The sequence below is a fragment of the Ochotona princeps genome, chromosome 10, assembly GCF_030435755.1.
Source record: "Ochotona princeps isolate mOchPri1 chromosome 10, mOchPri1.hap1, whole genome shotgun sequence".
Taxonomy (NCBI): Eukaryota; Metazoa; Chordata; class Mammalia; order Lagomorpha; family Ochotonidae; genus Ochotona; species Ochotona princeps.
In genome coordinates, this window is record NC_080841.1 from 78,057,319 (window position 1) to 78,129,407 (window position 72,089).

Sequence of the window (72,089 nt, forward strand, 5' to 3'; positions counted from 1 at the left end):
ACAGTTTACTCCACCATCGGCTCTTCCCCAGCTGTTCTGAATGACTCATCGGGCTTTGATAACATATGAGAGGTAAACAATTACTACAGGAGGGACTTATACCACCCTTGACCTACCCATAGCTCCCAGTTATCTGGAGAGTCTTACACCATCATGGACTCCTCCACAGCCCTGCTGATTTTCCTGTTGGCCTTTATTGCATTTGAATTTTCCACAGCCTCCCCGGTTACTGAGGGACTTACACCACCATAAACTCCTCCACAGCCCTCCTGATTGACCCATGTGCTTTTTTCAACCTCCATACCTCCACTTCACTCCAGGTTTACCTAGAGCCTTGCAACACTGTTCATTCTGCCATAGCTTTCCTGGTTGACTGGAGGGCCTGTCATCACTCTCAGATCCTCCACAGGCCTCAGTGTTGACAAGAATGGCCTTTCATAACCATATTCAGAAATATTACTTGAAGATACAATCAGGGCCTTTCACCCACTTCAGATCCTCCACAGGCCTGCAGGGTGACCAGTGGGCCTCTTATGACCTCAGGCACAAGCAAGCAAGGTAGCCAACGGGCCTCTTACTATCCTAGGCTTATTCCATAGGCCTGTAGGGTGACCAGCGGGCCTCTTATAACCCCAACTGTTTCCATAGGCATGCAAGGTAACCAACGAGCCTCTTATTATCCTAGGCTCCTCCATAGGTCTGCTGGATAACCAACAGGCATCTTACCATGCTAGGATTCTCCATAGGCCTGCGGGTTCATTGACAGCCTTTTCACCATCCTAAGTTCGTCCACGGGCCTGTAGGGTGACCAGCAGGCCTCTTACCACCTTACGCTCCTCCATAGGCGTGCCAGTTCACTAACAGGCCTCTTACCACTCTAGGTTCTTCCATAGGCCTTCTAGTTTACTAAAAGGCCTGTTACCATCCTCGGCTCCTCCATAGGCCTGTAGTGTGACCAGCAGGCCTCTTACCACCCTTGGCTCTTCCACAGGACTGCAAGGTGACCAGCACGTCTCTTACCACCCTCGGCTCCTCCATAGGCCTGTAGGGTGACCAGCTGGCCTCTTACCACCCTAGGCTCCTCCATTGGCCTGTAGGGTGACCAGCAGGCCTCTTACCACCGTTGGCTCCTCTATAGGCCTGCAGGGCAACCACTGTTTTTTGTTGTTGTTGTTGTTGCTTGTTTGTTTTAAACAACTTAGTCTCCTCCACAGGCCCACAGGGTGACCAGCAGGGCTGTTACGACCCTAGGCTCCTCCACAGGCCTTCAACTTGACCATTGGCTCTGTCAAAAATCTCAGCTCCCACATGCCTCTAAGATGACCAGCAGGCCGCTTACCATCCTCTGTCCCTCTGCAACCTCCAGGTTTAGTGAAAGTTCTACCATCTCTGACTTTTATCAGCTGTCCAACTGAAAGAGTTGTCAAATCTTTAAATGCATATTTTATTGATGTTAAAATAAATAATTGAAAATAGGCTCTGTCAAAGAAATATGCTATTTCAAGTGTAGCTTTTTTCTTTAAATGGAAGTGCAGAAGCAGATGTAGGTACTGTGGTATAGCTGGTTTATTCACTGCTTGGGACACCCGCATCCCACACAAGAGTGCCCTTGGTTAAAGTGCACCTCTCCTTGCATTCCTGCTTCCTGATAATGCAAACCTCGGAACCAACAGATAATAGTTCAGGTTCTTGGATGCCTCCTCACACTTGGTATTCTCTAATTGGAGCTTTGGGCTTTTGCTTTCAACCTGGCCCAACCTCAGCAACTGCTGGAATTTAGGGAGTGAATCAACAGATGGAAGATATCTCTTGCTCTCATACTGTTGTTCTTGCTTTGTCTTTGAAATAAAATAAACTTTCTAAAGGCAAACAAGTACTGTTTTTAGAAAGTATAGGAGCAGAAGTTATAATTTATTTTTCTCAAACTTCACTGGATATCTCTGGATCTCAGTCTTGTTCTAGACCCATGACTGTTGCCCTCTGGAACATCTACAACAGCAACAAGCCTTCAGATTTTAGGACAATGGATCTCTGATACCTCCATCTGTTAACAAGTTTTGGTCTACTGGTACAGGTTGGAACTGAAATTTGAGCAACTTTTCCCAAGCCAGTTTAGAAGAATAACCTATAACATCTTAGAATAACTCCTCTCCATTTAGCCAAAGGTATGGTATAGTCTTATTTCATGAATTCATACAAGAAAACACCACTGGCTGCCTCCTATGTATGATCATAAAATAGTCACCCCCAAAAAAATCACATTCAAATTGACCCAGACGCCACATTTTTGAAATGTGCTGTTTAAAGATATAAGGGTGCCTGAGTCACAATGACCACAACTACAAGGAAAGTAACAATACAATGAAACTAGCAAATGGTGCTGAGTCTGTAGAAAGAATTTTAACATCCACACCATAGATACTGAATAATCTGTTTTATTTTTTTTAAATGAGCCTTTATTCCTCATTTAAAGCCAAATTAAGTTCATGCCAAACCTGTTAAACACTAAGCCATTTTTAAATTAATGTGAAAAGCTTTTCTTTTCTTTTTCTTTTCTTTCTTTTTTTTTTTTTTTTTTTTTTTTTTTTTTGGGGGGGGGACATAGAAAGAAAACATTGTACTTATTTTTAAAGGGATCCAAAAAGCCAAGTGGACTTCTAGGGAGTTTTCCAAACACAAGAGAAAGGGAGAAGTAAGCTAATGTTAAATATAAGAGAAGCTGGGACTTGCAAAAATTTCATTCAAATATATACAAAGATACTTCAAAAAGTTTGCAGGAAATGAAATTAAAAGACAAATTTATTTTACTGCAAAAAATTTTTGAGAGCCACTCAATTTTCTCAAAATACCCATTTCTGTGAATTTTTGGAAGACTTTTTTGAGTGAATTTTAATTTTTTCTGCAACCAAAAGAAATTTCTTCAAATTCAAAGCTTTTTGAAATAGCCTCATTTGATGCCAGTTTAGAAAAAAAAAATCAAGGTCAGCATTTCTCTTGGGCTCAGAATTAACTCCCACCCCAAAACATGAGTAAATATATTGGTTGTTATATAATTTATATTGTTGCAAATGCAATATTCATGTGACTTTCGCTTGAAGGCATATTGGGCACACAAGCCTTGCAAAACCAAGGCTGTTCTGGGTTTTTTTGTTAGAAGTTGCTATCAGTATTTCTATATCTCAGCCCTTCCCTTCTGCTTTATAATAAACAGAGCTTCCCAATAAAGACAACAGTTATAAACCTCTTCTTCAGCTGCCTTGACTGGGAGACACCTTGCATGAATTAAAGCTGCAAAGTGCTGCCAATGCTTGCGTCTCTACTGACTGGCTGTGCAGACCACAGGGTTCAGGAGATAGAAAGAGACACCAGGACCTTCCAAAAATAACTGACTCCTCTGAAGAGGCCACCAAGGTCCTCTCTGTGCTTCTGCACTGGCTTTTTCTTCACTCAGCTCAATCCACTTGCCTCCATGGAAAGCTGTCTGCTAATGAAGCTGTCCTATAAGTCCTTTTCCCAAAGTTTATATTAACTGGCGCTCCTTCCCTATCCGCCCCCCCCCCAGACAATTCATCTAACTATGGCTCATATCTACAGCTGTGTCAATAGCCATGAGGTGTCATTTCACTTGCAAAAAGATTTATTTTTAAAACCCTATTACCCAATTCATTTTCTTCTGAAATTCAAAATATGTTTTACTATGTGAATGTGGATATGCATCTAGTCAGAAAGCTCACACACAGCTTCCATCAGCCCATTTGTGCTCCACGATGCTCGGGATCCAAGCATGTTACTTCACATTTGCCATGTCACCAACCCCATCCGTGGGTAGCTCAGTCTCCACGTACTTCGGCTCCCTCTGTGTAAATGACTGACATGCTTTGTTTTCTCAAGTGAATAAAGAGTAATCACACTACTTTCAGATCAAACCACGGACACAAAGCATCAACACTGGGTTCACAGGTTTTGAGCCCAGGCAACTGGAGAGATTCATAGGGTCAGGTTTGACTATAAATCTGGAAACTCTAACACAACACATCCTGGGTTGGTATATGGATGGAGGAGACGAAAGCCAGGAATGGTGGAAATGGGAGAACAAAGGACAGTGAATTTGGTTTGGGAGCTGCCTATCTTATTAAGTAGGGTATTTGAACACACACTCACCAGGTGCAATGAAAGATCCTCACTAGAGGTAGAGACTGAAGAGGTAGCTGCATAAGGGTGACATCGGACAACCAGACATTTGACTGGCTAAGGGACAATGCAAAATCAATGATAATGGCCCTCCTGAACTTCATGATATAAAAAACTGATGTCAGGCCCAGCATAGTAGCCTAGCAACTAAAGTCCTTGCCTTGCACATGCCAGGAGACCAATGGGCACCAGTTTGTATCCCAACGACCCCATTTCTCATCCAGCTTCCTGCGTGTGGCCTGGGAAAACAGTTGAGGATGAACCAAAGCCTTGGGACCTGTACCCACGTGGGAAACCCAGAGAAAGCTTCTGGCTCCTGGCTTTGGATCAGCTTAGCTCCCACCATTGTGGCTGCTAGGGGAGTGAATCAGCAAACATTAGATCTTCATCTCTATTTCTCCTTCTCTCAAGAAAAGCTGATGTCCTCACAGAGGCTATGAATGGGTCTGTTTATCTCACTTTGAGCAGTTTATAGTTCAATGTCATTTGCAAGGAGGCTTTCCCTATGCAGAGTCCTTATCCAAACATGCATTGGTTTGGCCTGAGTTTGGGGATGATAACGACTAACAGGACCCACAGCCTAATGTTAAGGCTGGGTGGAGGCGGTACTTAGAGTCACTTCCCCCACCCCACCAGCCCCTGAAAGCCAGTACTAGTGAAAGTCATATAAGTGGTGCTGGTGTTGTGGCAAAGAAAGTTAAGTTACTGCCTGCAGCATCTGAACCCCATGTCAGAGTGCCAGTTCAAATCCTGATGATTGCTTCCAATCCAGCTTCCTGCTAGGAAAACAGTGGAAGATGAATCAAGTACTTAGGCCTCTGTCACCTACATGGGAGACCACGTTGGAATTCTAGGCTCTTGGCTTCGCCAGGCCCAGGCTTAGCCTTGGAAGTCATTTCAGCAGTGAACCAACTGGTGGAAGATCTTTTCTCTCCACTCTGCCTTTCAAATAAGTAATAACTCCTTAAAAAGAAAGTCTTAGGAGGCAGTGGAAGGCCAGCAAGGGGCAAACAACAAGTTAGAAAAAAAGGGAGGGTGAGGAAAGGGAAAAACAGGTGTATTCAGCACAAGGGTAAAAATGCTGCTTGCAGCCCCCGAATGTGCATCCTGAGTAGGGTGAGAGGTGGGCCGGGCTGCTACGTTCACCAGCTCATACAAGGACAAATGGAAGGCCAGACTATGCCAGGCACTGGCCTAAAACCCACTGGCATGTATGAAAACTAGGTCTGAGAGTGGATCAAGTGGAGGAACTTGGGGAACTTCCCTGGTGAGTCATACCTCTGACTGGTGAACATGTGGTCCAGACCTGGGAGTCAGAAAAGCTGGTCAAAGTAGCTCCAACAGCTGGCTCATGTGTGAATGGCTAATGGAATGGGATGCATCGGACAGGACTGATCAAACCTTAGCCCATAAGTAAAATTACAAACCAGGATGGAGCACAGGTCTAGCTGAGCTAGGATCTTGCACCTACTGGTCTGTCAGAGCCAGAGACACTAAGCCACAGTGTCTAAGGAAGAAGCCAGGACAAGTAAGGGGTTATTCCAAACTGAGTCAGAGCAACCACTGGCATCCACATGATCAATAGCTGGGAACAGGCCTGGTTGGGGAGCTAAGGGGACATCCTACCTGGATTGAGTTGCCACCAAGGGGCGAGTGGGCTGGAATGAGGGCTGCATTCTGATCAGGAAACAGTTGCAGTCTCGCTTGGCACTAGTGTGGTCTGGGACTGGACACACCAACCCGGGCCAGACTCCAACACCATCTAGTGTCCTGGAGAACCAGGGTAGATGTGGGACTGACTAGGCTAGGTCTCAACCCCCTACTGAGCCATGTGTGAGCTGTACGTGGGTATGGATGAGCCATGGCTGGGCTGAAACATTCAATAAGAACCGGAATGGGTTGAAAGCCAGCCAAGAAAAGCCACTGTTCCTGCTAGGACAGGAGGTGAACTGAGTAGGGCTAGCTCATAGACCCCCTGGTATGTGCAAAATCTGGCATTGGGAGGGGTTCTGATGGAGGAGACTGGGCAACTCCTCTGGCAGGACGCAGTCCCTACATGTTAACGCAAGAAGCATGAATGGAAACAGCCCAGAATAGGCCATGGCAAGTTTCCCACTGGCATACATTTGGCATGGGTCAGGGGCAGACCAGGCTGAATCAGTTCATGTCATCCACTGGCAAATCCAAGCACCAGAACAGAGTGTGGGTCGAGCCAGGTTCGTTTGCAACAAAAACCAGTGCACAATATGGAATGCCAAGGTGAGGTTGCCTGTACTGGACGTGACTGCAGCACCCAACCAGCACACGTGAGAACCAGGAAGGGAGGGGGCAGAGCCCGCAGGGAGATTAAGGGCTGGTTCCTTGGTGGACAGCTACTCCCACTGGAGAGCATGAGCTGGGATGGGGGCAGACCTGACTAAGCAGGGCTACAACACCTGTGGGCGGCATGAGGACTAGTTCAGGAGAAAGTCAGGCTGGACTGATTGTTCCTATTGGTGCAAACTACAATTAGTAGTTGGGTGAGGGTTGTTTGGGCTTAGCTTCAACATCAGCTGGCAGAAGCTAGCACTGGGGGCTAATTCTGTCAAGTCAAACCACAGAACCAACTGGAGAGTGCATAATTGGGGAGTGAGAGAGACCTGGGAGAGAAATAATGGGCTCCTCCCTCTTGGGATAGTACTTCCACGGGAGGGCATGAAAACTAGGACAGGGGCTGGGGTGGCTAGATAGAGAGGCACTCAGTAACATCCGTGAGGGCTGGATAGTTGAGCTGGTTAGATGGAGCCAAGCTTCAATGCCTATTTACATGTATGAGAGCCATATGGGATGTGGGACAGACTGGACTAGTCTGCTATACATACTGGCAAAAAAGGGTAGGGCAGTCCTGGTGGGAGTTATGTGGGTCACTCTGACTAGGTTGCAGCACCCACTGGTTTATGCCAGAGCCGAGTATGTGCTAGGCAGAACCAGGCTGCACTGCAACACCCATTGGTTCCAGTGGAAGTCGGGGCTGAAAACAGAACCAACCCAGTAATTGCAACCACCAGCTGATCGGGGAGTGATGGACTGTGCCGGGCCCTGTGCTTTCTAGATCATACAAGAATCTGGTCCGGGAATACCTCACAGCTTCTGTGGGGCACTCCCCAATCGAAATGCTGGACTCAGAACCCTAGCCAAGAAAAGACAGAAGAAAGAGCAATTCAATTCAATCACCACAGCTATATGTTGGCAGTGAAATATTGGGCAAATGGAGACTCTATGATGGACTATGTTAATCAGTGGATTCTTCAAAGACCTCATTGTGCTTGGAGTGGCGAGACTGTCAGCGATTCATAACTGGTGAACTTAAACCACTTGAGCAAGTATCTTAGATCATGCCCCACATCTGGAACCTGGGGTGGGTGGGAAACTGGGTGGGGCTTCTCCCTTAATATCCCCCTTTACCTCAGATAAATGAAGGAAACATTATGGAAATAATAGTCTTACCCACTTCCCTATAGCCCTTGCACCTTTTTACTGTAACTAACTATGTAAAGATTATCAAAAATATAATAAAAAAAGAAAAATAAAAAAAAGAAAATTTGGGAACAGTGATCTCACTCATGCACACATATTCCTAAAGGCTTCTTATCCTGGTTAGCTGTGTAAGCATTATCAGAAATAAAAAATAAAACAACTTTTTTTTAAGAATTATTTATTTTTATTACAAAGTCAGATATACAGAGAGGAGAGACAGAGAAGAAGATCTTCCATCCCATGATTCACTCCCCAAGTGAGCACAATGGCCGGTGCTGCGCCGATCCAAAGCCAGGAACCAGGAACCTCTTCTGAGTCTCCCACTTTGGTGCAGGGTCCCAAACCCTTGGGCCGTCCTCAACTGCTTTCCCAGGCCACAAGCAGGGAGCTGGATGGGAAGTGGAGCTGCTGGGATCAGAACCGGCGCCCATATGGGATCCCGGGGCATTCAAGGCGAGGACTTTAGCCGTTAGGCCACAGCGCCAGGCCCAAGTAAGTTATTTTTTGACACACACACAAAAGAATTGCTTAGAGAGACTAACAGAGGGAGAGTCTTCCATCTAATGGGTCACTCGCCTTTCAGATCAACACAACGGCTAGAGCGAGGCTGTTCCTAAGCCAGGAGCACATAGATTCTTCCAGGTTTCCAACATGGGTGCAGGGATCCAAGTCCTTGGACCACGATGTGCTCGTTTCCCAAGTACCTTAGCAATGAGCTGAATCATTTAAGTGGAGCATCCCAGAGAATGCTGGTGCTGCAGATGATGCCTTCCACATTATGGCATAGTGTCCGCCACTGTATGTTCTTACCAAAATGAAATATTGCAGGATGGGTAACGTATAAAGACATTGGCTTAAAGTTTGAGGGGCGGAAAATAGTAATAGTATGGTGCCAGTATTTCCCAGAGTTCTTTTGATTGCATCACCTCAATGCAATGAGAGCAGAGTGATAGTGTGTGTGCATGTGTGTGTATGTGGGTGTGGGTGTGTACTGTTCAGATGAAGAAACTAAGACACAGACCAATTGACTTTTTTGGGTCAAACAGCCTGATACAAATCATAAAACTTCTTGACTTTGTACAAACTCATTTCCAGGAGTATTTAAAGATTTATATTTCTCATAAAAGTGCAAGTTTTTGGTAGCGAGAATTTCTCTTAAGGTTTTTAAACTTTTTCTTGGAAAAACAGATTTATATAAAGGAAGAGAGACAGAGATAAAAGTATTCCATCTGCTAGTTCACTCTCCAAGTAGCTGCAAAGGCCAAACTGAGGTGATCCAGAGCGAGGGACCTTTTTCATGTCCCCCACACATGTGCAGGGTCCCAAGGCTTTAGCCCATCCTCAACTGCTATTCCACGCCACAAGCATGGCACTAGGTGGAAAGTGGTGCAGCCATGACATGAACCATCACCCATACGGGAAATTGGTGCATGTAGGACAATTTGTCACAGAGGAAATGAATTGAGTGAAAGCTGACGTTTCAGAAGTTAAAAACACAGTGGAGCAAGAATTGGAAGATATTTCCCATCACCAGGGGAAACACACCAAAAAAAAAAAAAAGCTGGAATAGAGTCAGGTCAAGATAAAGAAAAGTATCCAAGAATTTAAAAACACAATTAACAGGCCCAAATAAGAATGATGGGAGTTTCAAAAGATGCAGAGAGAGAAATTGGGATTTAAGCATTATTCATTGAAATAATAAATGAAAACTTCCCTAATCTGGAAATAACATCCAGGAGGGGCACAATATTCCTAACAGAATTGATCACCATGATACAGCATAATCAAGCTCTCCGCAGTTGAACATAAGGAAAAAAAAAAAAACCCTTAGATCCTTAGATGTGCATATGAGAAAAATCAAGTGACCTATAGAGGAACTCCAATCAAACTCACAACTGACCTCTCAGAGGAAACACCACAGTAGAGAAGATAATGGAGTGACATATTCCAGATTGTAAAAGGGAAAAAAGTTTCAGCCCAGAATAACGTATTCTACAAAGCTCTCCTTTGTCTTTGAAAATGAAAAAAATTCTTCCACAGTAAAGAAAAACTCCAAATATTTGAACCCTCCAAACCTACCCTACAGCTATAGAATATTCCAAGATTTTCTATTGAAAGAGAAAAAGAACCAAAACCAAAGGCAGAAGTGGAAAACATCCCACTAAAAGGTGAACCGAAAACTAAATCAAAGGACAACCCATTACTAAGATGACAGCATGAGTTTGCCCCTATCCCATATTAACATTGAATGTAAATGGCTTAAAAACATCAATCAAACTCCATAGATTGGAAGACTGGATCAGAAAGCAAAACCCATCCATCTGCTGCTTACAGGAGACACATCTCACTAACAAAGTTCAGAGGAAACTGAAAGTGAAACAATGAAAAAAGATATTGCAAGTGAATGGTAAGGAAAATTTTGCAGGGGTAGCCGTAATTGTTACAGATGACACAGACATCGATGTGAAAAACATTAAAAGAGATGAAGAAGGATACCATACAATATACAAAGGTTCAATTCACCAAGAAGAGATCACTGTAATAAATGTATAAGCACCACATTCCAAGCCATCTGGCTGTGTGAAACAAACATGAATGGACTTAAAGGGAGAAATAGACTCCAATATAATCATAGTGGACGTATTAAATACCACACGAACATCAATGAACAGATTAAAAAAAAAAAAAAAACCCAGAAACTCAGCAAAGAAACAACACAACTCACCCTAACTCTAGAACAAATGGACTTAGTTGATTTCTACTGAGCCTTTAATTCTACAGAAGAAAATACACTTTTTTTTTGGTGAGTGCATGGAACCATCTCCAAAATTGACCATATTATAGGCCACAAAACAAGTATCACCAAATTTTTAGAAATCAACATTAAACCATGCATCTTCTCAGACCATCATGGAGTGAGGCGAAAGACCAAGAAGCCATAAACTTAGGAAAACTTGCAAACACATGGAGACTGATAATATGTTACTAAATGAGCAATGGGTTAGAGAGAAAATCAAAGGGGAAATTTTTAAAAGCCTGAAACAAATGAAGGCATCAACACAACATATCAAAACTTACAGGAAACAATCTAGGCAATGGAAAGAGCAATGTTCATCTCAGTGCTTGTGTTAAGAAACTAGAAAAGCATCAAGTAAATCAGTTAATCTTACAATTGAAGAAAATAGAAAAACAACAGCAAAGCATTCTCAAGATTACCAGGAAAAAAGAAATAATCAAAATAAGGGAGAAAATAAACCAAATACAGACCTATAGCATCTTGCATGATACAAGAAGGCAGAGATTCAGGGGCGGTTTCACACAGTGATTATTCAAGGAGAGATAGTGGCCAAACAGGATCCACATTTGGCCAGATATCACAACAGAATCTTGCCTCTAGACAAGATTCATCCTTCAAACCTGGGTCTTTATCATTATAACTGCCACATGCATCAGTTGCTATCTGTGATTCCAATATAATTCTGTAACAAAATGTGGAATTTTGAGATTCTAAAAAAGCTCTATTAGATAAATGTGTAAATGATCAAGATGGCATTTTAAACAAGTGTTACACACTGAACATTCATTACCAACATTAAATCTGAAAGCAGCATTCACATTTCTTACCTCAAAACGAAGCGAGATCATATACAACTTGCATTTTAATTATTTTAGCGATAAATAACCTCTCTGCTGAAATTAAGTGAAACTCCACCTGTTTATTAAACACTTGCTGAGACTTTCAAAGTATGTTTCCATATCCATTACCCTTTTACAATGTTTCGTATTTGTACTCTTGCTAATGCTTGTTTCATTCACTTTGTAAGCTCTGAAAGACTATGATTACAGGTTTATGGTAGCTTGTCTTTCCGTTTACATACTTTTAGTTCTGAGGTACACGACTGTGCTAACAATTGACAGCAGAAAAATGACTTTTCAGATAATGCAGTGAGTTTGCTCATTTCTGTGAATATGCTAATTATTGAAGCATGTATGCTTTCCACTGTGCTCAAAGTGTTTGTGTATCATTTTAACACATGTAATACATTCATGCTTTTCCCATGTGAATCCTATTTAATGAAACTTGACTGCTTGCAACAGAGTTTTCCACTCATTACATTCATGAGGTTATTATCCTGTGTAGATTCTCTGATGTTGAATGAAACGTGTCTGGTAAGTAAAGGGTTTAAGATACACACTACATTCGTAAGGTTTCATCCCTGTGTGGACCCTCTGATGTATGATTAGATTTGACTTCTGAGTAAAAGCTTTTCCACACTCACTACATTCATTAGGTTTTTCCCCAGTGTGGATTTTCTGATGTCTAATGAGATGTGGCTTACAAGGAAAGCCTTATCCACACTCACTACATTCATACGGTTTTTCACCTGTGTGCTTTCTCTGATGTCTAATGAGGTGTGACTTATGAATAAAAGCTTTCCCACACTCATTACATTCATAAGGTTTTTCCCCAGTGTGGATTCTCTGATGTACAATGAGGTGTGACTTATGAATAAAAGCTTTTTCACACTCACTACATTCATAAGGTTTTTCACCTGTGTGCTTTCTCTGATGTTTAATGAGGTTTGACTTATGAATAAAAGCCTTTCCACACTCACTACATTCATAAGGTTTTTCCCCAGCGTGGATTCTCTGATGTGATCTAATGCTTGACTTATCAGAAAATGTTTTTCCACACTCACTACATTCATAAGGTTTTTCACCTGTGTGGATTCTCTGATGTATGATTAGATTTGACTTCTGAGCAAAAGCTTTTCCACACTCACTACATTCATAATGTTTTTCCCCGGTGTGGATCCTCTGATGTCTAATGAGATTTGACTTCTGAGCAAAAGCTTTTTCACACTCACTACATTCGTACGGTTTTCCCCCGGTGTGGATTCTCTGATGTCTAATGAGGTTTGGCTTACAAGCAAAGCCTTTTCCACATTCACTGCATTCATAAGGTTTTTCCCCAGTGTGGATTCTCAGATGTGATCTAATGCTTGACTTATCAGAAAACATTTTCCCACACTCACTACATTCATAAGGTTTTTCCCCGGTGTGGATTCTCTGATGCCTAATGAGATTTGACTTCTGAACAAAAGCTTTTTCACACTCACTACATTTGTACGGTTTTCCCACGGTGTGGATTCTCTGATGTCTAATGAGGTGTGGCTTATGAATAAAAGCCTCTCCACACTCACTACATTCATAAGGTTTTTTCTGATGTGATCTAAAGCTTGACTTATCAGAAAACGTTTTTCCACACTCACTACATTCATGTTTTTCCCCGGTGTGGACTCTCTGATGTCTAATGAGATTTGACTTCTGAGCAAAAGCTTTCCCACACTCATTACATTCATAAGGTTTTTCCCCAGTGTGGATTCTCTGATGTCTAATGAGGTGTGACTTATGAATAAAAGCTTTTCCACACTCACTACATTCATAAGGTTTTTTCCCTGTGTGGATTCTCTGACGTGATCTAATGTTTGACTTATTAGAAAAAGTTTTTCCACACTCACTATATTCATAAGGTTTTTTCCCAGTGTGGATTCTCTGATGTGCAACGAGGTGGGGCTTTTGAGAAAAGCATTTCCCACACTCACTACATTTATAAAGTTTCTCCCTGGTGGGGATTCTCTGATGCATGGCTAAATTTGAGTTATGAGAACACGCTTCTCTACACTCACTATATTCATAAGATATTTTCCTTCTGTGGAGTCTCTGTTGCCTAATGAGAGATAATTGCTGGTGAAAGGGTTTTCCATGCTCATTGCATTCATATGGATTCTCTGCACTTTGAAGGATCTGATCTCTAATGAGTTCTGACTTCTGGTACATGTTTTCTTTACATTCATTGGACACATATAAATTATCTCCTGTGTCAGCTCTGTGTTTGGTAGTAAGGCAAGATTTATAGTAGCCAACATGAATTGCTTCTCCCACACTGACAGGCTGCTGATTACATGGGTCTTTGGTATAAACATGGTCACACATAAGGACTATCATCTTCCCACTGAAAGTTTTCTCTTTCCCATTGTGTTCAAAGGACTGCCAACAAATGTGGATCTTGTCAAGCTGACTGAGATTTTCCTCACTCTCTAGGTTGTTCTCAGGAACATTAGAAGTATGCTTCTTTTCAAATGGCATTTCCTCAGGCTTCCTGTGGGATAAGAGGATTTAAAATAAACTATTATGTTATTTCCTCTGTATTTTCAAAAGGAACCAGATCTCTGAGCCCCTCCTGGGAGTTGCTTTCCCCCTCCCCTCTTCCAAGTTCAACTGGTCAATTAACAAGTAAAAGTTTGGTCTGCAACTACTTTCCATTTTCTGTTTCTATACTACGTTAAAGGAAAGATTCACTGAGCTTTCCTTTCCAAACATTTGGTTTGGTGCACAATATGGGACTTGAAAAAGAATTTTGGCTCCTATAAAAGACTTATGAGGATAGACTTAGTAAAGAGAAGACTCCACAAGGTTTGTACTGAACCTGTGTAAGTGACCTTAGGTACAACATGCCTCTGAAAAAACATGAACCCACCCACCTACTCACATAATCCCCAGCCACTGCCTAGCTCCAGTTCAACCTCCAGATGGATTGTACTTGGATAGGCCACAGCACACAGCAACATGAAGTGGAATTGGGGGAAGACTAGACTGAGCCTGGCTGCAACACTTGCTGGTGGAAAATAAGTTGAGACAAGCCATGGCGGTCAGGGGGATGTTGGTGCTGGACTCATGATCCCTGGGTACAGGAGATCCAGTGGGGCCCTGGTAGCCTTGTCTGGGCCCTTGAGCACAGCTGTGTGATGAGCCCAGTTTATGAACCCCAGCGGCTGTATGTGTTGCCTGGCCTAGGTACTTGGCTGGCCAGTGCAATGGGTCCTGGGTCTGAGTCCTGGGAGTAGAGGGTGTGGCAAGCCTCAGGTTACCTGGCTTGGATAATTTACTTGCCTGCATGGTGGTGCTAGCTCAGTGAGTGCTGAGGGTGGGACTCCACTGGGTCAGGACTGACTAGCTCAAGGTCTTTGTAAGAACTGGTACTCCTAAGTTGAAAGAAGCAAGTCTCTGGGTCCTTATGCTTGGAAAACTGTTGGAGGATTGACAGAAGAGGTCAATTTTCTGCATGACTTGAAACTCCTTCAGTAGATCCTGAATCCCAACTACCTGACATGGGACCAAAGTTCTGGGCTCCTTCTTCATGCTTCACATTGGTTTATCCTCATTGGAGGAGGGATGAGAGTCCAGGCACCACCAAATATTCACTTTGGTTTGAGTTTTTATTGTTAAGATGCATTTATATTTACTGGAAATTCAGATTATACATACAGCATGTGAGACACATAGGAAGATCTTCCATATGCTGATTCACTTCCCAAAAATACACAACTGCCAGAGCTGAGCTGCTTCAAAGCCAAGAACCAAGAGCTTCTTCTGGGTCTCCTACGCAGCTGTATAGTCATAAGTGTGTATGGTGTCCTCAACAGCGTTCCCAGACCACAGGTTGCTGAGGTCCATGCAGTGGGTGTGAAAGACACGAAGGTGTGAAGAGAACTTTTTGATTGCAGGCAGGACCTCAAGGAATTTTGTGCTGCATGGCAAGGCCCAGTGGATGTTGCTACAACCACCTGAAAAGCAGTTCCACCTCCCTTTGCATACACACTGGACAACCCCATAGATATTTCCATTATTAATCAATGTCTGCCACTGTGCAGTTGTTTTTAGGATCAATGTGAGCTTGGAAGATGATGTTGGTGATAACGTCTTAGCAAAAGGGCCTTTAGCTATTCCTGCTCCCTCAGCTATCCCTCTGATCATATGAAAATCAAGAATGGTAAGTCCCGGGCCCGGCGGCTAAAGTCCTCGCCTTGAATGCCCCGGGATCCCATATGGGTGCCGGTTCTAATCCCGGCAGCTCCACTTCCCATCCAGCTCCCTGCTTGTGGCCTGGGAAAGCAGTTGAGGACGGCCCAATGCATTGGGACCCTGCACCAGCATGGGAGACCTGGAAGAGGTTCCTGATTCCTGGCTTTGGATCGGCTCTCACCGGCCCATTGCAGCTCACTTGGGGAGTGAATCATCGGACAGAAGATCTTCCTCTCTGTATATCTGGCTGTAGTAAAATGAATAAATCTTTAAAAAAAAAAAAAAAAGAATGGTAAGTCCCTACATGTAGCAGGAACCTATGCTTAGTGTTGTCCTCCCACATTGACCATATGCTAATCAAGGATGTTAAGTCCCTAGATACAGTGGAAATCTATTCTTTCCCTCTTTCCTTAATCTTTAGGTCCCCCCTTCTGTGATGCACTTCCTCCCTTAACTGAATCAAGACTAAATTGTAGCATCAGAATTGTAATATGAGTGTGTTACTGATTGACATGTACCATTGATTGAGAACTTCCTGACCACAGGATTAGGGCAGCGGATATCCTGCCTCAAGGTGAAACAATTAGTAGAACTATCCTTAGCAATGCCCACTTGACCAGGTGTGAAAAGTAGGTGCCAGAGATTGTGAAGCCTTCCGTATAAATAAAGAGGACAGCTTTCTCACATTGTCCATTATGATCCTGAAACTGTAGTGGTCCATTTATTTTTTATGCCTACTCCATAGATCCTTCTTAAGTTCTGAACTTGGCTAAGCTGGACTCCAGCAACGGGCAGAGAGCTGGATGTTAAGTGGGGCTGCCAGGGCACAAACCAGTGTCCATATATGATCCCAGTGCATGCACAGCAAGAGCCAGGCACTAGGCTACCATGCCATGCCCTCAGGTTTGATCTTTTGAAATGACTTATGTGGATGACCCCCTCTACACTACATACATGAGTTCAGAAAAAGCCAGTTTCTTCAAATTTGTCACTCATGTGGCTTCCTACCTCTAAGAGCTGAACAGCCATAGAATGGCAGGTGTTTGTAGCTGTGTAGTAGCAGCTATTCCCTTGCTTGTGGAGAGACAACCAATGGGAAGTGTCTTAGTGTCTTACCCACAGGTTCCTGTCCAGACAAGGAATGCTCAGGGGACACTTAAAAATCTGAGATCCTTCTGAAAAATTCTGCAGTCTCCATTCAAGAGGCACACCATCTCCTGGCTCTCTCCCAAGAAATGCTATTTGACTCCCTCTGCTTTCTACATTCACCTGGTCACTTGGCAAATAAAACTACTGTCTGCAAATGAAAAGAAAAAAGGAGAAAGAATGAAATCCTATTTCTCAAGCCTCATTATTGTACAATTGTCCTTTCATATTGTGCTTCCATTATGGCCAGAGCTAATGCTAAGCATCTTTGTGGCAATGCAGCTCTCTTTTCAATTATTATATAATTTTTCTGATTACAACTTACCTGAAGATTATTTCTTGATCTGTCTGATTAGCTTCAAACAGCTCATTCTTTCCATGGAGATCTGAAATGAGGAAAAGAGTAACCACATCTATGAATCACATCTAAATGTTTCTTTTCAAATGCTCAAGCGAAGCCAATGAAATTTGTTGCCATTCTAGAAACAGCATATTTTAATATTAGTAAGCGGTGGGCATTTGTGAGCATTATTAAATAGGCATTACATCTCATCTACTAATGCCTTAACATAATACCCATTTTTTAATGAAAATTTCAATTACATGACATTATGTATTTAACTTAAAGTGGGATATGAGAGAAAATATGGTATAAAAATTTAAAATAAGGAATGGGGTACATCCCATCTTAGCACTAGCTTGTCTTTTCTGGCTACTCTTCAACCCCCTAAAAATGTATCTTGGGAGGTGGCAGTTGTGATTCAAGTGTATGGGATTGTGAAAAAACTCATATATATTTCTGGATTTATGGTGACAGGCTGACAAATTGCTAGAATAAACCTATACATGGAGACTATAGAATGCCTGTGTCTCAGCGGCTGTCCTTCTGGAAGAAACTCAAAGTAAAACTCAAATATAATTCCAGTCAACATTTACTGAGCTATGTATCAATTCCCCTGCCAATTATGTGCTGACCTACCTGGAAGTCTCTGTTTCACTGATTTCTCCACTGTCCATGGTGCTGATTCTTGTTCCAACTTGAAGATCACATCAGGCTTTGTCATGGAGTACCCTGTGAATGGAGAATGATGGAGATTTTCCAAAATCAGCACTAGTCCTACCAACTACTACACTTTATAAACTCCTCTTTCATTAGCAAACTATACAGAAGTGTTCTGCTTAGGCATGACAGAACTTCACTCACCCACGGACAGCAGATTGTCATAGGTCTCAAGCATCACCTCCCTGTACAGGGTCCGCTGAGTGTTGTCCATTGTCTGCCATTCTTCCTGGGTAAAATCCACAGCCACATCTTCAAATGACACCAACACCTGTAACAGCACATGTCTCCTCACCTCTGGATCATTAAATAGAAAGACTGACAGTACATTCTCTGTATATTTAATTTGCAACTTCTATGGATGTAGTTTAATTTACAATTCCTACAGCATCACAGAGTAACAGTTAAATGAAAATATCTTGTGCTGTATTACTTTTGCAATTCCAATACTACAACAGAATATTCCTTATTCTCTTAAAGGTTGTTTTCTCCAAAGATTCTCATCCTAATGAACTGTTGCAGACATCGCTAGAATAGCTCTCCAAGTGGAAGATGTGACTCTGTGTTTCCCTTATTGCCACTCTACTTTTCAACTAAATTAACATAAGTAACCCTATTGACACTGAGCCGAAATAGTAACTCAGGACTTATAATACTAAGCGGAGTTTAATTCTTTTGTGTGTGTTCAATTTGCATCTTCTAGGAAGGCAGCTTAATTTACAATCTATCTGGCAACAAGGTAAAAACAAAGCATTTTGTCCTGTATCATGTTCGCAATTATGAAGCTATAATTTCATTATTATTCTGTATCAGACTGTTTTCTATAATGAGCATAAAATGAGTTCATTGTGCAATCTTTAGATACACATGAGCTAAATAACATGCTAGATTAGATAATTAAGATAAATGCTTACTATTGCACAAGATGAGAAAATTATTGAGCAGCTTACTAATGATTTCCTCATACATACTAACATATTTAAAAATGTTGTAAATTCAATTTTCTTATTTCAAAGTGAAATAATGAAATACTGAAAATATTTGTAAACTTTACTTGCATGAGTAAATATTTCCATCAGCTTATACTGGAATTCAATATATATAATATATGATAGCATATACCAATAATGTATGTATATATATATATATATATATATATATATATATATATATATACATACATATGTATATATATATATTTATATACATACTCAAAAGTCAAAACAGTATGGAATACATATACATGTAATTCTAGTGTATAAATATAAAGTAATATATATACTTTTTCTTTTTTTACATTTGAGTATGCACATAATCAAAATTTCTACTTTGTTTTTGCTTTACTCTTTAATTTACTCCCAAAGTGAGCGCAACGGCTGGTGCTGTGCCAATCCAATGCTGGGAGCCAGGAACGCTTCCGGGTCTCCCACGCAGGTGTAGGGTCCCAAAGCATTAGGCCATCCTTGACTGCTCTCCCAGGCCACAAGCAGGGAGCTGAATGGGAAGTGGAGCTGGCCGGGATTAGAACCGGCACCCGTATGGGATCCTGGTGCATTCAACATGAGGACTTTAGCTGCTAGGCCACACCGCCAGGCCCTGTATTTAGGATATTTCACTTAACACCTTGCACTCTAGCTATACACATTTTGATAGAATACACAGAATTTTGTTTTCACAGCTGAAAAACAGGCTGTTGTACACATATGTTATGTTTTCCTTATTCAACTATCTGATGATGGACACCTCAATTCATTTCACATCTTGTGTATTATGAATAGTGCTGCTGTAAAAAAGATGGCATCTCTTTCATACAATGTTTTCATAACTCAGAAAATACAATTAGTAGTGTGATTGCAAACTTGCAGCAATCTTATAGAAATGTAATCTTTTTTATATTATTTAAGCTTTTAAAAATGTCTATTTATTTTTTATTGCCAAGTCAGATATACAGAGACAAAGAGTGACAGAGAGGAAGGTCTTCCATCCAATGATTCACTGCCCAAGTGGCCTCAATGGGTAGTGCTGTGCTGACCCAAAGCCAGGAATCATGACCTCTTCCAGGTCTCCCATACAGGTGCAGGGTGCCAAGGCTTTGGGCCAACCTAGACTACTTTTCTAGACCACAGGCAGGGAGCTGGATGGGAAACAAGGCTGCTGGGCTTAGAACCTGTGAACATATGGGATCCCAGCACATTCTAGGCAAGGAATTTAGTTACTAGTTCACTGTTCTGAGCCCAGCAATCTTATTTTTAGACCTTTAAGAAATTTTATACTATTTTTCACTTGTTGACTTAATCTATAACTTCATCAGCAATGTAAAAAAGTTCCCATTTTTTACTTTCTCACCAGTATTTGTTACCAATTTCTTCCAAATAATAGCCATTCTGACAGGGTTGAGATATCTCATTGTGATTTTAATTTACATTTCCCAAATGGCTACATTTTGACAACTATCTACTGAGGTCCTTTGATCATTTCTTTAGCGAACAGAGGATGTATATGTTGTTAAGGTCACAGGAGCTTGAAAGATAAAAGTTGCCAATTTGAACAACACATGGAACTTCCTGTGTCCTAATATTTGACAAATCATTAACAGTGATATAGAGGGCCAGGCGTGGTGGCCTAGCCACCTTGCCTTGAACATACTGGAATTCCATATGCTGCCAGTTCTAATCCCGGCAGCTCCACGCCCCCCTTCCAGGACCCTGCTTGTGGCCTGAGAAAGCCGTTGAGGATGGACCAAAGCTTTGGAAACCTGCACCCACGTGGTAGACTCAGAAAAAAGTTCCTGGCTCCTGGCTTCAGATTGGCGCAGCTCCGGCAGTTGTGGTCACTTGGGGAATGACTCATCGGATGGAAGATCTTCCTGTCTGACTCTTCTCCTCTCTGTATATCTGACTTTGCAATAAAAACAAATCTTTAAAAAGAAATAAGAGTGATATAGAAACCCTAATAATCCAAAAAGCTCATTATACAAGTACAATCTCTCTAGAAAAAAAAAAAAAAAACCCACAAAAACCTAACATTTCCTAATGGAACCCAATTTCCATTTAGATTTGGAATTTTTTGTTTCCCTGTTTTATAATCATTTATTTATTTGAAAACCAAATATAGAGAAATTGAAAAGGGGGCATGGCACAATAGCCAAGGGGTCAAAGCCCTCACATTGCATGCACCAGGATGCCATGTAGGTGACAGTATGTGTTCTGGCTAATCCGCTTCCTAGGTAGCACCCTGCCTGTGGTGTGGGAATGTGGTAAAGGACAGCCAAAAGCCTTGGGACCCTGAACCTGTGTGGTGGGTCCTGAAGAACCTCCAGGCTTCTCATTGGCCCAGCTCCTTCCATTGCAACTCTTTCAGAGTGAAAGCAGATGGAGAATCTTTGTATTCCCTTCTTTCTGTATATCTGCTTTTTCAAAACAATCATATGTGTGTGTGTGTGTGTGAACAAACATATATGTGTGTGAATTTTCTTTGTTTATTGTGGATGAAGTTTACGTAAATGATCAGGGTGGGAAGGTTCAAGGCTTAGGAAAAAGTTGATGTGATCATTGTATCCAAATTTTCTATTCCTTCTTCCTATGGAACTGGTTCATATTCCGGTTGCTCATTTCCCATCTAGCTCCCTGCTTTGAGCCTCTGAAAGCAGTAGCAGTAGGCCCAAAGCCATGGGTCCCTGCACCTGAGTGGGAAACCTGGAAAAAGTTCCTGGCTTCAGATCGGCTCACCTCTGGCAGCTCCGGCCATTGCAGCCACTTTGGGATTATGCCAGTGGATGGAAAATCGGTCTCTCCTTCTCTCTGTAAATCTGACTTTCCAATCAAAATAATTTTTAAAAACACATTTAACAAATTGTACCATAACAATGGCATTATAGGTTGATTTGTAGTCATCAAGATTTCACTCCGCTTCACACATTACAGCACATTCACAGTGGGTTGCTTTAGGAAATATTATGCCACAGTAAACATAGTTGCGACACTGAAAAAGTTATTAAGGTCAACTCATGGTAGAGTTACAACACAATCTTCATTTAACTTGTGTATCAGTCCCAAATTAAATAAGCATGTATTACAGCATAAGTATGATTGTCAACTCAAATGCTACCTGGTGGGCATGACTAACAGCCCCCCACCCGCCTGTGATCCTGAAGCATGACTTAGAGTCACGTTTGCAGTACTTGACCTGTGACTTGATTGGAGTTCTAAAGGGATAGACATGCCTTCTAGTCAATTACAGTATCCTTGTTGTGTGGGAGGGCAATCTGGGACTGCCCTTCTGCTGTCTCCTTTCCTAGTGAGTGAGTTGTGCTCACATTACAATAAATGGTCATGTTCCCTCAGACTATCCCCAGAGGTTCTTGCAGCCCAAGACCACTGACACCTCATCCCCTTGGTGGTCTCGGGCATGTTCACAGGAACATCCCAAAACTCAAAAGCAATAAAAACAGATACCTAAATGAACAAAGAACTAAATATATTTCTACAAAGAACATAACCAAAAGGCTAATTAATTAGCACAAAAGATTTTCAGCATGACTGATCATTAAATGAATGAAAATGGCAACCACAATGATATACCATTTTATATCCACTGCAATGTCCATCATTAAAACAACCCAGGCAAGTATGGCTCAAGCTGCCTTCAAGCAGCCAGGCACTGTTCTGTCCTTCGCCCAACTAACCAAAAATGGCCAGTGGTACTAGAGTTCCTTTGGTGCACACGCCAAGGCCAGGATGGATCAAGCTGCCTTTAAGCAAGCAGACCGTGCTGTGTCCCTTACCTCAGCCAAAGTTAGCCAGTGTGGTCCTCGGTCCAGTTTGGCACCTAGCCCAGGCCAGAATGGCTCAAGCTGCCTTTAAGCAGCCAGGCTATGCTATGCCCTTCCCACCACCAGCCAAGAGCTGACAGTGGGTCCAAGGTCACGTTTACACTCTCAGTCCACACCAGGATGTCTGCAGCTGCATTCAAGCAGCTAGGCTGTGATGCTTGACTCCCAGAAGCAGGAACTGTGGATTGCTCAGGAGAAGGGGTAAGGCAATGTGAGGGAGGCAGAACCACTGAAGGAGTATGTTGCAGCTAAGGAATGACTTCTGGAAGACTTCTACTGACAAAAGCCACTTTACTTGCAGGCTAACATCTAGTGGTTTGGAAGGTAGAACTGAGGAAATTTCTGGGTCAGACGAGTACACATGCCCATATGGGAGAACTGAGCTGGGATAATTAACATGGACTATCACCACCCACCAATGCACATTTAAGGCAAGGCTGGGGGCCTGCCTGGCAAGGAAAGATTACACTACTGCCAATGAGTTTCATAGAAGGGGCAGATAATGTTAGGCCAGGTCATGATACAGACAGGCACGCACAAGAACTAGGTCTGGGGGCAGATCATGTGGGCAATACGTAGGCTCAACCTGTGGAACTAGTTTCTGCTTGTTGGCTCAAAAGCTTAGAGTTGTAAAGAGCTGAGCTACACAGGACCGTGGAACCCTCTGATACTCATGAATACTGGGATTGGGAATAGGACACACTGGTCCACGCTGCAGCAAAGAGCAGTCTGCTGCTCAAAACAACATGCAAAGGAACCATATCTGGGGCAGGCCTAATATGGGTTATTAGGTGTCACTGTGACTGGGATGCAGTTCCCAAATGGTGTACATGAGAGCTGAATGTGGGATGGACATGGTTGAGCTCCACCACAGCATCAACTGGTTTGCATAGGAGATGGGATTAGAGACAAAACTTATTCAGCAACTGCAACCACCAGTGTGTGGTAGACTGATGTGGGTGACACAGTAAGCTGGACCCTGGACTGGCAAGTAAACAAAAATCTCTATGATTTCTTCAGGGATCACCATCACTGAACCAATGGACTCAGAACTCCAAAAATGTGGACAAATGTGGAATCTGTGCATTAAACTTGGAGTGCATGTGTCAGAACTGGGCCACCTCATTTGCTGAATGAACATACTTAGATGCACATAGGGTATATGGCAGTCTGTTGGAGCCTGCAGATGAAGGAGAGCAGAACAGATTGGACAACTACCCCAAGCAAGTATTGACATTAAATATCTGGCTGAATGGAAACTCTAGTTGGAATGTCAACCAATCGACCTGAAAAGGATTTCTTATGTAAATCACTTGAACAGAACCCTCAGAGCATGCTCTACATCGGGGACCATGAAAAATAAGATGGCCATTCCACATCCCAAGGTTCTATTGTGGGGATTCTGGCAGTGGCTTCTCTCCTACACCCCACCATCCCCCAGACACAGGAAGAAGAACATTTGGAAACAATGATCTCATCCACTTTCCCCTAACTCTCGATCCTTCCTAGCTTAATCAGTATCCACATGTGCATGCATGCTCCCTGCTCAACTGGGTAAACATCATCAAAATAAAATTTAAAAGGGAACCATAAGAAATGAATTAGTGTGATTCAAGACACACATTCTATAGTATATATTTATGGCAACCAAAGCACACTCTTATTTGTAACTTTGCTTCCTATTGCCAATGAAAAAGAACCGCCCATCATCACAGAAATATACAAATCAAGTTTTCACTTTACATGGTCAACACCTGAGCTATAACAACAAAAATATCAAATAAGCACCCTAAGTACTGATCTCCAAGTTTCACAAAAATAAGAAGCCAAGTCTAGGTGTAGAAAAAGGAAATTCAAAATAAAGATTAATGAAGAAATGAATAATAACTATATTCAGCAATACTGAAGATAAAGGAAGCATTCATTGTTTTTTTTTTTGCATTCATTGTTCTTAAAAGGGAGAATAAAATCAGTAAAACTTTTGCTAGATTAAGCAAAAGGTAGGCTCAAGTACATAACATCAAAAAGAAGAGAGACATGTTACAATTGATATCACAGAAGTACAGTGAATCAAGGTGGTCTGGACAAAGTGGGTTGTGCCAATGCTTGTGATATGTTCTTCCCATGTAGATCCCACCTTAAGTCCTGGCTGCTGCATTTTCTCTCTCTCTCTCTCTTTTTTTAATAAACATTTATCTACTTTTATTGGAAAGCCTGATATTAAAAAAAAAAAAAAAAGGAGAGACAGATACGATGATCATGCATTTGCTGATTCATGCCCCAAGTGGTCACAATTACCCAAGCTAAGCCAAATTGAAGCCAGGAGCCTGGAGGTTCTTCCAGGTCTTCCACACGTGCAGGGTCCCATGTGTTTTGGCCATCCTCCACTGATTTCCCGTGCTACAATCAGGGTGCTGGATGAGAAGTGGGGCCATTAGGATTAAAACCAGCACTCATATGGAATCCCAGCATGTGCAAGGCAAGGCCTTTACCCACTAGGTCACTGCGGAGGCCCAGCTGCTTTATTTCTGATCCAGCTCCCTTCTAGTGCATGTGGGAATGCAGAGGATGTTGCAAGTACTTGATTCCCTGTACTGATATGGACTTTAGCTGCTAGGCCACCACGCCAGGCCTGATCAAATAAATCTTTTCTGGAAAAATGGATGTGCAATGGATCACTAGGGACTACCAACAGTAGTTACAAACAAATAAATCATAAAAAAGGCTTAATTTCTGGATACTTAGCATTAGGCTACAAACTGAATGAGTAAGACACCAAAAAACTTGATAAAACAGGCAGTTAACAATGAATCAGGAATAAATCTCTTCAAACCAAAGGTCAAGACTAGGTGTCTTCATTACTAAATTTTACCAAATTAACACCAAATTTTCTAGAATTACTGTAAAAAATTAAAACAAAGAAACAATTCCAAAATTACGCTAAGCCTAACAATACTTGGATTCCTAAACTAGACTGAATCAGCAGTAGGAAGATCTTCAACTATGTCTGACTGTTTAAAATAGGAGGGAAAAAAAGATGGAATTGCTCAGTAAAAGCACAATCTCCATTGCTGTATAATTAGTTCTCTGTATATTTACTTAATGCTTCTTCTGAAATAATTGCTCATAGTCCAGAAATCGAGTTTAAAATCATTAAAAAGTCATAGACCAACATACCTGATAAAATAGATGTAAAATTCTTACCATAGGGCCCAGTGCGGTGGCCTTGTGGCTAAAGTCCTTGTATTGCATGTGCCAGGATCCCATATTGTCACCAGTTACAATCCAGCAGCCCGCTTCCCCACTTGGGGAGGAAACCATCAAACCTAAGATTTTAATCTAAGTTTCTCCTCCACTCTATATATCTGATTTTGCAATAAATAAAATCTTTAATAAAAACATTCCTATAATTCATGTAAAATAAATGAAACATTACATCAATAAGCTCACATGTGCTGACCAAGGTGCACCTAACTAGAGAATGTAGAAAATGGGCCAATAAATGAAAATCGACAACCAAGTATTTCACATAAACCCGATGAAGGACAAGCATCATTAAAATTATCTTATAAAAAGCACTCAGTGAATTTCTACATTTATTTTGCAATAACATATATGTAAATTGAGGAAATCTACAAATAAATAAATATATCCAAATATACCTCAGTTGAGGTACACAGAAATAGGTCTCAATAAAATAGTATCTATAGATAACAAACCTATAGCCATTACACAACTGAATGCCAAAAAACCAAATGCATTTCCTCTAAGATACGTAACCAAACTAGAATGACTACTTTTTTTTATTATTTTAAAATTTTATTATTATTTTTCATGATTTGGTTTTATAGGTATAGGAATTCTCTCTTCCATCTTCCCTTCCTCCTTCTTTTGTGACCCCTACCATTATATTCCCCCATATTATTACAACAGTGTTATATTTCAACAACAGTCACAAGTCTTAATATATCACTATTTATGTGTATCATGGCATTGTAGCTTAAGTCAATGATAGAAAATCTAGTATCATTTTGTCAAGGTATACTATACTATTTCATTAATATTCCTCCTTTTATTCAGGGGTAGAGAAGCATACTGCAATGTATCTTCATTTCTTAGTATGCTAATCTTCATTATACAATTACTTCTTCATACAGTAAGCAAGATCACATGCAATAATACCAAATGGTTTTTCAAATATTTGTACAATTTACATTTAAAGCATCATGATTTAGGCCCATTTATCTGTATCAATTTATCATTATAAATTTCTAGGATTTATTGATATATCCATGACATGTAATTGGATGTCCATTTAAAGTCTTCTCTGTAACTTATCTTTTCATTTTTTCTAAATTACCATTTACAAAGCAAAATTTACTAATTTCAGAAGTGGATGTTTAGCTAGCAGCTAAAACACCTTCTGCATTAGGGCACCCTGGTTGGATTCCAAGCTTCAGCTGCTGATTCCAGCTGCCCATTAGAATGCTACTTTTTATTGCTATGTAATTTAATATTCACACAAAAGTAGACAAGGTAAGGAAATAAAAGGCACAGAAATAAAAATATACTAAATTAGTATACTAAAAAAGATACTAAATTAATTTTGACTCTAAGTTTCATACAATTTCATACAACATCCCCCTGATGTTATTAAAAGTGAAACCTAATGAATGCCAAAAGACTGCATTCAGTCATTAAAAACAACAAATTCTTATTTGTTACAAAATAGATGAACATGGATGTAATGAAATAAAATAAGGCTAATGTAGAAAAAACTAACATGTTATCATACATAAATGTTTAAAAATAGCTGCAAGCTTATAATTGTGATTGCTACAGGTTGGTAAGAGTGAAGACCAGGGATAGGGAGGAGGTAAAAAGGTAGCAAAGACAGACAGAAGGAACAAGATCCAGTGTTCCATCCCAGTGCGTGGTGACTACAGTTCACAATGATAAGGCAACTGGAACGCAGGACCCTGTGTGCTGTTTAAAACAAACAAACAAACAAACAAACAAACAAACATGGAAAGCCTGGGCACATGATTTACTCAGCTGATGCTGTGCATATACTTAAATAAAACACTGTACCCTATGATATTATTCAAATACATGTTGATCAAAATTCACTGGATTTTTTTTTAGAAATCAGAATCATCCCTTTACACTAAAATCTATTTAGAAGATACTAAACACCCCAGCTCTAGGCAGCTGTGGTTTTGCATTGTACCTAGGTAAGTGTTACACAGGTGAGAGAAAATCTGCTAAGAGCTAGTGGGCATCCTGGGCCTGGTTAATGCCAAATATGTGTTAACTATACCAGTGTGTCATCATAGCTGCATATTCTTTTTCTCCTTTTCTTTTCTTTATTATTATTATTTTTTAAGATACATGGGAGGGACCTCAGGGCTGTGTTAATGGAGCTGCCAGCAGCATGGTTGCTGCCAGGGGTACCTGAGTCAGCTCAGACTCATACTTCGAGCACTAGCAACAGCCATGGATGCCAAGTGATAAGTGAATCTTGGGCTTGTGCGTAGCCAAAGCACCAACCAGCACCGGGCTTCACCTGTTAGCTTCACCCAGGGGCGAGCTTTAGAGTCTTGGGGTGTGGAATTGTTACCTAGGGACATTCATGGATAAGGCCACTGTACGTGTAGGTAATGAATGAATCCTGAGGGACACCCAGTGACAGGGCCAATGCACTTGCAGGAAAATGAGGGGACTGAGACATAGTGGTTTGGAGGGGAGAGACTAGAAGCACTGTATGGGTCAGACTGATACACCAACCCATATGGGAGTCCTGAGTAGGGATTCTTACTAAGAAATATTGCTGACCACCACATGCTAGTCCAGGCAAAAGGTAGGACTGGGGATCTGTCAGAGAGGGCTAGACCCCACTACCTGACTGAATGTCAGAACAGGGATGGGTCATATTAGACAGGGCCATGACATCAGCATGTGAGAGAACCAGGTCCAGGAGTAAATTCTGTAGGGGATATGTGGGCCTGTAGTTGTGGAAATACAAGTCCCACTGGTTAGCTCAAGAACTGGGAGGGTGATAGGTTGAGCCAGGTGTGATCATAGAACCTGTCAACATTCGCAGGTACAGACTCCGAGAATAATCCAGGCAGGTCCAGGCTACAGCACCAGCATATGCATCCTAAAAGAGGGTGTGCAGCAGTCTGGGCGACAACATTCATAAGCTCTTACAAGGGCAAGATGGAAGGGCAACCTATGCCGGGCGAGGGCCTAGCACCAACTGACATGAGTGAGATCCAGGTCTGGGAGTCAGCAGAGTAGGAGAACTTGGGAAACTCTCCTGCTGGGTCATAGCTCCTGCTGGTGAGCACATGATCCAAGTCTGGGGGTTGGGCTAGGTGGGCAAGGTGGGCAACTTAGCTCCACCTATTGGCAAATGTGTGGGCTGGTTGTGCAAGGGGGCAGACCAGGCAGGGCCAAGCAAATCTTAACTCACCAGTAAGTACAGAAACCAGGCTGGAGTATGGGCCATTTCAGCGAGGCTGTCACACCTACCAACTTTCATGGGTCAGAATGGGAAGAGACTGAGCCAGTGCAGGTTACAGTATCCACCAGCAAGAGTTGGGACTGGGGCAGGCTGGGCTTGGCCCAGGCTCCAGCATTTGAAAGCAAAGGCCAAGACAGGTGAGGGACTATGCCAAGCTGGGTCAGAGCAACCACTGGCACAAGCAAGATCTATGGCTGGGAACAGGCCTTGTTGGAGAGCTAAGGGTATACACTGACTGGGTTGTGGTTCCTACTGGGGAGTGTGAGGGTCTGAGTAGGGGCTGTTATCTGGTCTGGACATGGCTGCAGTTTATTTGGCACAAGTGTGGACTAGGTCTGGTGTGTGCAGACTGAGCTAGACTCCAACACACACTGGGCTCTTGAGAACAAGGCTTAATGTAGGATGACTAGGCTACATCTCTCCCAGCTGAGCTATGTATGAGCTGTGTCTGGGTGTAGACAATCCTGGCCTGGGCTGCAATACCCAACAGAAAAAACCAGAATGGGTTGAGGGTCAATCAGGAAAGGCCACTGTTCCTGCTAAGACAGGAGATGGACAAAGTAGGGCTGGACCATGATCCCACTGAACTGGCATTGGGATAAGTTCTCATGGAGGAGCTTGTGGAATTCCTCTGTTGGGACACAGTCCTGCAGATGAGCTCAAGAACCATGACAGGGAGCAGCCTAGGCCAGGCCAGGTTATGGTACCCAAGGGCATACCTTTGGCCCAAGTCTGGGACAAACCAGGCTAGGCCAGTTCATATCACCCAGTGGCAAAAATGAGAGAATGGTATGTGGATCATGCTGAGTTGGACCACAACACCACGCAATTCACATTAAGGATGGGACTGGTGACTGGTTGGACTGGCTAGGCTGTAGCTCCCACCTATGTGAGCTTGCACTGGGGGCAAGCTGGGTTGGGCCAGGCTGTAGCACTCAATGGCAAATGCCGGTGTGAGCTATGCTATGCCAGACTGGGCCACAGCACATAACCATTACAAGTGAGACCCACGGGAAAGCAGGCCAACCCAGTAGGGGGGCTGCAGGGAGCTCTGCCTACTGAGCCACAACTCATACTGGTGAATGTGAGAGCTGGTATTTGGGCAGACCAGTCCGGGCAGGGCTACAACACATGTTGGCCTGCATGTTTAGTGGAACAGCGAAAATGCAAGGTGGGCAGACTGTACCTACTGGTACGTGCATAAGCCAGAGTGGGTGAAGGTTGGGTTGGATGGGCTTTGCTACAGCATCACCTAGCAGATGATGCTCCAGTGGGGGGCAGGGGAGAGTAAGCTTTTTCAAACTAAACTGCAGAAACACCTGGAGAGTGCAAGATCCAGGAATGGGAGAGAGACCATGAAGGAAACAGTGAGCACCTCTCTGATAGACTGCAACACTCATTGGTATGTACAGAAGAGAGGGCTGGAGGCAGATCTGATCCAGCAATATCAACTACCAACATGTGCTTAAGCTGATTGGGGTGATGGAATGTGCTGGACCCCCTACTGGCATGCACACACAAGAATCAGGTCTGGGATCACATCAGATCAAGTTTCTTTGGGGATTCCCCCAACTGAATCACTGGATTCAGAACTCCAACCATGGAGAGAACTGCGGGTTCCATGGACTGATCATGGAGGGTATGTGTCAGAGCCAGGCTTCCTCAGTGGCTTCGATGGAGCAGTGAACAGCATATTCAGGTGCACATGGAGGATATGGCAATACATTGGAGCATGCAGTGTACACTGGGTACCATAACAGAGTACAAAGAACAGAACAAACCGATCAACTACCCCGACAAGTGTTGGAGGTGAATATGTGGGTAAACGGGGACTCTAAGATGGACTGTACCAACCAGTGGATTCTGGACAGATTTCATTGTGCTTGGAATGGCAAGACTGGCAGTAACTCAGTTCTGTTGTACTATCAAAATCTCATGAGCAGCACCCTCAGAGCATGCTCCACATCAGGGCTGATGCAATGGTTGGGAGGCTGGGTGTGGCTTCTCCCTGTATGTCCTCCCTTCCCCCAGATACAGGAAGAAAAAAAAAGAGAGAGAGAATGTGGTAATGGTGATCTCATCTAACTTGCTGTAGCCTTGACCCACCACCCCAAACAACTATGTAACAATCACCAAAACTAAAAGCAATTAAAAAGAAACCAAACAGTTCCCAATCTACAGAGTATAAAGTGTAGTGGTTTTTAAATTCCTTTAAAAAAAATTACTTACTTAAAAGTGAAGGTTACAGAGGAACACTCAAATCCAGCCAGACAAAGATGTTCCCTCCACTTGTTTACTCCCCATGTGGCCACGAGATGCAGCATTCCTGTGGAGGATCCATTCTGATCCTCCACAGGGGTACAGGTGTCCAAGGAACTGGCACATTTTCTGCTATCTCCCAAGCACATGAGCAGGAAAGTAGATCAGAAGGTAAACATCAGGGACTTAACTGGTCCTTACTTGGAATTTTGGCATTGCACGCAACAGTGTAGCATGTTATCTCAAAACATGCCACAAGGATTGTTTAAATAAATCTGGAAATCAAAAGTCAGGTTGGTTTTCCCATTGAACCTCCTCCTCATCCCATACCTGATATACGATGATGTTATTTGGCATTTTGCATAATTTAAATACCACTACTGGAAAAGGAACCCTGAACCTAGATGGAAAGATATTTACACTGTTTTTACAATATCACTATTCACTTGACAGGATGAATGACAGAAAAACAAATGTTTTATGCATTTTTTTTTCTGAATGCATTTACTAGCTGTGACTGTGTCAGACTGACTCCAGGTCCGCATCTTGCATCTCACATATGGGTGTGACATATGCAAATACTTATACCACCACCAGATGCTTCTCAGATGCATTAGTAGGAGGATGGATTGAACTGGTGGAGTAGCCAGGACTAGAATGAGGTGCACTGTAATTACATGCATTCACCCCACCATACTGACACACCCTTACCCTGTTGAACTCATTTTAATACCGCTGTTAACTTACTGTGAATATCTCAGGGCAAATTGCAGTCATCTAGCAGATAAGTTCTCACCTTGAACATGCCAGGATTCCACATGGGTGCCAGTTCTGATCCCGGCAGCTACACTTCCCATCCAGCTGCCTGCTCGTGGCCTGGGAAAGCAGTCAAGGATGGCCCAAAGCTTTGGGACCCTGCACCCATGTGGGAGCCCCAGAAGAGTATTTGGGCTCCTGGCTTCATTTGGTTCACCACAGGTCATTTCAGTCACTTGGGGAGTGAATCATCGGATGGAAGAGCTTCCTCTCTGTCTCTCCTTCTCTCTGTATATCTGACTTTGCAATAAAAATAAATACATCTTTTTAAAGGATATATATATATATATATGTATATATGTATATATATGTGTATATACATATATATCTTTAAAATATATATTTAAAACAGAAAACCTGGAGAGGAAGTTTCAATCAGCTTTGACAGTTCCAATGTTTAGTTATCAAAATTTTACCTTCTTCCTCTCACACTTTTTTCATTTTAGTTTAAAAACTATCATCATGCCCCTTACATACCATGGAAAACAAACTGAGAAGTAAACAAACAACTTACTGAAGGTGTGTTTATATTCTCCAGCCTGGGAAGCATGTAGCAGTCTGCAGGGCTACACCTGCAAGAGAAGGTGGAGACAGGGAGTTATGCATTGGTCTTGATTGTTCCTAGCCTCTTCAGTGGTTCCCACTGTGCTAAGCAACGTCAACTTGGAGGCAGACACAGTGGCTGGAAAATAAAAGCCATCAGCTTCCCTGGGCAAGAATAGTGCCTTACAAGCGCCAAGAAGGCATCCTTGAAACAGTATCAATAATTTCAATAATTGGCAGTGATTAAACTTAAGTAATCATTAGGTCAATGCAAATAATTACTACTTATGTAAAAATAATGTTCCTGGGACTGGCACTGTAGCCTAGTGACTAAATTTCTCACCTTGCACCTTGCACCTACAGGGATCCCATATGGATGCTGGTGTTTATCCTGGCTGCTATATTTCCCATCAAGCACCCTGCTTGTGGCCTGTGAAAGCAGTCAAGGACAGAACAATACCTTGTGAGACTGCACTCATATGGTAGACTCACAAGAAGCTCACGAGACGAACTCACAAGAAGCTCCTGGCTTCTGATTTGGCTCAGCTCCAGCCACTGTGGTGACCTGGGGAGTGAGGCAGCAGATGGAAAATCTTTATTCTCTGTTACTGTAAATCTGACTTTCCAATGAAAGTTTTTACAAATTAAAACAATCATAATGTTACTGCAAAGCACTGACTTATTTTTTCAACAAGTATTGTTCACATTACAAAATACCATAGGAAAATCATATTGTCACTAAAATGTATGCTTCAGAAAAATAACTGGATGGCATTAAGTACTTCAACATTTCTACATTCAAAGTAATTTTGTGTATAACTATATGTGAAAATTGAATATAATATTAAATCTGTTAAGTTTTCTAGTAATTGTTCCAAATGAAAGGTCCTCAGTCTTCAATGACACTTTCCAGTTCCTAAACCCTCAACAACACTTGACTTTGCCATTTCATTTGCCTTAGCCCATAGAACATCCATAAATATTACAGCAACATAGTTTGAGAAATCTTTTTATTTTACCTCATTAAATAGTTACATTATGGAAACAGCAAGAGAAAACCATTAGATTCAAATGAGTCAATGTCCTGAACCAGGAAGCTGGGCTGCTGCTTGGGACAGATCATATCTGATACCCAAATCCCTTATTTATGCCTACTGGCCATGTAACACTTCCATTGCAGTATTCTGCTATTGTGCCTGGAACACGGTAGGTGGGTTCCAAGAATCCTCTGGGAAACCTAGAAGCATTCCTGTTGCTGGACTAAGCATGGCAGGGCCCTGACATCTTGGGAGTGAATCAACCCATTTTCTCTGCAATTCACCTTTTAAATATACATAGTATTTATAAAAATGGTTGCAAAGAAACACACCTCATCTAGAACAACATATTTTAAGTTGATTTGTGGATATATCTTGCTGAGTAGCAAAGAATTACATTTTAAATTCAATTAAGAGAACTTCACAAAGACACTTCTACAACTGACATTTTTATACACAGTTGGGCATTCTACTTCCTTTTTTTCTCTCTTTATTTTATATTTAATTTTATGATCCATGGGCTCTTGGATTTCCTTTACTGCAATTTTCTATGCTATATGACCAGCAGTGATCTAACACACTACACCACAACGCGAGCACTAAAGGTTAGTCTTTTTGACTCATTACTACCAAAAATATTCTTATCTACCTTAGGTATCTGTCCATATTTTTTTTTAATATCTTACACCCGATGATTCACTCCCCAAGTGACTGCAAAGGCCAGTATACACTGATGTGAAGCCAGGAGCCAGGAAATCCTTCCAGGTCTCCCATGCGAGTGCAGGGTCACAAGGCCTTTGGCCGACCATGACTACTTTCCAGGCCACAAGCAAGGAGCTAGATGGGAAGCGGGGCTGCCGGGATTAGTACTGGTGCATATGGGATTCCGGCATGTTCAGTGTGAGGATTTTAGCCTCCAGACCAGCATACTGGGCCCTAACTGTAGTTATTTTTAAATTAATTCATTTTATAACTTATTCTTCAACAGACAAGCACATTAATGTTCCCTTTCCCCAAAACTCTGGACCTGAAACAATCACTGTAATTCATGTCACTATGTGTGACCATCCATTATGGTTACATTTATATTCAAATGCAAAATACCATAAGAAGGAATATCATGTTTAATGTGGGTTGGAGTATGATAGTAAAATAAACTTGAAAATTTTGAAATAATTTATTGCATCCTTTTACAATGTTAAAAATCACATAAGAATGAATAACAATTTACAAAAAATTCATTATTTTTCAGTTAGAACCATCACCACCATCAATTTTTAGCTATTTTTACCTTCTAAAGCTTACTAGAGTTGCTCATAGTAGTAACATTACTGCTTGGGACCAACACAACCCAGAGTGCCTGGTTTGAATGCACACACTGTCGCTGTCCTGCAGCGATGGACTTGGTGCACAGAGCCGATAATAACACGCTTGGACTACTGACTGATGATCAATAGCCAAAATTTATTAGGGGCAACAGACTTTATATGCTGAGGGTCATACAGGATTAGGGTAGAGATACTTAGTTCATCAACAGAACCATCAACTGTTTCTGTGCCTTAGTTCGCAAGTCCTTTTGCCTTGTATATTACTTCCCAGTCAACTGTTTTTATACAAATGATATCTCATCAGGTATACAAAAGGTAGCCATACAGTTGTTCTCATGCAAAGGATATTCAATCAGTCACACACAAGACATCCATTCAGTTGTTTATCATACAAATATTGTGCCATCAACTGTAATCCTGTGCTGGCTGACTATGGTCGCTGACCTATGGTCACAATGTCCTCCTACACACACCATGCCTGATTCCATTATACCTGCCTGCACAAATCCACCCTGGGGCATCACTGAGATGTGAAGTTCAAGTAGACATTTCAGTTATGTTGAATGCTTAGATTTAACACATAGCTTCTAACTACTAACAATTATGTGTTTATTTATTTATTTATTTATTTGAAATGCAAAAAGAGCTTGCATCTGGTGGTTCATGCTACCCACACTTACAAGAATTAAGCTGAGTCAAGCCAAAATTGGAAAGGAGGAACTCCTTTTGGGTTAAAGATTTATTATTATTATTATTATTATTATTATTATTTGGAAAGTCAGGTATACAGATGAGTCAAGTCAAAGCTAGAAATGAGGAATATTATCCATGCTCCCACTGGGATAGTTAGAAACCCAGTTTGGTGGCGTGTTTTTGCTGTCTAACCAGGAAGTTGCTAATTAGAAGTAGCCAAATACTGAGCTAGCAATCTTTTTTTTTTTTTTAAAGATTTATTCATTTTATTACAGCCAGATATACAGAGAAGAGGAGAGACAGGAAGATCTTCCATCTGATGTTTCACTCCCCAAGTGAGCCACAACGGGCCAATGCGCGCCGATCCGAAGCCAGGAACCTGGAACCTCTTCTGAGTCTCCCACGCGAGTGCAGTATCTCAATGCATTGGGCCTTCCTCAACTGCCTTCCCAGGCCACAAGCAGGGAGCTGGATGGGAAGCGGAGCTGCCGGGATTAGAACCGGCGCCCATATGGGATCCCGGGGCTTTCAAGGTGAGGACTTTAGCCACTAGGCCACGACGCCGGGCCCGAGCTAGCAATCTTGAAAGATAACATGGGTATCCATTTCACTTGATAAACTTGCTCTGCTACCATACATGCCTCATTAGCTCCCAGTTTTAACATTATCTAATATGGGACAAGAATCTGGGTAGGGAACCAGCTTCTGAGAGTACTCTCTCTCCAAGCTCTCTGTCCTAGCCTCTAAAACACAAACACACAACAAGATGGCACCAGCATCCTGTGGCTAAGCATCCACCATCAGTGCTGCTTCAACTTAGGCTGTTCTGCTTGCAATCCAGCTCCCTGCTAATAGCTAGGAAAGAGGTAAGGATGGTCCAAGTACTTGAGCACCTGTGCTTATGTTGGAGGGCTAAGATAAACTCCAGGCTCTTAACTAGCACCAGCCACCTTCAGCTTGTGAGGACAGTTAGGGAGGTAACCACCAGATGGAAGATCCCTCTCTGTCTCTGCTTCTTTCTCTGTAATGCTGCCTTTCAAATAAAAATACATTTTAACAGAATATATATTTCCAAAAAGAAAAAGAAAAGAGGCCCAGTCCTCTCTGGACTTCTCCCTATTACCTTTAATACTTCTAATCCAAAGTCACTGCAAATGTGCTGCTTCTATAGAGATTCACCCAAGGTGGACACTGCATATGGTGAAGATGGGATCTAGGTGTCCTCAGGATCAATCAAGAGCCTCATCACCCTTGCAGGCCCTGGGCCCATACCTTTCAGCATCACTCAGCCAGAGCATGGTTCTGGCAACAGGCAACTGAGCACAGAAAAAGCAGAGCTGTCGGGCTCGGCAGCGTGGCCTAGTGGCTAAGGTCCTCACCTTGATCCCATATGGCCGCTGGTTCTAATCCCAGCAGCTCCACTTCCTCTCTATCTCTCCTCCTCTAAGTACATCTGACTTTGTAATAAAACTAAAATAAATCTAAAAAAAATTATTAATTATATATAAAAAAAAAGCAGAGCTGTCATCTTCTGGCAGTCAGCAGGAGGAGGGCTGTGTCCTCAGTTGCAATTTACCTGGTCATGATGCAGGAGGGAGGTACCAGTTCTATTGTCAAATAACACTAAGTCTCTCTGTCTTGATCAAATCTTGAATTTTCTTCAAATATGCTTTTTTTTAAGGAAGGTAATTATCAGAAACTATGTAATTGTGAATGTTTCAAAATGCCTTAGGTTCCTTTAGAAAAGGATGCCCATGGACAGAGGAAACACCACGTGAGGGTACAGGAAGGTGGGGGCTGTGAGGCAGCCAGGGAGTGACCTCAGCAGACACCAAATTGATTACCACCTTGCTCTTAGACTTTCAATCATTAAAAACACAAGAAATGAATGACTGTGATTCAAGACAGACATTTGATAGTATATTTTTATGGCAAACAGAGCACACTCTTCTTTTCAACTATACTTCTTACTGCCAATGAGAAAGAACCCATCAGAGTAATATAGAAACCAAAGGTTACGACTTCAGATGCCTAACACTTAAAGAACAATAGCAACAACAAAAAGTCAAATAAGCAACTTAAGTACTGAGCTCAAAGTCTTAGAAAAATAAAGAAATGTTTAGGAGTCGCAAAAGGAATTTAGAAATAATGATTGGTGAAGAAATGAATAAACTATATTAAGCAATACTGAAGACAATGGAAATATTGATTTTCTGTGCTCGCTTCGGCAGCACATATACTAAAATTGGAATGATTTTTTAAAAGACAAAATTAGGTTGCTTCCATGTTTTTGCAATTACTGATTGTGCTGCTATGAGCATAGGAGTGCATGTTGGTTTCTCATAAAACAATTGTTCTGGATATATTCCTAGGAGTGCTATTGCTGGATCATACGGTATGTTGAACAGAGGATTGGATAAGAAAGCTATGGTTCATCTACTCCATGGAATACTACTCAGCTATTAAAAAAAACAAAATGCAGTTCTTTGTGGCCAAATGGGCCAAACTGGAAACCATAATGCTAAGGGAAATGAGCCAATCCCAAAAGGTTAAATACCACATGTTTGCCTTAATTTAAGATGATATGATGTTATGTATAACATGTTATGTTTTGAATGTTATATGTTGTGTATAAACTAAATTGAAGTATAGGTGAGGTGGTCACAGAAGGTGGCTGGGAACTCGCATTTACTTTCAACATGTTGGTTACTTATTACTATGTCAATTAATTCCATAATGATGTAAATTTTTGCTGATGGTATGACGGAGCTTTCAATTGACTGGGATAATACTCTGCTAGCTCTGTCTTCAGACCAGAGAGGGTATACCTAAGAAGACGTTGAACTTGACTGGACAATAAGATGCTGGACTCTATGTTTGGTGTATGCTTGCAATGGGGGAATCTGAACTGAACTTGAGCTGTGGTTATGCAACAAGGTGGAGGAATCCACCATGGTGGGAGGGTTTGGGGAGGGTTTGGGGAGGGGTGGGAGAACCCAAGTATCTATGTAACTGTGTCACATAATACAATGTAATTAATGAAGTTAAATAATAATAAAAAAAAGTCAAAATAAATAAATAAATAAATAAATAAATTCTAGACACTAAAAAAAAAAAAAAAAAAAGATTATTCTTCAGATATTAAAATCTAGTCCACGTTCAGGTCTACTGTTTTCTCCTTAAGTTCAGCATTAAAGATATACCACAACTCAAAAAAAAAAAAAACAAAGACAAAATTAATGAACCTTTATCCAGATTAAGAAAAAGTAGAGCCCTACATGGTAGACTCACAGCTAAAGTGCTCACCTTGCAAGCGCCAAAACACCATATGGGCACTGGATCTAATCCTGGCAGCACTGGTTCTCATTCATCTCCCTGTTGTGGCTTAGAAGAGCAGTCAAGGACAACCCAAAGCCTTGGGGCCCTGGACCTGTGTAGGAGACCCAGAAGAGCTCAGGGCTCCTAACTTTGAATAGGCACAGCACGGGCCGTTGCGGTCACTTGGGAAGTGAATCATCAGAAGATATTTCTGTCTCTCCTATTCTCTCTTTCTGTCTCTCTACATATATATCTGACTTTGCAATAAAAATAAATAAATCTATAAAAAAAGAACTAATTCTTAAAAAAGAAAGAAAAAAGGTAGTCATGATTATAACAGACTGAGAAGAGTGAGGCCTGGGGAAAGGAAGGAGGTAGAACAGGTAGCAAAGGAAGTGAGACAGAAGGAACAAGATCCAGTGTCCCATCCCAGTGTGTGGCGACTACAGTTCGCAATAAGCTTATGCAGGGAACTGGAACAGAGCACTCTGTTTACTGTAAAAGCAAAGATACATGGAAAGCCTGGGCACCTGGTTTACTCAGCTTAGGCTGTATATGTACACAACACTGCACTGTGCCTTGCGATAGTATTCAAGTACATGTTGATCAAATTTCTGTGAAGGTTTTAAAAATCAGAATCATCTCTTCACAGTAACAATATCTAAAAAAATTTAAACTGTCCCGATCTACACAGCATAAAATATGTTTATTGCTTTTTAAACTCTTTATTGAATTGTTGTTTTATAAAGTATTTATTCATTTTCACTGCAAATTCAGATTTACAGAGAGGAGACCAGAGAGAAACATCTCCCATCTCCCATCCACTGGCTCACTGCCCACATGGCCACAACAGCCGAAGTTGAGCTGATCTGAAACCAGGAGCCAAGAGCTTCTTCTGGGTCTCTCATGCACATGCAGGGTCTCAAGACTTTGGGCTGTCCTCTACTTTTTCCCAGGTCACAAGCAGGGAGCTGGATAGTAATTAGAGCAGCTCGGACAGAAACTTGTGCCCTTATGGGGTTCTGACATATGCAAGATTATTACTGTAGCAACTAGGCTATTGTGCTAAATTCTTTTCTTTTCCAAGAAAATGTAATCTTACTGTTTTTTTTTTTTTACCTTTTATTATTATCACTTTCTAATAATTTTCATAGGCCCTGGGATTTTCCTTACCCACTTAAAAACAATTTACTTATTTGCTTAAATGTGAAAAGTACACAGCAAAAGTCAAAGACAGACAGACTGAGATCTTCCCTCCACTTGTTTACTCCCCATGTGGCCACAAGAGGCAGCAAAGTCCAGGACAAAGCCAAGAGCCTGAACTCCATTCTGATCCTCCACAGGTGTGCAGGTGTCCAAGGAACTGGGACATTTTTTCTATGTTCCAAGCACATTAGAAGGGAGCTACAGGGCCCTGCGGCGTGGCCTAGTGGCTAAAGTCCTCACCTTGAACGCCCCGGGATCCCATATGGGCGCCGGTTCTAATCCCAGCAGCTCTGCTTCCCATCCAGCTCCCTGCTTGTGGCCTGGGAAAGCAGTTGAGGACGGCCCAATGCATTGGGACACTGCACCCATGTGGGAAACCAGGAAGAGGTTCCAGGTTCCCGGCTTCGGATCGGCACGCATTGGCCCGTTGTGGCTCACTTGGGGAGTGAAACATCAGATGGAAGATCTTCCTCTCTGTCTCTCCTCCTCTCTGTATATCTGGCTGTAATAAAATGAATAAATCTTTAAAAAAAAAAAAAAGAAGGGAGCTACATCACAAAGTGAACAGCACATTACAACTGATGTATCTCACATTCTTTTAAACAAATAATAGAGAAATTAATCAAAAAGTACAATGTGATTTTGGATGTTGAGTCATTCAAAGAAAAACATTTGACACTAAATGATGGTATAAACCTTTACTTTCTCCATTCTGATTCCTTTGAACATATAAATCTTTATTATTCAAACTGATACTACCAAAAATGAACAAGATTGTTGCTCTTGATACTAAGTAAAAGGAATGACAAAAATTACACAGAGCATATAGGATAAATGAAAACAGTTGGGATCATTCCAGAACTTCTCAAGAAACTGGGAGTATACCTGAATTTCTAAAGAAATGAGACAGTATTTTGTTTTTTTTAATAGCTGAGTAGTATTCCATGGAGTAGATGAACCATAGCTTTCTTATCCAATCCTCTTTTGTGGCCAAATGGGCCAAACTGGAAACCATAATGCTAAGGGAAATGAGCCAATCCCAAAAGGTTAAATACCACATGTTTGCCTTAATTTAAGATGATATGATGTTATGTATAACATGTTATGTTTTGAATGTTATATGTTGTGTATAAACTAAAATTGAAGTATAGGTGAGGTGGTCACAGAAGGTGGCTGGGAACCCGCATTTACTTTTAACATATTGGTTACTCATTACTATGTCAATTAATTCCATAATGATGTAAATTTTTGCTGATGGTATGTTGGAGCTTTCAATTGACTGGGATGATACTCTGCTGGCTCTGTCATCAGACCAGAGAGGGTATACCTCAGAAACCGTTGAACTTGACGGGACAATAAGATGCTGGACTCTATGTTTGGTATACGCTTGCAATGGGGAAATCTCAACTGAACTTGAGCTGTGGTTATGCAACAAGGTGGAGGAATCCACCATGGTGGGAGGGTTTGGGGAGGGGTGGGGAGAACCCAAGTATCTATGTAACTGTGTCACATAATACAATGTAATTACTGAAGTTAAATAATAAATAATTAAAAAAAAAAAAAAAAGAAATGAGACAGTGTTATTTGCAATTGGGTTTGCATTATTTGCAAATACAGTTTACAGACTCCAGGGAAACTACTCAAGGAAAAACTTAGAAGATATATCCATGATATCCTAATACAGGACAGAATATGCAACCATCCAACATATTCAGTTACAGTGAGGAGATGTGGGCATCTAGTAGAGTGGATGAGAAACTGCTTAGCAGACACTCACCCTACACTGGTTCCTGTGTTTGTGTTACGGCTCCACAACAAATTCCATCTTGCTGCAATTTGACTTTCTGGATGGAAACAAGAAATTTCTCAAGTATGCAAGTCCTTGCACCTGCTAAAATGGACAGAGATTTAGTTCCTGGCTCCTATTTTTGGCTTTACCCTGTCACAATCTTGCAAGAATTTAAAGAATTAATTAGCAGATGCTACATCACTCTCTCTCTCCATGACACTTATAAATGAAACATACTAACAAGAATTACTTGTTTGAAATGATAAGAGAAAAATAATTGCAAAATGCAAATTGGCATGGATGTCTGGTGCAGCTTTTCACACACAATTATGAGGATCACATGTTTCTTCCGAGTGATTCGAAATAGAGCAGCGCATTCTTTAAATGTAAATCTCATAGAAGAACAAAGGAAAGTCCACACTGACTGACAGTGATGAGTATTAGTTAATACAACAGTATAACTACTCAGTCAGTGGGAACTGCTACTCAGCAATGTGATTAGAGATCTCAGTTAACACTACATGAAGAAGATAAGTCACACCAAATCGAAGAGAAACACAAAATAAGTGTACATGAAGGAAATGTTAGATTGCAAACATTCTACCCTATTCATACTTCATACACCATCAGAATTTATCCCCAGTCTGTAACGTAGTATTGTCCCACATGCAAATCAATTGCAATGAATTAGCATATGAGAAATGAAAAGCAAGACAAGTACTGTCATCATATCAAAATCTAAAGCAAAGGCCAGCATTGGGGCATAATATGTAAAGTTGCCAACTGCAACACCAGCATCCCATATGGAATCAGCTGTTCCAATTCTTTTCCCAGCTGTTAATCTCCTGGGAAAAGAAGTGGAAGATCAACCAAGTGCCTGGGCCCTGATCACTCACAGGTAAGACCTGGAGGAAGCTGCATGCCCCTGGACTCAGCTTGGTCCAGCACTGATTATTTTAGCCACCTGTGTAGTGAGCTAGTGGGTAGAAGATCTCTGTGTCTTATTTTTTGTAAGATTCATTTATTTTTATTGCAGTCATATATATATATATATATATATATATATATATATATATAGAGAGAGAGAGAGAGAGAGAGAGAGAGAGAGAGAGTAGGAGAGACAGAAACATCTACTGTCCGCTGATTCACTCCACAAGTGGCTGCAACAGCCAGCACTGTGCCAATCCGAAGTTAAGAGCCAGGGACTCTCTGGGGTCTCCCACGGGAGTGCAGGGGTCCTAAGGCCTTGCGCCGATCATGACTACATTCCCAGGCCACAAGCACAGAGCTGGATGGGAAGCGGGGCTGCCGGGATTAGAACCGGCGCCCAACCCAAATGGGATCCCAGGGCACTCAAGGCAAGGACTTTAGCCAGTAGTCCAAGGCGCCTGGCCATTTCTCTTACTTGAACTTTCATTTAAACATATACAAATAAAACAATAAAAAAAAAAAAGAAAAGAAAGACCTTTTTAAGATCTATTTACCATACCATATCACTTTAAAAGTTTCAGTTTAAGAAATCACAAACGTCAGACAGTACTAGGATTTAGTCACCTTTGGGGATGGAAGATCAAAGACACCAAGACACCGAGACTTCAATTGACAAAGGATTTTTTCAAAGAGCTTGTCTACAAGGGCGCTGCGCCACCCCAGGCCTCTGCCAAGCACAACGCCAGCACCACATGCTGCCCCTCAACCTTGCAGCAAAACTCCCAGGAAAACAAGGCTGTTTGTTCTGACTGCTGGAGTCTGTGCTGGTCTGGTGTCAGCAACAAGAAAACTGCCCCAGACCCTTAGCAGGAGCTTCACTGAGGACTCAGCTGGGGGTTCGAGGCACTCTTCATCAACTCAAAATATACCTTTACATAAAGAACAAAGAAATCCTGCCCAACCCGAAGGTCGAATGGTCCCCGGGCAGTCCCCCCTCCTCCCTGCACAGTGGATTCAACTGGGAGTCCTAGTGTTCAAGGTCAGTGCTGCAGAGTGAGGACCTTAAGTTCCCCCACCAGGCCCCCGCCCGCCCTGGGGCCTCAGGAGATGCTCTCACACACTCACCCTTCCCAGCTTCTGATGAGTCGGGGGTCCTGCAGAGGTTCTTGCTGGGAGGGAGCTCACAGGGCAGCACTGCCTCAGCCACCTGCGCCTCTCCACCAGCACAACCAGCAACGCGGCTATGGCGGCACCCACAACAACCTCCAGCCTGCTGCCACAGGGCTTCCTGGACACGCCTGATTGGACAGCTCCCACACACCTTGACTACGCATGACGTCAGACAATGCGCAGCCAATCACAATCACAAAGGGCAGAAGCCAGTCAGGTAGGATTCTGGAGGGAGGGGGAAGGAGAGGTGGGGCTTCACCTCAGGCTGGAAGTGGCCTCCTCTCTTGCAGTTTGAGCCTTCCAATAGCAGGGGCCGCTGTCGCCTCTCACATCAGTCCATCTCCTGGCCTCTCCTTTCCTCCCTGCTTCAGGTTCAAGTCTGGAAACCCATAAACAGATGGCAGGAGTCTCAGATGCACCTCACTAAATGTTCAACAGATTCTGGGACTTTTCTTCCTTTACATTTGCTTTTTTTCCCATTAGTTCATTCAACCTTTTAAAATGCCCAACTGAACTATACTTGAAAATATATAAATTAATCTTTTCAATCTCATTTCTGCTACTCATGTTCATTTCCTGGTCTGTATTTTTATTTTCATAGTGTTCCATATCTGTTTCTTATTAGCACATATTGATTTGATTCTGTATGTTGATCTCCTACCCAGAAATCTTGCTTGATTCTCTCCTCTGTTTAAATTTGGTTTTCCACAAAAGGGCCATTAGTGTACATTGATAGTTCTGCAGCTTAAAACTTAGCCATTGGACCCAGCACGATAGCGTAATGTTAAGGGTCCTCTCCTTGAATGCGCAGAAATCCCATATGGGGGCCGGTTCTAATCCTGGCAGCTCCACTTCCCATCCAGCTCCCTGCTTGTGGCCTGGGAAAGCATTCCAGGATGGCCCAAAGCCTTGGGAATCTGAACACATGAGGGAGACCCCTAAAGAAGTTCCTGGCTATTGGCTTTGGATTGGCGCAACACTGGCCCTTGGGGCCACTTGGGAAGTGAATCATCAGATGCAAGATTTTCCTATCTGTTTCTCCTCTCTGTACATCTGCATTTCCAATAAAATAAATAAATCTTACAAAAAAACTTGATCATTCTGCTACAATTTCTTTCTGTGTTTAATTTTCTGGTTATACTTTCACAACAATGTGTAGCAGACATAGAGAGAAGAGGGCTTGTCTAGATACAATCTAGCAAAATAAAACCAGCAGTGAGCGATATATGTAATTAATATTCTATGTATATTTCCTGTGTTATGCAGTATATATTTATATCTGTTACTTGGTTTCCAGAATGTGTGGCTTTTGGTTTTTGTTTTATAACCTATCTCTTGTAAGCATTTTTAAAAATTTTTGTTGGAAAGTCCGATATACAAGAGGAGGAGAGACAGAGAAGAAGATCTTCCTTCCGCTGATTCACTCTCTAAGTGGGCACAATGGTCAGAGCTGTGCCAGTCTGAAGCCAGGAGCCTAGAGCCTCTTCCCAGTCTCCATGTGCATACAGGGTCTTGTGGCTTTGGACCATCCTCAACAGCTTTCCTAGCCACAAGCGGGGAGCTGGATGAGAAGCAGGGCTGCTGGGATTAGAACTGGTGCCCAAATGCAATCCCGGCACGTACAAGGCAAAGGGTTAGACCACTAGTCTACTACCCTGGGCCCTGTTTTAAAACATCTTATGCCAAAGTATTTCAGAAAATCCTCTCATAATCTCGTGAAAGATTACAAATTTTATGAAGAATTGTTTATACTGCTGAAATGTATTACTTACATGCAATTTCATTCTTAATGACTTACTAATTTATTTTGATATTTATTTATTGGGAAAACAGATTTAAATAGAGAAAGAGAGACAGAGAAAAGGCTTCAGTCTGATCGTTCCCTTCACAAGTGGACACAACAGCCAGACCCAAATTGATGAGAAGCCAGGAGCCTCATCAAGGTTTCCCCTGTGTGTGCAGGGTCCAAGGTCCTGGGCCATTATCTACTGCCTTCTCAGGCCACAGCAGGGAGCTAGATGGGAAGTGGAGCGGCCGACACATGAACTGGTGCACATATAGAATCCCAGCACATGCAAGCAGAGAATTTAACCAATGAACCATTGTGCCAGACCCCTAATATTAGTTGATATTGTAAATGCATTGCCACAATGGCTGGTTTTCACTATATGCAACACAAACTTGAGACTATAAATGGATCCCCACATACTGTGCTGATTTATGTGTCATGCTCTGTATTTTGTGCTGTGTTTTAGGAACTTATACAAGCCTTGTCTGCCTCCTCATGTCTCGAGCCCTACATGTCTGGAGCTGGGCCTGGATGTGTATAACTCTGACCTTGTTCCTGGGACTATGGGTCATCGGAAGTTTCAACACCTCACATAAATGCGACCTGTGTTCATCCTTGCATCTTGTCATCATAGAAATCTATCGTTTGGACATGACACAGTAGCCTAGTGGCTAAAAGTCCTCACCTTACACTAGCAAGGATCCCATTTGAGCAATGGTTCCCGTCTTGGTGGCCCCACTTCCCATCCAGCTCCATGCTTGTGGCCTGAAAAAACAGTGGAGGATGGTCCAAAGCATAAGAACTCTTATACGCATGGTAGACTCAGAAGAAGTTCCTAGCTGGAAGGTTAAGATCAGCTCAGCTCTGGCCATTGCAGCCAAGTGGATATTCCTTGTGCCTACAGCATAAGCCAGCTGCCTGTAAAGCAACATCATTTACTTTGATCAATAATCAATATTCCCCTCCACCCTCTCCCATCTCTCTAAGTCACACTGTGCTCTACCTGCTTCTCACATCTCACTCCTTTCTTCGCCCTCCTCTGTCTGAAGTTCCCTAGCTAGCTTTCCTCACTGAGAATCTGAGCGGCTACAACCACTTCTCCCCTGTCCCTCTTTCTTCCTCTGCTTGAAATTGCAGTTTTTCCAAGGTTTAAGCTTTTTCCTTTCTCTTTTGTATACTTCACCTACACCCTCCCCTAATCCAGAGGGATGGGGTACAGGACAAGCTAAGTAACATCTACTGGCAAACAAATCAAAATGTTACTTTCAAAGTTTGTTCAGTAACTTGCTAGAGCAGAGCCCTCCAAAAGCAATGAATATTCAACCAGAGATGTCTACACCTTCAATTTGATTTAGGGCCTTGCATATTGGTCTAGCAGCTAGAGTTCTCGCCTAAAATGTGCTAGGACCCCATTTGGGCACTAGTTCTAATCCCGGCAGCTCTGCTTCCCATCCAGCTCCCTGCTTGTGGTCTGGGAATGCAGTTGAGGATTGCCTAAAGCCTTGGAGCCCTGCACCCACGTGAGAGACCTGGAAGAAGTTCCTGGCTCCTGGCTTCGGAATGGTGCAGCTCCAACCATTGCAGTCAATTGGGGAGTGAATCATCAGACAATATTTCTTTGTCTCTCCTCCTCTCTGTATATCTTAGTTTGCTATAAGAATAAAATAAATCTTTTAACATTTTTTATTTAAGTGAGATAAATATTGTCAAAATATAAACATAAGAATAACTAGCCTCTTGGTACCTATGAACAATATTTGTTTGTGATTAAATACAATTATTTGCTTTTTTGTGAAAGATTTAGTTTATTTTTATTGCTAAGTAAGATACAGAGACAGGAGGAGAATCTGATCTGTGCCCTATTATGTAAACAGATTCTATTTCAATCAGATAATTTATGCCTTCAGGGCATTCTTGACAGGCACTCAGAAATTCAAAAGCTTCCAATTCTGGCACTTTATTTAACTTCTGCAACAAGATAAATTTTGGAATTAGCACTTGTAAAAATAGTTTTTAGGCAAGTTGTGGTAACCAAGTGCAAATATCCTTTCCTTGCATTTGCTGGGATCCCATATGGGCTACAGTTCATGTCCCAGCTGCTCCACTTCGCTTCCAGCTTCCTGCTTGTGCCCTGGCAAAGCAGTAGAGGATGGCCCAAAGCCTTGGGACCATGCACTCACATGGGAAACCTGGTGAAGGCTCCTGGCTCCTGGCATTGGATCATCTCAGCTCCAGTGGAGGCTGCCACTTGTGGAGTGAACCAGCAGATGGAAGACCTCCCTCTATGTCTCTCATTATCTCTGCAACCTGACTCTCTAATACTAAGTAACTAAATCTTTTTTAAAAAAATAATCTTTTTATGATATACTTTGAAGCATTTATAAATCTCTGACGTTGGAATCATGTGAAACAAAAATGTGTACATGTATAAAATATGCATTTAAAGAACTTCAAATGGATGAAATAATATATACATTTATTCAATGTAAATTTTGAAAGGTTTATTGACAGGTACACTTTTATTAGTATTTTTATAAGTATTATGAGTCTCTATATAAAGTCCAATAAAGCAACCAGAAATAAAATTGTGTTGTTCTCAGCGCTGACTGAATGGCTGGGCTAATTCTCAACTCCTACTGAGAAGTATGCCTGTGGCTCTGACAGAACCCAGTATTAGCTAACAGCACTGCTGTGGAAGCAGTCAGCACCCAGCGGGGTCACTGGACCAGACACTGCCCTGCCCACATCTTACCATTGAAACTGAACAAGCAAGGCAGTGGCCCAATGATGGCCAGTCAAGTGAAAGGTCAAGGGCAGGGAGGAGAGGAAACCAGGAGATCCCTGACACTGATGGAATTAGAAGCTCAGAATCCTGTTCTGGATGTGGACTCCATGAGAAATGATGCCATGTTAGCCCAGGGGTCATTGTTGAAAAGGTTTCTGTTGCTACCAAATAAGACCCTTGAGAAAACACACTGTGATTCTACAAAGGTATACCACTTTGCTTAGAATCAATCCTACAAAATAAACAAGATTCATTTTAAGAGATCATATCACAGACAACAACTTCACTGTTTATTAGGAGGCTTGCAATAAGTTACATCGTAAATGTAATTATAAGCAGCAGTTGGCCTGGAGGCGTGGCCTAGTGGCTAAAATCCTTGCCTTGAACACGCCGGGATCCCATATGGGCACCGGTTCTAATCCCAGCCACTCCACTCCCCATCCAGCTCCCTGCTTGTGGCCTGGGAAAGTAGTCGAAGACGGCCCAAAGCTTTGGGACCCTGCACCCGCGTAGGAGACCCAGAGGAGGTTCCAGGTTCCTGGCTTCGGATCAGCGCAGCACCGGTTGTTGCTGTCACGTGGGGAGCGAATCATCGGACAGAAGACCTTCCTGTCTGTCTCTCCTCCTCTCTGTATATCTGACTTTGTAATAAAAATAAGTAAATCTTAAAAAAAAAAAAAAGCAGCAGTCAAGTGAATGATGTTCACCATAGCCTCTGCCCCTTTTTGAAGCAAGGCTGTCTCTGCCAATACCACTGTCCTGGTAGCTGCTTTCCCCTGGAAGGTGCCAGCGACTTCAACCCCCAGTGACCATGCCAGGCTTGCTCAGCAGCTGAGCAGCTCACTTCTAGGTTGCTGTCCCTGAATGCCACTCCAGGCTAAAAGTGTTTGTGCCTAGGTCCCCAGTGACCCTAACCCGCATGCCAGCCCTTCCACGGCCAGCTGGGCTGTGATGGCCCGCAGTGAGTCTCTACAATGACCCCTACCACAAGCCATCTGCACCACGGCCAGGTGGTCTTGGTCAGCGCCCCAAGTGCTCACAGCCGCTGCTGCACCTCTCTTGGGCCAGGAGGTTTTGCCAAAGTCCCTAGCACTGCTTCTCAGCCTAGCCTGATCTCATACCCACATGCTGAACTAGGGCCAGGTTGGCTTGGCCACAGCCACCCACCGCCCCCCCAGAAGATTAGGCGAACCTGGTGGACATGCCTGGCACTGCAGGGTCCAGTGGCCTTGGCCATGCGCCTCTTTTCCTACTTCCCCTATAAACCTGTAGCATGTCTGCCCTGGTGAGCTGGGCCACGATCCTGTTCACTCACACAGCTGCTTCTGGGCCGGGTATGCTGGGCTGGCCACTGGCCCCTCGGTCCCCATCACTACGCCCCCTGCTCCATGGTGGAGCCAGTCTCTCCCAGCCCTACTGCATGACACTCTGAGTTCCAAGGCTAGACCCGCCCACCCGCCTACACTGCCTCTAGCACTCCTGCCCTGTCCCTGATGCGGGAACAGGCCTACTTGGAAGGAGATCCCTAACCTCCAATCTAGTTGGACCTATGCTCCACAGGTGGCTTGAAGGCAAACAGAATCAGTCAGTGCTCCCTGCTCACCCTGAACCTCTAGCGCCCATCAGGATGGCACTCCAGGTTCAGGCCAGCGTAGATGGAGCCCACGCTCCCTTAGCCTGCCTGCTGTGTGCTCCAGAGCTTCAAGGACTAGGTTGATGATTTCCATGCCTCTAGCCCTCCCACTATGCCCGCTGCTCTAGGGTCAGGCAAATCCTGCCTGCAATCCACCACCACCCACCAAATACACACACATACACACACACACTCACACTCACACACACAGGGCAGGCTGCTGTGCTTGCTGCAGCAGAACCAGGTAGGCTCTGCCAGCCATCCAGTGCCCTCAGCAGTCTGCTTTTCCACCTGCCGCTCCAGGAACTTGCCCTGCTCAGGCGGCTCATACACCACTGCTGAAAGGACCTGCTGATTGAGCCAGCGTCTCCTGAGCCCCAAGCCTGCCTGCTGTCCATTTCGCCAACAACCAATCCTCCAGCTCCCCCATTCGCAGCTTGTCTGATAGTCACTCCAGGGTCAGGTGGACTCAGCTGGTGCCTTATGCCCCTCTAGGCCTTCCTCCTCCACAGCCACCTCCTGAGGTTCTAGCACTAGGCCTATTCAGAGGTTGCTTCATGGGCCCCAGCACGCACTCTATGCACTGTAGGACCATGTCATCCAAGCCACATAGGCCAGTGCATCCTGCACAGCACCCTTAGCTCGCAGGCTAATACAGGGTTAGGCAGGTTTAGCCAGCATCACACACCCCGCGCTCCCACTCTGGACCTTTGCTTGGGCCCTATCAGACAGCATGCCATGCGTCCCATTCCTCCCACTGTGCCAGCTGCTCACTCAGACCACACCCTGTGAGTCCCCTGAATGCCCACCATCCACTGTCTCTTCCAGGGCCGTGCTGCCCTGATTGCCTTTGCAAAACCAGGCTGGGGAAGGATCCCATCAGGTTCAACCCGCCTGCCAGGAGCTCCAGGGCCACATGTGCATGAACAGTGACTCCACCCAGCCTGCTGTCCACTCCTGGGCCAAGAGGGCTTAGCTGGAACCCCCATGCATGCCAGGCATGCACAAAGTTGTGCTCCAGGGACAAGGGGTCATGACAACAAGCCAAGGAGCAAAGACACCCACTGGCAGTTTTTCCAGGGTTGGTGCACTCTACACCTGCTGTCCTCCCACCATCTACTTCACAGCCAAGTTGTTCTGGCCAGTGTCCCTGCTCCCACAGCACTGTAGTCATCTACTTCTGGGCTGAATTGTGATGGGGGAAGGCTGCACCTCTAACAAGCTCCCTCCATTGCCCCACTTGCCCATCCAGGGTCAGGCTTGGTGAGCCAGCGCCAGTGCACTTCTAGGCCAAGTACACTGTCTCACTGTCCACCATCTGTTGCTGAGAGCCAGTCAGGCTCAGTCAGTGATCCTGTTCCCTCAGTGCTGGGTCCCTTCTGCCAGCCACCCTGCATGCCTTGAGTCCCCCAGCCCAAAACATGCCCACCCTATCACCTTACTTGTCTTTCCAGTTGCGTGTCCCACATCCATAGCCCTCCTGCAAGCTCCTCCAAGGCCAGGCCAGAAGGGCAGCCCCAACATTCAACTCTAGCCTGTCTGCCCATGAGGACTTCCCACTGCCCCGGGGCAAGGTGGGCTAGCTTTGCAAGGAATTTGAAGCAAAACACTGCAGCAACAACCTTGTTTCTTGTCTCATGTGACACAATTTTCATACAGACAACTCTAGTTTGCAAAGCAGGATTTATTTCATAAGAGGAAGGAAAATAGTTGCTGCACTAGTGGCAGGACGGGGCTCCAAGGGAGGAAAGCCCAGAGGAAATGGTGGAAATAGTACCTTTTATGCACTGTCTTAGGGAGGGTTTCACAGGAGTCACCCCAAAGGCAGAGAATGAAACTTATTCACAACAGGCAGTGATGTCTACCACCTAGCCCAGAAAAAAAAGGGTCAGACTTGTGGCTTCCTTCTTGTGGCTAGGGTAGGCAGCCAGTTCAGGGTCACCAGCTTGGAAGCAACACACACCCCTACACCATCTAGGCTTTCCGTTTTGCCCACCTGTGACACTCACTTATCATCACCTGGAACCGGAGAGGGGGAGATATTGCATTGCTCAGTAACCAATCCCCTCACAAACCCCAATAAAGGCTTTTTATTGGGGGTGGAGGTCACTCTCTTGGTCAAGAGCTTCCATTGCTCTGACACTCTGACTCTTGGCCTTCCCAGCACCTGCTTGCTCTCTGGCTTCTGGCAGACAATCTCTGAGGACAGGTAGCCCCTGTGCATAGATCCTGTATGTCTGTATTCCTCACCTTGTGTTCACTCTTTGAGCATGATAGTAAAGATGTTAATTCTAAGATGCATTGTATTACTAACTTGTCTACTTTCCAAAGTTCCAGGAGAGATGAGGCCTGGCAGTATTGGAATGTGCACAGAGAAGGCAGGGAAATGTGGATGCCTGCATCCTTGTTAGTCTGTCCAGGTTGTTTGCTGTATGTCTCTTAGGATAACTTATATTTCTGGGAAAGCTGAGATATAGATCTTCAGATTAACAGACTTCTGGGTAATGACCATTTCTACCTCTCAGGGTTTCCATTCAAACTGGATTGTCACATGGACTTGGCATTTGTTAATTTCTAGTGGGCCCTGTTATCACCAAACTGGGTTAACAAAGACTCTTTAATACATCCTAGACTTGTCTGGCATGATCTTGCTTGCACCCCACAACACCATCCTGGAGATAAACTGAAAGCTGAAACGCAGTTCCTTTGACAGTGACCCAGAGACGAGGTTAGTATGAGCCACATCTCACTACATTTGATATGGCAACAGCTATGATGGATGATTAATATGCTAATTCTATCCCTGTGTTCCCTCCCCAGAGGAAGGGAACAGGAAGGACATGGAAATCGGGGAAGACCTGTTCTCACATTTTGAAGGATAATTTTACCAGGTACCAGGAGATCCAGTCTGACTCCTCACACACTACTCCAGCGCCATCATGTCCACAACCGCCCTCTGCTTGCTCCAGGGCCAGGCAGGCTAGGCCAGACTCTCATTAAGCATGCCTGCCCACCATCCTGCTTGTCACTGAGGGACCATGCCAGCTCAGGTGGTGTCCACTGTGTCCCCCTACCTGTTGGTGGCTATAGGGCCAGGCCAGGTGGAAGAGCATCCACAAGCCTTTGACACTAAGGACCTCCAGCCCTGCTTGCTGCTTCAGGCCAGCTCTGTGGACCATCCACACACACAAAGCAGTCCACCAGCTGCCCTGTTTGCTGCTTCAGGTCTAAGCTGGCTTTGTCAGGGATCCTGCCACTCCTGCCTTCCATCTTGCTACTCGGGGCTAGCCTCACTCTCCCTGGACCCACAGCACCTCTAGCATTCCCACCTTGATTGCTGCAGCAGGCACAGGTCTTCTGGGCAGGAAAAACCTGTGCTTCCACCCAGCCTATCATATCTCGCTCAGGCTACTTTTGGTGGCTCTGCCTGCCACTCCAGGGACAGACTGGCTTGGCCAGAATAACATGCCCCAAAACGCAGCCACCCCACCAACCAGCGTTGGCACGCCAGGTCAGATGAGACCAGATGTCAATTTCCGTGCTCCCAGCCTGCTTGTCAAACACTCCAGGGTTCAGAAGGCTCTGCCACCATCCTGTCAACCCCAACATGCCTGTACCATGCCTGTCCATCTGCTCCATCAGCAGCACAAGGCCAGCCTGGCTCAGCCAGCAACCTGCTCCCTCTGACAGCTGCTGACCCACCATACTGCTCATGACTGGTCAGGACTGCTCAGCTGCCAACCCCCTTGGCACTCTGTGCCTCTGACTATCAGCCCTGATTACATGCCCACTGTTCCAAGGCCAGGACAGGCCACTTGGGCCAGCATACAAGCACTCCATCTTGCAGGCGCCACACTCTTTCTGAAGCTCCAAGCCTGCTTGTCCTGCACCCACCATGCCTCTAGCATTCCTGTCAGTGCCTCTACTGCCAATGCCCCACAAATCTGCTCCAGGGACAGACCAACTCCCCCATGCCCCCGGTCTCCCTCCCTCCACCACCTGCTTCAGGGCCGCATAGGCCCTTCCAGCATCCCCACACACCCAGCACAGCTGCCCTGCTGGTCCACTGGCTGTTGCAGCACCGGACCAACTTGGATGGCAACCCTACATCCAGGCCCACCTGCCAGCCTCTCCAGGTTTAGGTGTGCTCAGCCAGCCTTGTCCCCTACCACCACCACCACCCCAGCACTCAACGCCATCTGCTGCATCACCAGGGCCTTAAAACGTGGCATCCCCAATGCATCTAACCAGCCAGACCTGCCTCATAGCAGCTTCCCCAGGGCCAGGCATAGTCACTCAGCCACCCGACATACCCAGCAGGCCATTTGCCCACCTGCTATTTCCCCTGTGACAGTCGCAAATCTAGCACTCCCACCCTGCCTAGTCCTACAAGCACAGGCTGGCAGGACTGGCCACCCTAGGACTCTAGCCTGCCCAGTCCATGGCAGTGGCTGCTGTTACAGAGCCAAAGCAGTTTGGGCAGCGCCCCCTCTGCCCTCAACCTCCAGATGCCCACTCCAGGGCCAGGCAACACCACTAACACCAATAAATCCCCCACTCCACTTCAACCCACATTCCCAGCAAGCCTGCCAGCAACTCCAGGGCCAGGCTGACTTAGCTGGATCCCAGCTTCCTGCTCTAGGGAAAGACCTGTTCTGTGGGTGCTTCACAAGCCCTGAGCACCCACACCATCCACCCCAAGACTGGGGACATGGCTATGGTGCCCTCAAGTGTAGCCTGCCCACTGCCCTGCTTGGTGCTCCAGGACCAGGCAGACTTGGCCAGTGACACAGTGCCACCTTCAGTGGACTCACCCGCCTGCCACTCCAGAGCCAGCTCTGTTCACCCTGCACCCACCGTGCATCTCCCATTTCCACCATAACTGCTACTCCAGGTCCAGGTAAGGGCCTAATTCTGGGAACAGGGGCTGGGGTCTTCCAGGGGCCATGTTGCTTCCCTCCATCCCCTACCCATCTCCTGTTCCCCACCAACCAGCGGTCTGGGCTATGGTCTTCCAGAGATGGGTACAGGTTCCCTGTGGGTAGTTTCCTCTGTTTTTTCTCCCTGGTCCCGGCCTTTGCTGTTCGTGTGTGTGGCTGGATGCGGAGACTCACCCTTATCCACATGGTGCTTGCAAGATGGACTCTTGGTGCCATTTCCTGCATGATTTCATCTCACAAGCTGCTGTGAGCAGAGCAGGGTTTGACCCAGGGCCAGCTGCACACTCCTCACTGCCTGTCTCATTCCATGCCGATGGGCACCTGCACCTTTCTGGAGGTCACAGTACAGGGAACAAGGGACCCTCCACTGAAGGCATGGCAGATTGATTGATTCGAAAGGCATGATAACAGAGGAAAAGAGATCTTGCATCAGCTGATTTAGCAACTGTTTCAGAAACTTGGGGGTATTACAGCGAAGTGTTGAGGCCATTAATATAATCAACAAAGAGAGATTGTTTGCAAAATGTCTTAGTTAAGAAAATGAAAAAAAAAAAGAAAAAAGAAAAAAAAAGAAATGATCAAATGATGTGTTAAGATTCCAGAGAATCTTAATGGTGGATTTAAAAACATCAAACTGATTGATGGTAAAGACCCTGAATCAAAGTAACCAGCTTGGACCCAGCACAACAGCCTAGTGACTAAATCCTAGCCTGACATGCCTGGGATTCAATAGGGGTGGCAGTTTGTGTGTCAGCAGCTCTACTTACCTTCCAGCTTCCTGCTTGTGGCCTGAGAAAGCAGTAGTGCTTGGGCAAAAGCCTTGAAACTCTATACCCAGGCAGGAGATCTAGAATAGGCTCCTGGCTCCTGGCTTCAGAGCAGCTCAGCTTTGGCTGTGGCTGTCATTTGGAGAGTGAACCAATGGATGAAGGATATTTATCTCTCCTTCTTTCTGTAGATCTGACTCTACAATAAAAATAAAACAAAACCCGTAATGTCACTAATATTCTCCTGCTACACACACATTCTCTCTCAACCTCTCTCTTCATATATATATGTATATTTAGTAGTGAGTCTGTCAGTTAAGAAAACACTTTGATCCAAAGGGCTCCAAAATGCACTAGGAGATCAGTTACATATGTTTGTTCCTTGTGGTTGATGTGCACTAACGGGGTCCCTCGTCCAGCGAGTGAAGCTCCGACACAGGTGCTTGCTCTTATGAGGATTTATTGAAGGACAAACTAATTACATAACATAACAAAACAAGAAATCCAAGTTTATACAGAAGGGCAGTAACTACAGCATATTTACAGGCTTCCTCTACTACTACTACTACTACTACTACTCTACCACTACTCTTCTTTGTTCTTCTTCTTCTTTGTTCTCTCTCAAGCTTAGGTTAAAACCCTATCAACAGCCAATTCCAACAGGGCTTCTTGGCCACGCATCAAACACACCAATCAGCCTTGATCATGCACACACACACCAATCACAACTCTGATAACACGCACACCATGCAGACTGCATGAGACCTTGAACCAATCTTCTGCAACTTCCTAAAACTAGTTTACTGCCTTTGTGCCATGAGAAGACAATAACAAGCGCCATCTTGGGGCAAAGTCCCGCTCTCCACAGGAAGAAGCATGATAAGTGGGGACAGGATCACCTTCTCAAGCAGAGATCTTCTGCTGGAGCTCCTCCTTCAGTGTCAGTGCCAGCCAAAGAGGATAAAGCCAGCCATGACACTGGCAGGGTAGCCTGCAGGCATGAAGGCAGCTGGGGCTTGCTGGCTGCATGGGTACTGGCAGCCATTGACTAGGGAGATGACCCTGGTTGCTCAAGGAGCATGCCGGCCAGGGTAATGAGGGTGCCTGTTACCAGCACCTCTTCTGCAAGCCACCCCATGACAGTAGCAAATAGAAGGGCAGCTGTGAGTGTTAGAGCGACCACTGAAATGGTCTCTGTTGCAGGGAAGACTGGGACTGGGGTTGTGGGTGTGTGTGGCTCTCTCAGGAAGCAATCCATGAGATGGATGACTCTGAGCGTCAAGGTGGGGCATGGCAGAGTCTCCAAGGACTCTGGGGTAAGAAGGAGTGGATGTGGCAAAGCAAGTGAGAGTGGCCTGCAGGGGTGCAGGTATTGGCCCTGTCAGGTGGGCAGTCTCCCTTGGGAAATGAGGAGAGGAGAGTGCAGCCTGTGCCTGGAGGTTGGAAGCCATGGTCCACATGGGGTCACTTGAGGAGTTGCTAAGGGACATGGAAGATTCTCTGAGAGCTGGAGACGTGAGGGCAGACAATGGGGAGGAGGCCCTAAAATTCCTGCGGAACTGAGTCTCCTTGAGTTCAGTAGGGCTGACTCACCCAGAATTGTGGGGCCAGTGGGGGAGGTGCAAGAGGAGATGGAGGAAAGCCGGAGAGATGGGTGTGATGCGATGACAGGCAGGGGAGAGGAACATTGTGAAGTTCTGGAAACACCAGAAATTCCCTGAGTCTGGAGGGCTGACACCCCCTCATCTGTCATGTTGGTGGGCAATGAAGAGGATGAGATAGAAGAGACACTGAGGGACACAGGACAGGGAGATCTTGAAGGCCCTGACTGATAAGCAGATCCCAGAAACTGGTGGTCTGACTCAGGTGGAAATCCGTGGATTGTTGGGGCGTAGCTAGTTGAAACAGCAAGGGGATTAATGTTTGGGAGTGCTGGGACATTGGTGATGGTGGAAGAAGCATCTGAAAAGCCTGAGAAAAGAGCAGGTCCCTGAGACAGGAGAGCAAACTTCTCCTCAACCATACAGTCACTTGGGGTAGAGCAGTGTGAGATGGGAGACAGAAGGAGGGATGACAGTGATGGACCAGGGGCAAAAGGAGAAAAACATCGGGGTTCCAAAGAAGATGGGGCACTGGAACACGAGGGGGCATAGTGAGAGGAGGCAGAAGTAAACACTAGGAAGTCAGGCTCTAGTGAGCCTTCAGAAGAACATTCAGATGGAACCCCAGTCTCCTCAATGGTAGACATGAGGGCCAAGTCTATTGCTCCCACTGAGCTCGGCCTCTCCTCGAGGCAGAAATGCCTCTGGTTGATGTCCTGATGGAGAAATCTCGGGACGGTAGGGGAGTAGCTGGGAGACAGAGGAGACAGTGGTGGGAGAGGGTTCTTGGGGGAGGAACAGGGTGAATTTCCTGCCACATTAGGAGCTTCCTCATTCAGGGGGGCTGACTCCCCCACAATGATACAACTGCTACTCAAGGAGCAGGACGAGATGGAAGAGAGAGTGAGGCACATGGGGCTGGGAGATCTTAAGTTCCCTGAGTTGGCAGGAATCCTATGGCGTGGGTTGTCTGACTCAGGCTGAAGGGGTGTGGGCATAGTTGGGGAGTAGTTAGGTGCCACTGGATGGCCACGGAATGAAAATGCATGATTGGTTGTCCTAGGGGAGAAGATTCCAAAAGATGAAGTATGATGCATCGATGAGCATGGTCATGTTGGTGACAATGACGGGTGGCGTGAAGCCATTAGGAAATTGGCGTCATGTTTGGGGCTCCCTGTGGGGGGTGTTCGCACAGTGTTAGCATCACTGGGATACTTGAAAAATCCTGCTGGCCATTCTGTTCTAATATCTGGGGAGTCAGGCCTGGAGGGCCCTTCAGAAAAACTAGAGTGATCCCTAGTTTTCATTGAGAAAGACATGATTACAGTAAGTAAGCTGCAATTCCCTGGCCTGTGTTCAAATCTACAAGTAAGGGGCGCAAATAGTACTTTGACCCTGATGCTACGGGGTTGGGGCTGTGGTGGGATAAAAGAGAGGCTGTGTATATGTGTGTGTGTGTGTGTGTGTGTGTGTGTGTGTGTATGTGTGTGTGTGTGTTGACTGTGTGTGTGCTTTGGTTGTGTGTGTGTGTTGCTTGTGTGTTTGGGTGTGGTTTTGTGTGTGTTGTTATGTGGTTGAGGCTTACTGGAGGGCCTCTCTCAAAAACGCGGGAATATCCAGAACACAAAAGACAGGCCCACTCACCCAAGTGCTCTGTCACTCCGTGTCATGATTCAAAGTCGCAGGATGCTCGCAGGATTCTCTGGGAAGCTGTGCAGCGCAGAAACCTGCTGTGCAGTTCACTTTCCTCAGAGAGAATCCCAGCTCATTGCCTTGGCAAGGGCCTTAAGCACCTGAGGTGGGCAGGGCTTAGCAGAAGGGGCGGTGCTTCCCGTCAACTGACAGCCTAACTGCCGCCTAGACTCAGCCCACACACAGTCGCTCTTCTGATTGGCCACTCTTAGGCACCATCCAAAGCAGACCCGGGGGTGTCCCACTCCCTGCATCTGTTTATGCCTTTCATCCCTGTGGTGCGAATAGCTTCACCCCATCCCTGGTATTTTTCACCTTGACGTAGTTTGTGTAGAAAGAGATATTGCCCTGTGAGTTCATTTGAGAAACCCCCAGGGCCTGTCAACAGTGAACTCATTGGATTGGAATGTGTTCCCTGGAGCCTATTAACATAATCAGATCACCTGGGAAGGGCTTGCATGGAGTCATTTTGATAATTCCATTATTTAGACTGAAGTTCAAGTTTCCACCCTCCTCCACCTATCATCTAGGTTCAGTTCCCTCTTCAGCCCTGGGTTGAAGTTTGGATCCCACCCAGTACATTCCAATCTTTGAGGTGACACCAGGAAACGCTCCCAGCGTCTATCACCCCATTACGGGACCATCAACGCACTGAAGGAGAGCAGGCTCACCTGAAGACCTCCCAGAACAACAGGCTCACACGTTGGTCACCTGGAAGACAGCCTGCACAGGGGACCTGGGCAGATGCGCTTCCCCCGAGGCAGCAGGGACAAGACCTTTCTACTGAACACAGAAAGAAAATGTGGACTAAACAGAAAACAAGTGCCAAGGGCTTTGTGGTGATCTTTTGTGCCCACCACATTGAATTTATATCTCTTTATTTAATATACTGGGGAATGTTTCTATTATTATAGTTTTGACAAGCTTTACATAGTTAATTAGGGTAAAAAGATTCAAGGTCTATAGGAAAGTGAGAATTTTTCTCTTTTTTAAGATTTACTTATTTTTCTTGAATGGCAGATGTACAGAGAGGAGGAGAGACTGGAAGATCTTCTGTCTGATCATTCACTCCCAAAGCAGCCTCAACCACCCTAGCTGATCCCATCTGAAGTCAGGAGACACGAGCACCTCTCATGTCTCCCACACAGGTACAGGGTCCCAAGGCTTTGGACTGGCCTTGACTGCTTTCCCAGGCCAGGACAAGGGAGCTGGATGGCAAGTGGGGCTGTGGAGAAACGAAACCACGCCCATATGGGATCCTGGTGCTTGCAAGGCAAGGCATTTAGCCCCTGGGCTACTGCACTGGGCCCTTGGTGTGATGTTTTCACAGGCCAAGACAAACAGCTGAATCATTGCTGCTCTGGCTCGCCGCTTGCTTGCTCCCGGTGCAGAAACCAGTGCTTGTACCCAATCAAAGCTTGTGACAGGGGTCACTCAGTGCTGAGCCCAGTGTTGCATTATCCAGTATTCTCTGTTGTCCAGGGTCCCTTAGGAATCCCGGCTGGGTGAGCACTCAAGGCAGGGCATTCCACCCTCCACACCCCACCCTTGGAACGTCAGTCACACAGACACACACAGGCTGGGTCCTTGCATCCAAGACGTCATATTGGTTCCTATTAGCTTCTGAAATAACCTAGTAAATATGCTTTCTTTGGAGAAAATTGTTTAGTAATAAATTGTTTCATTCAAATAAAAGCATAAAATGTAACCACTGATACTGACTATTAACAGTTAAAAATATTCATACTAGCTATTGTTAATGCAGTTTGAGGAATATTCCATCAGGGCCTGGTTCCTGGCCTTGCCCTGTCCAGCCCTGAGAATTTCAATCATTTGGGAGCAAGAACCACCAGATAGAAGCTTTCTCTCTGTTTCTGTCCTTTCCTGTCTCTGCCTAACTCTTTCCAAATAAATAAATACATTTTAAAGGCACCTAAGGATAAATGACCTTGTGCTGACTCAAATGCTAGTTGAAATGAGACCTTGGAAAATTACAAAGTATTGTAGTAAAAAAAAATGGGTTTGGGCCCTGCACGATGGCCTAGTGCCTAAGGTCCTCCCCTTGAACTTGCTGGGATCCCATTTGGGCGCCAGTTTTAATCCCAGCAGCTCCACTTAACATCCAGCTCCCTACATGTGGCCTGGGAAAGCAGCCGAGGACAGTCCAAGTTCTTGGGACCCTGCACAGTGTGAGAGACCTGAAGAAGTTCCTGGCTCCTGGCCTCGGATCAGCGCAGCAATGGTCGTTGCGACCACTTGGGGAGTGAATGATCAGATTTTCCTCTCTGACTCTCCTCCTCTCTGTATATTTAACTTTCCAATAAAAAAATAAATCCTTTTTAAAAAATGCAACTAAAATAGAAAAGAATCAGATTACGACAATGTATATTTATTCCTTCACTACCTGAGCCATTTTTTTTTAAATCCCATCTGTGTTCTGTTCTAAGAGTCCTTCTACTTCCATCCATCTCTTATGGGTCAGGCTTGATTCCCACTGGTGTCTTCCCTGCATCAATTTGTGACTCTCCACTAGGTTTTTTTTTGTTTGCTTGTTTGTTCTTTTTTACAATTTCATTTATTTCCGGGCCTGGCACAGTGGCCTAGCAGCTAAAGTCCTCACCTTGAATGCTACGGGATCCCATATGGGTGCCGGTTCTAATCCCGGCAGTTACACTTCCCGTCCTATACTGCTCCCTGCTTGTGGCCTGGAAAAGCAGTCGAGAATGGCCCAAAACTTTGGAACCCTGCACCCGCGTGGGAGACCTGCAAGAGGTTCCTGGTTCCCGGCTTCAGATCAGCACAGCACCGGTTGTTGCGGCTCACTTGGGGAGTGAATCATGAGACGGAAGATCTTCCTCTCTGTCTCTCCTACTCTCTGTATATCTGACTTTGTAATAAAAATGGGTAAATCTTTAAAAAACGATTTTATTTATTTCCATTACAAAGTCAGATATACAGAGAGGAGGAGAGACAGGAAGATCTTCTGTCTGATGATTCACTCCCCAAGTGACCACAACGGCTGGTGCAGTGCCAATCTGAAGCCAGGAGCTTTTGGCCGTCCTCACCACAGACAGGGAGCTGGATGAGAAGTGAAGCTGCTGAGATTAGAACCGGCGCCCATATGGGATCCTGGCACTTTCAAGGTGAGGACTTTAGCTGCTAGGCCACGACGCTGGGCCCACCACAAGGTATTGACTGAGTCCCTGTTTGGCCCTGGTACCCATTTCCACCACCTCAGGCTGCACGTTGCTGTCTTGAGAGGTTTTTCTTGCAGTGCTCTCTTGCCTAGGTGAAAGTTGTTCCCTCCCCCGCATCTCCAAACCCCACAGAGCTCCGGACACTTTCCCTTGCAATTCTGCACTTCCTGCTCTCTCCTCTGATTCATTCTGACCCTATCTCATCACACACTCGGATATACCAACTTTCCAAGGTCAGTCATCTTTCCCCGCCTTCTTTTCATCAAATTACATCACAGGTTGAAACTTTGAGATTGTGTCTCTTAAGTGTGTAATACGCAAGTTAGCATCACATGATGTTGCCAAAATTATGAGCCACATTTAACACTCATAGATTCCAAAATACCATTTCCACTAAGTTTCATTTCTAAAATAGTATTCCAAGACAAAACAGCACCATTGGGATAAAAGTCAAAAAGCAAAGTCTTTTAAGTGTGATTTTTGAAGTTGTCAACTAAAAAACACTGAAAAGAACGTCTAAACCGTGTTTGGCTGCGTAGTTCACCTAAAGCAAATGAAAATCCAATACAAACCTAGTCAGTGTTGCCTGGAAGTGTTTAAAATGCAAAGTTCCACTCTCAGTCTGTAAAGCTTAGTAAGCAAGTCATAAAAGTGACTGCCACGCTATCGCACTAAGACCTGACAGTGAGATCTCTCATTTGTATTAGTAGATGTGTCTAATAAAAAAAAAAAAGCATGGAAAAAAGACTTTTTACTTTTAAAGCTACCAATCTTTTTTTATATAATTTTTTAAATTATATTTTTGACAATCTTTAATTGTTGATTAGGGTAAAAAGGTACCAGGGCTACAGGGAAGTGGGTAAGACTTATTTTTCTATTATTTCCTTCATATATGTGAGGTAAAGGGAATATTGAGGAAGAAGCCCCACCCAGTCTCCCACCCATGCAAGGTCCCCAATGTGGGGCATGCTCTGAGCTCCTTGCTCAAGTTTTTTTTTTTTTAAGATTCATTTATTTTTATTACAAAGTCAGATATACAGAGAGAAGGAGTAAAAGAGATTAAGATCTTCTGTCCAATGATTCACTCCCCAAGTGATCACTGCGGCCGGTACTTCACCAATCCCGAGCCAGGACCAGGAACTTCTTCCAGATCTCTCATGCGGGTCTAGGGTCCCAAATCTTTGGGCCGTCCTCAACTGCTTTCCCAGGCCACAAACAGGGAGCTGAATGGGAAGTGGAGCTGCTCGGATTAGAACTGGTGCCCATATGAGATCCTGGCATGCTCAAGATGAGGACTTTAGCCACTAGGCCATGCCGCCGAGCCTGCTCAAGTGGTTTTGGTAGTTCACCAGTTATGAATCACTGCCAATCTCTCCACTCCAGGCACCATGAAGTTGTTGGAGAATCCACTGATTGACCTAGTCCATCATAAAGTCTCCATTTGTCCCGTATTTCGCTGCCAACATATAGCTGAGGTGGTGGATTGATCTGTTCTGTCTACTGTCTTTTCTTGGTTAGGGTTCTGAGTCCGCCACTATGATTGGGGGATCCCAAAAAGAAACTTTGAGGTGTTCCCAGACCAGATTCTTGCATGTACTAGCAAGTACAGGGCCCGCCACAGTCCATCGCCCTGGCAACTGGTGGGCTGCTACAAGGACAGGCTGGCTCTCCTGAGCTCATTGTTTCAAGGACAGGGCAGTTTGGACTGCACCCCTCTGAGCCCTTGCCCACCCGCCCGCCATCCACTCCAGCACCAAGCAGCTCACTAACACCTTCTAACTCCCTTCTCTGCCCCCTCTTCCACACACACACATTCCTAAACTGCCTGCAGGCAGCTCCAGGGCCAAGCAAGCTTATCCAGTGTCATTCTGGCTGCTTTTGTGTCAGACCTATTCAAATGGAGCTCCAAGAGCCCCAAACATGCATTGTTGGTTATTTAAAAGGTTGAGTTCTAGTTTATATGATATTATGATATTATGCGCAGCTAATTCCTGCAACCTGATTCTTTACCATGAGCTGAAAACACCAAATGCAACAAGGTATCTTAGGAGGTTTATTCCAGTGGGGAAGGAACAGGATGGAGGCGAAGGGGAAAGGGAGGAGGGGTAGGGTAGCTGGAAGAAGAGGAAGAGCAAAGAAGAGAGAGAACCGTGCCTGGGTGCCTTTTGGTCTGCCAAGTGTGGGGGGTGATGATTGGGAAGGAGTGAGGGCAGGCCCCAGGGGATTGGCAACTGCAGGTGAATGCCTATTGATGATTTGTAAGTGGGCGGGTTTGGGGAAGAGGCTGGAAGATTGGAGGTGGGATTCTCAGGTGGAATGCCAGGTTAAATCTGATTGGTGGATGGCTGGACTGGCACGAATTTCCTGTGCTCTGAGGAAGAAGTAATGGCGCAGGGCCCGGCGGCGTGGCCTAGCCGCTAAAGTCCTCGCCTTGAAAGCCCCGGGATCCCATATGGGCGCCGGTTCTAATCCCAGCAGCTCCGCTTCCCATCCAGCTCCCTGCTTGTGGCCTGGGAAAGCAGTTGAGGACAACCCAAGGCTTTGGGACCCTGCACCCGCGTGGGAGACCCGGAAGAGGTTCCTGGTTCCTGGCTTCAGATCGGCGTGCATCGGCCCGTTGTGGCTCACTTGGGGAGTGAATCATCGGACGGAAGATCTTCCTCTCTGTCTCTCCTCCTCTGTGTATATCTGGCTGTAATAAAATGGATAAAATCTTTAAAAAAAAAAAAGAAGTAATGGCGCAGAGTCCAGGGTAGGATATTCGAATAAATTCTTCCACTCATACCATCAGATCCAGGGCCTGGGGGCTCGGCCAGGGTCCCCACACCTCTAACCGGCCCTCCCACCACCCTACAGCTGCTCCAGGATCAGGCAGGCTTGGCTAACAATATGGCTTCTGCATCAAGTCAATCTCCGGCCTGCTGCTCTGGAGCCGGGTCTGCTTGCCCTCACCCACAGTGCATCTGCCACGACCAGCTTATCCACTGCTCCAGGCCCAGGTCCTTTTGGCCCGCGAACCCTCTACACACACCCAGCATGACCATCCCACTGCCCCATCTGCTGTTCCAGAGCCAACCTGATTCAGTCTTCCAAGGGCAGGTATTATTTCTCTTGGATTTGGGCTGACATCTTCCAGGGGTTCCTGGAGCTTTCCCCAACTAGGTCTGCCACTGGGTTTTTCTGTGGGCAGTTCCTGCTTCCTCTGGGGGTCAGAGGCTGGAATCTTTCAAAGGTGTCTCTATTTCCCATGGGTTGGGGGCTAGGGTCTTCCCTGGTGGGGGGTCTTCTTTCCCCCAAAGGGTGGTGGCTGAGGTCTTCCAGGGGAAGTCCCTCACACTTCAGGGATGGATTCTGCTTTCTTTTGGTTGGGGGCTGGGGTCATCTTGGGAATGTCCTCTCCCCACGGGGTTGGGCGCTTGGCTTCTTCCATGTTGGGTGCTGTAGTCTTGCAGGGGTAGATCCTGATTGCCCCTGACTCAGGGATTCAGTTTTTCCAGGGATGGACCATGCTTCCACCCCCTGGCGTCAGGGGCTGTAGCCTTCCAGGGGCCTTATGCCGTTTTCCCTTCTCACTGCCCCAACCCCATCAGAATAACGGTCTTCCTGGGGCAGGAAACAACCCACAGGGAAGCTGGACTCACCTCTGGAGGACCCCAACCTTCTAACCAGGGCTAACCAGGACCTACCTCTGGAAGACTCCAGCATCCCATCCAGGGAGAGACAGGACCTGACCCTGGGTAGTTTCCTGATTCTGCTCTGTGGTTCCTGCCTTTGCTGCCTCTATGCATGGCTGGATGTGGTGACTCATCACCCTTACTCTGTTGGTGTTTGCAAGATGGACTCCTGGTGCCACTTCCTGTGTCACTTCATCCCACAGCCTGCTGTGACCCAGCACACGGTTAAACCCAGAGCCAGCTGCACACTCCTCTCTGCCTGTCTCAGGCCATGCTGGTGGGCACCTGCACCTTCCTGTAGGTCACAGTACAGGGAATAAGGGACCCTCCACTGAAGGCATGGCACATTGATTGATTTGAAAGACATGGTAACAGAGGGAAAGAGATCTTCCAGGGTTAGGCTAGGCTAAAGCTAGGAACCAGGTACTTCAGCCAGGTCTCCCAGGTGCAATAAGCAGGGTGTTGGATCAGAAATGGAGCAGCCAGGACTCAAACTGGTGCTCTGATATGGGATGGCAGTTTGAAGATGTAAATTTGACCCAGGGCACCGTAATTTCAACACAACTTCTGAGTAGTGGGAAAATGAATACTATCTTCTTTATCATTTGTTTATATTGATCCAAAGGGCTTGAATGGATGGGAAGACAGTTACTTGTATTTCTTCCCTGCTGTAGATGTGCACATCACAAAGATCCAGACTGGACAGCACCGAGTGGCCCATCAGACTGTGTTGGCCCTTCTTGCACTGGCATGGAACTACCCAGCGTTATTGGAAACTTTCCGGAAAGTTCTAAAATAGCTGCTTCTTCTTCTTCTTCTTCTTCTTTTATTTTTATTAATTGTATCTTGAGACTCAGATTTGTTTGTTGGGTTTGACAAGCAGGCTGTGGCATGCAAAGTGCCTCCTCGGTTCATCTGACCTGGCAGTGCCAAGGCTGGTTGATGTGGTGGGTGTGTTGTGGGGCATGTTACTGTGGCCAAGCCAGTCTGTCCCTAGAGCAAGCTGCAGGCAGATTGCCTGGAGAAGCCTGAGGGAGGCATGACAGGCTGGCTAGAAGCACAGGCTTTGCCAGCTCTGAAGACCTGTGTTTGCTGCAATAACCAAGGTGGGAATGCTAGATGTGCTGTGTACCCAGGGAGAGTGAGCCTATTCCGGAGGAGCAAGATGGAGGACAGGGGTGTTAGGGTTCCTGTCAGAGCCAGCCTAGAGCTGACAGCCTCCTGCAGTGCTATAGCCCACCCATTGTCCACCCATTGTAAACATGGCAGCCTCCTGTGGCTGTCCAACTCACCTGGTTCCTCAGGCGGGGTCAGCCAACTCACTCTTTTTATAAAAACCCATCTAACTCTGACATTGAGGTCACTCTCTGAAGGAAGGGAGAGCTGACCCAGGCTGGATGGTTGGTTTGCTTGACTCCTTCATAAACTTTGCTGTTTAGCAAACAGGCCCCAGCAATAGGATTGTGGACAGATGGGGCCCGGCCCTGGACTGCACTTGTTGAAGAGAGGCCTAGGAGCCCAGCCAGGTGGCCTAGAAGCTAAAGTCCTTGCCTTGAACATGCCAGGATCCCATATGGACACCGGTTCTAATCCCGGCATCCCCGCTTCCCATCCAACTCCCTGCTTGTGGCCTAAGAAAACCTTGGGATCCTGCTCCCATGTGGGAGACTGGAGAAAGTTACTGGCTCCTGGCTTCAGATTGGTTCAGCACCAGCCATTGCGGTCACTTGGGTTTGAATCATCAGACAGAGGATCTTTCTCTGTCTCTCCTCCTCTCTGTCTATCTGACTTTGTGATAAAAACAAAATAAATTCAAGGGGGGGAAAAAAAGAGAGAGGTGCTTGGACTGCAGACATCCACCGTTCCCTGGCTTCTCTGTCCACATTTTGTTACTGCTAGGCCTCAGCTCTCCCAGAACTCCAGAAAGTACACAAATTAGAAATACAAAGCATCTTAGAATTAACATCATTCCTGTCCCACTCAAGCAGTAAACAGATTGTGAGGAATACACACATACACGGGCCATGTTCAGGGGCTACCCGGAGACCTAAGTCCAACCAGGTACTGGGGAGACCAACAGTCAGAGTGCCAGTGTTAGTTATTTAAAAAGATGATACAGTTCTAGTTCATACGATATTACGATATTATTACGCTATTATTACGCGCAGCTAATTCCCACAACCTGGTTCTTTACCGTGAGCTGAAACACACCAGACGCAATGAGGTATATCTTAGGAGGTTTATTCCAACAGGGCAGGAACGGGTAGAGGTGGTGAAAGTCCGGAGGAGAAAAAGGGAAGGGGAGAGAGAGAGAGAAGAGCGGGGTAAGAGAGGGAGGGATAAGAGCCGGGAAAGAGAGAGAGCCGCACCTGGGGGAGCCTTTTGTCGGCCAGGTATAGGGGGTGGGGATTGGGGAGGGATTGAGGGCAGGCCCCCAGGGGATTGGTGCCTGCAGGTGAATGCCTGGGGATGATTGGCAAGTGGGCGGGGTTGGGGAAGGGGCTGGAAGATTGGGAGGTGGGATTCAGGTGGAAAGCCAGGTTACATCCGATTGGTGGATAGCTAGGCCGGCGCGAACTTCATGAGCTGTGAGGAAGAAGGAATGGTGCTGGGTCCAGGGAAGGCTGTTGGAATAACTCCTTACAGCCAGAGCAATGGAAGCATGTGACCAAGAGAGTGAGCCCTACCCATTGAGTCTACTGTGGGGGCTTCTGAGGGGAGTGGTTGCACAACAATGCAATACCTGCCCCTCTCAGGTTCCAGATAGGTGAGCATACCAGGTGGGCAGGAAGAAACATCCAGGTAGTGGGATGGGGTGTGGCTTCCAAACTGGTGACCCTGAACTGCCTGCCTAGCCCACAACATTGGGAGAAGGAAGACACAGATTTCAACTTTTTATTTCTGGTTGATGCAGCAGACATTACTGCCCATTGTGAAAAAGTTTCCTTCTCTCTGCCCTTGGAGTGACTCATGTCAACCCCTCCCTGAGATGGTGCTGAATGGACACAATTTCTATCTTTTTCATGGGTGTTTCCTCCCTTGGAGTCCCTCCTGCTGAAGTGCAGGCCACCTTCCTTCTGCTTCTTAAATAAACCCTGCTTTGCAAACTAGAGTTGTCTACATGAACATTATTACATGAGAAAAGAAATAGGTTGTTGCAATGTTTCTTGTTGATTTTCCTACCACACTAGCCCACTTTGCCCTGCAGCAGCAGCAAGGCTATGGGGGCAGGCAGGCTAGAAATGAGTATGGTGAGGCCGATCCCTTCTGGCCCTGGAGGAGCCTCCGGGTAGGCTAGGTGTGTCGGAGATGACACTGGAGGGTCAGGTAAGGAGGCAGAGTGGGCATGTTGCATGGCAGGGAACTCAAGATGTGCAGGCTGGGACTGCAGGGTCACCAGCTAAAGGGGCCAGCCCTGGAGTGGCTGGCAAGCACACTGCCTGCTAAGGGAGTGGGATCATTGGCTAAGCCCAACTCGCTCTCAAGCTCCGGACAATGGACAGTGTGGCAGTGCTCTTGGGATAGAGCCCAGGCTGTGTAACCGAGCCTGGCCATGAATGGGCAAGTATGGTGCTGGAAGGTGTTATGTTAAAGAAGCCCTTCGCCACCTCCCTCCCATCCATGCAATTTAGCCTGGCCCTGAAATGGAGGACTACAGGCTGTAGGAGCAGGGACACTGGCCAGGATGACTTGGCTATGAAGCAGATGGCAGGCAGAGAGGGGGCGCACAGTGCACTGGCTTGTCCAGCTTGTTCCTGTAATAGAGGCCAGTGGGTTCCTTGGGCTCTGGGCTTACTGTCATGACCCATTGGCTCTGAAATGCATGGTGTGCATACTAGGTGTACATGGGGATACCAACCAAGCACATGTGGGGCTGAGCGACCTTCGAACTAGGGCTGAGGGGTGCACTGGCCTAGGCAGCTGGGATGATGTGGCCCTGGAGCAGATGGGGTGCATGCTCAGGGCCATGAATGCTGTCTGAACAGCCTGGCCTTTGATCAGTGTTAGGGGGCAATGGTGAGGTTGGGTTAGAGGCATGTGGAGCAACAGTTGAGCCCATCTGACCCTTGAGTGGCTTGCAAGCAAGCTGGGAACGTGGGACAGGGTCAAGGGGGGGAAGGATTGTCAGCAGGATGAACATCTGGCAGGCTGGGGGCACATTGGATGCCAGCTGAACTGGCCAGTCCTTGCAGTGGTGGTCTCTGAGCTTCTTGTTAGGGCAAGGCCCCACATGCAGCTTGGTCTATGAGCAGCCTGTTGGGGGTGCGGGGTGGCTGGCAGTGCCCTGCCGGTTCTACAGCAGCAAGTGGAGCAGTGGGACAGGTGTGTTGGTTTCTTGGGCTGAGTGGGCCTGGGCCTGGAGCAGCCGGAAGCTTAGAGGTGCAGGGGTCATCAGCTTAGCCTTAGGATCCTGCACCCTCGTGGGAGACCCGGAAGAGCTCCTGTCTCCAGGTTTCATATTGGCTCAGCTCCAGCCATTGTGCTCACTTCGGGAGTGAATCATCCGATGGAGGATCTTCCTCTCTGTCTCTCCTCCTCTCTGTACATCCAACTTTCAATTAAAAAAAAAAAAAAAAGATGTGTGCAATTTTCTTTTACCCATGAGCCAGTTTTTTCTCTGTACAAAAATAGTCCCCCCAAAAAAGAAGTTCAGCGTCTCTACATCTTTTATAAAGTTCTCTCGTCAGGGGCACAGGTTTTGCGTTGAGCGTAGAAGGGATTGGTGGTCTCCTCTGAAGCCGTCATTTGCCATGAGTAATGAAATGTTCTTTGCAGCATGTCAGGATTTGTGTTGCATGCGCTTGTTTTTTCGTCATGCTTCCTTCTCACTGTACTTTTGCACCCCTCCCATTTCCCGGGTTTTTGTTTGTTTGTTTCCTTTTCCTCTGAAAATATCTTTCCCCCTACCCCCCACCCCATGATCACCCCCAACCTCCCCTCCAACCTGTTGTTCTCCAGTCCGCTGTCCCGCAGCCCCCCTCACATGTGCGAGAGGGGCAGTGTGCCGTTAATGGCCGTGCCGGGCACCAGGCTGCTCTGGTAGAGCCGTGACATGTGCAGTCTGCTGGGGGGGGGGGGCGGGTTCTGGTATCTAGGCACCGAGGAGGTATGTGCTGATCCTCTTCTGGAAGTTCCCGGCCTCTCAGGGCGCCCTGGAGTTGGAGGAAGAGGTAAACGTGGAGGGGCTGGAGCTGGCCGTGGACTTGACCACCTAGTCCAAGGAGCCAAGTGCCATGCAGGGGATGACCTGCTGCGAGTAGGACATGCTGTAGGCGGGAGAGCCGTTCATGTAGCTCTGTGAGCTGGTCATGGAGTTGTACCGCAGCGTGCACACATCATAGTGGTGCAAGGGCTGCATCTGAGCCGCGCCAAGTGCATTGAGGCCCAGGTGCTGCGGGCAGCCCAGCTGGTCCTGCATCATGCTGCAGCTGCCATTGCTCCAGCCATTCACTTGGGCATAGCTGTCCACGTGCTAGTTTATGGCCACGCCCAGGATGGCGCCCAACCCAAACCCTCTGGCTATGATGTTGCCACCAGGAGCCAGCAGCCCACCAGCTGCATGTAATTATACTTCTTCTCGAGCGTCTTGGTTTTTGGCCATGGCACATATTATAATCTCTGTGTTCCTTCTTGTGCAGCGCCCGCAGCTGCTTGCCCTCTGCAATGAACGGCCACTTCGCCATCTCTGACTAAGTTTCCACTCGGGGCCCAGGCGCTTGCTGATATCAAAGTTGTGCATCTTGGGGTTCTCCTGGGTCATCTTGTGACGCTGCCCACGGGACCAC

The 72,089-nt window shown here is 45.0% G+C and overlaps 1 protein-coding gene and 1 pseudogene across 1 annotated transcript; both read right to left on the bottom strand.

Moving 5' to 3' along the window:
* Positions 1 to 12,057: 12,057 nt before the first annotated feature.
* On the bottom strand, positions 12,058 to 44,341 carry LOC131481290 (zinc finger protein 157-like). The gene is made up of 6 exons (XM_058669678.1): positions 44,181 to 44,341; positions 32,726 to 32,783; positions 17,924 to 18,050; positions 17,699 to 17,791; positions 12,990 to 13,166; positions 12,058 to 12,671 (listed from the first exon to the last, which is right to left on the bottom strand). Exons 2-6 carry the CDS (start codon positions 32,759 to 32,761, stop codon positions 12,058 to 12,060), a joined length of 1,047 nt encoding a protein of 348 aa, XP_058525661.1. The 5' UTR covers positions 32,762 to 32,783; positions 44,181 to 44,341.
* A 26,942-nt stretch (positions 44,342 to 71,283) lies between these two features.
* Positions 71,284 to 72,089, bottom strand: part of LOC131481211 (transcription factor SOX-2-like) — an 826-nt pseudogene continuing 20 nt past the window's right edge.

Bases quoted from the DNA above. Each gene is read 5' to 3' on its own strand.
- LOC131481290 (XM_058669678.1), bottom strand. From the start codon at position 32,761: ATGCTTCCCAGGCTGGAGAATATAAACACACCTTCA. The intron at 18,051-32,725 runs GTAAGTTGTTTG...GTGCTGTTACAG, and splicing joins AGAATATAAACACACCTTCA to GTGTTGGTGTCATTTGAAGA. The intron at 17,792-17,923 runs GTGAGTGAAGTT...CTCCATTCACAG, and splicing joins TGACAATCTGCTGTCCGTGG to GGTACTCCATGACAAAGCCT.